General features: G+C 38.5%; 6 protein-coding genes and 2 long non-coding RNA genes across 8 annotated transcripts; 6 read left to right on the forward strand and 2 right to left on the reverse strand.

Moving 5' to 3' along the window:
- The first annotated feature begins 3,850 nt into the window (after positions 1 to 3,850).
- Positions 3,851 to 6,062, forward strand: LOC120433016 (5-hydroxytryptamine receptor 3A-like). The gene is made up of 5 exons (XM_039598458.1): positions 3,851 to 4,019; positions 4,138 to 4,301; positions 4,582 to 4,792; positions 5,488 to 5,697; positions 5,779 to 6,062. Exons 1-5 carry the CDS (start codon positions 3,851 to 3,853, stop codon positions 6,060 to 6,062), a joined length of 1,038 nt encoding a protein of 345 aa, XP_039454392.1.
- A 7,818-nt stretch (positions 6,063 to 13,880) lies between these two features.
- LOC120433168 lies at positions 13,881 to 15,639 on the forward strand. The gene is made up of 3 exons (XR_005608380.1): positions 13,881 to 14,021; positions 14,188 to 14,232; positions 15,448 to 15,639. It is a non-coding gene; the product is annotated as an uncharacterized LOC120433168 (long non-coding RNA).
- A 173-nt stretch (positions 15,640 to 15,812) lies between these two features.
- LOC120433017 (5-hydroxytryptamine receptor 3C-like) lies at positions 15,813 to 21,322 on the forward strand. Its single transcript, XM_039598459.1, has 10 exons — positions 15,813 to 15,950; positions 16,191 to 16,254; positions 17,184 to 17,347; positions 17,458 to 17,502; positions 17,732 to 17,838; positions 18,325 to 18,494; positions 18,628 to 18,791; positions 19,268 to 19,478; positions 20,750 to 20,959; positions 21,060 to 21,322. Exons 1-10 carry the CDS (start codon positions 15,813 to 15,815, stop codon positions 21,320 to 21,322), a joined length of 1,536 nt encoding a protein of 511 aa, XP_039454393.1.
- An 8,337-nt stretch (positions 21,323 to 29,659) lies between these two features.
- On the forward strand, positions 29,660 to 30,132 carry LOC120432994. The gene is made up of 3 exons (XR_005608251.1): positions 29,660 to 29,822; positions 29,907 to 30,018; positions 30,099 to 30,132. It is a non-coding gene; the product is annotated as an uncharacterized LOC120432994 (long non-coding RNA).
- A 290-nt stretch (positions 30,133 to 30,422) lies between these two features.
- On the reverse strand, positions 30,423 to 40,387 carry LOC120433018. The gene is made up of 7 exons (XM_039598460.1): positions 40,321 to 40,387; positions 39,290 to 39,448; positions 31,612 to 31,782; positions 31,285 to 31,346; positions 31,152 to 31,211; positions 31,008 to 31,067; positions 30,423 to 30,925 (listed from the first exon to the last, which is right to left on the reverse strand). Exons 1-7 carry the CDS (start codon positions 40,385 to 40,387, stop codon positions 30,689 to 30,691), a joined length of 816 nt encoding a protein of 271 aa, XP_039454394.1. The 3' UTR covers positions 30,423 to 30,688.
- A 2,595-nt stretch (positions 40,388 to 42,982) lies between these two features.
- On the forward strand, positions 42,983 to 47,827 carry LOC116335566 (5-hydroxytryptamine receptor 3E-like). Its single transcript, XM_039598461.1, has 7 exons — positions 42,983 to 43,129; positions 43,771 to 43,877; positions 44,432 to 44,601; positions 44,724 to 44,887; positions 45,653 to 45,863; positions 46,694 to 46,903; positions 47,008 to 47,827. The coding sequence occupies exons 1-7, from the start codon at positions 42,983 to 42,985 to the stop codon at positions 47,268 to 47,270; spliced, it is 1,272 nt and encodes a 423-aa protein (XP_039454395.1). The 3' UTR covers positions 47,271 to 47,827.
- A 2,453-nt stretch (positions 47,828 to 50,280) lies between these two features.
- On the forward strand, positions 50,281 to 58,537 carry LOC116335567 (5-hydroxytryptamine receptor 3C-like). Its single transcript, XM_039598462.1, has 9 exons — positions 50,281 to 50,335; positions 54,971 to 55,134; positions 55,297 to 55,341; positions 55,461 to 55,570; positions 56,482 to 56,686; positions 57,184 to 57,375; positions 57,969 to 58,179; positions 58,333 to 58,491; positions 58,533 to 58,537. The coding sequence occupies exons 1-9, from the start codon at positions 50,281 to 50,283 to the stop codon at positions 58,535 to 58,537; spliced, it is 1,146 nt and encodes a 381-aa protein (XP_039454396.1).
- A 2,672-nt stretch (positions 58,538 to 61,209) lies between these two features.
- Positions 61,210 to 65,498, reverse strand: LOC120433020 (protein broad-minded-like). The gene is made up of 3 exons (XM_039598463.1): positions 65,431 to 65,498; positions 64,894 to 65,095; positions 61,210 to 61,370 (listed from the first exon to the last, which is right to left on the reverse strand). Exons 1-3 carry the CDS (start codon positions 65,496 to 65,498, stop codon positions 61,278 to 61,280), a joined length of 363 nt encoding a protein of 120 aa, XP_039454397.1. The 3' UTR covers positions 61,210 to 61,277.
- Between the last annotated feature and the right edge of the window lie 5,158 nt (positions 65,499 to 70,656).

The following is a 70,656-nucleotide window of genomic DNA, read 5'->3' on the forward strand; positions in this document are numbered from 1 at the left end:
ATCCCAAGCAGGGTGAATGGTTCCTTTGGTCGTGTACACATAAGGGTCTTCTGAAGGCTCTTCTCTTTGTGTGATCCCTCACCCAGGACCAATTTGCCATGCGAGGGGACAAAAGCTCCCTGACAGCATAGCCCCTGGGATCCATAGGACACACAAACCCCTACACTACTATAAGGTAGCGATTCACATAGGGGTCCAACTGATGTCAGTGGAATAACATAACAATAGGGTGGATAGGATAATAGAGCGACTTGGTAAGACTGCTATCCACTATATAAAGGTATAATCTTTTTGATCTGCCTCCCATAATATTTAGCAGACAGAACAAAGCAGACAAGTTAACACTTCAGAATCAGAATCAGAATACTTTATTGATCCCTAGGGGAAATTATCTTTCGTTACAGTGCTCCATTATAAACAAACATTAATAGAGATGGACAATACACTAACTAAGAATAGCACAATATATACAGGCATATATATACATAAAAGTCACTTATTAATAAATAGCTGAAAAAGAACATGTGCAAGAAGGGTGTAGCTGTTGCAGTAAACAGTGTGTTAAGTGGATGAGTTGTACAGGGAGATGGCCACAGGCAGGAATGATTTCCTGTGTCGTTCAGTGGTGCTTTTCGGTAATCTCAGTCTCTCACTCAACGTGCTCCTGTGACTGACCAGCATGTCATGGAGTGGGTGGGAGGTGTTATCCAACATTGTCTTTATCTTGGACAGCATCCACCTCTCCGACACCACCTTGAGGGAGTCCAGCTCCATCCCCACAACATTACTGGCCTTACGAATCAGTTTATCGAGTCTGTTGGCATCTGCGACCCTCAGCCTGCTCCCCCAGCATGCAACAGCATAGAGGATCGCACTGGCCACAACAGACTGGTAGAAAATCCTGAGCATTTTCTGGCAGATGTTGAAGGACCTCAGTCGCCTCAAAAAATAGAGACGACTCTGGCCCTTTCTGTAAAGTGCTGTGGTGTTTTTAGCCCAGTCCGGTTTATTGTCAATGTGTACTCCAAGGTATTTACAGTTATCCACAATGTCCACATTGACCCCCTGGATTGAAACAGGGGTCAAGTGTTTCCTGGTCTTCCTGAAGTCCACTATCAATTCCTTGGTCTTTGCCACGTTGAGCTGCAGATGATTCTGCTCACACCACGTGACAAAGGAGTCGACCACAGCCCGGCATCCCTGCTGATGCATCCAACCACCGCGGAGTCATCAGAAAACTTCTGAAGATGGCAGGTCTCTGTGCAGTGGCTGAAGTCTGTGGTGTAGAGGGTGAAGAGGAAGGGGGAGAGGACAGTCCCTTGTGGTGCCCCTGTGTTGCTGATTACCTTCTCAGACAAACACTGTGGGAGACGTACATATTGTGGTCTTCCTGTCTGGTAACCAACAATCCAGGACACCAGAGAAGCATCCACCTGCATCGCTGTTAACTTATCACCCAGGAGGGTTGGCCTGATGGTGTTGAAAGCACTAGAAAAGTCAAAAAACATGACCCTCACAGTGCTCGCCGGCTGGTCCAGATGGGTGTAGACACGATTTAGCAGGTAGATGATGGCGTCCTCTGTTCCGAGACGAGGCTGATAAGCAAATTGAAGGGGATCCAGATGTGGTCTGACAATGGGTCGCAGCTGGTCCTGGATGAGCCTTTCCAGGGTCTTCATGATGTGGGAGGTCAGTGCCACGGGCCTGTAATCCTGGGGGCCACTGGGACGTGGCGTCTTTGCAATAGGGACGAGGCATGATGTCTTCCACATCACTGGGACCCTCTGCAGACTCAGACTCAGCATAAACAGTTTATGAAAGACTCCACACAGCTGAGGGGCGCAGGCCTTGAGGACGCGGGGACTCACTCCGTCTGGTCCAGCAGACTTGCCTGAGTGGAGTCTCCTTATTTGCATCTCAACCTGGTATTGAGTGAAGGTGATGGGTGGGGGAGGGGTGTCAGGAATCTCACAGGAGGCAACAGCGCCATGTGAAGAGAGAGGCTGGCACAGTGGTGTGGCTCTGGATTCCAGGCTGACTGGAGGTGAGGTTGTGGGGGTGTGAGCAGACACTGTGGTGTCGAATCTATTGAAAAACAGATTCAACTCATTAGCTCTATTCTCACCTCCCTCAGCTCCCCTGCTGTTGGTTGGCCTGAATCCAGTGATGGTCTTCATGCCCCTCCACACCTCTCTCATGCTGTTCTGCTGGAGTTTCCACTCCAGCTTCCTCCTGTAATTGTCCTTAGCCTCTCTGATCTTGTCCTGTAGTAACACCTGGACCTTCCTCATCTCCTCTTTATTGCCCCGTCTGAAAGCCCTCTTCTTGTTGTTGAGGAGGGCTTTGATGTCCTTAGTCACCCACGGCTTGTTATTTGAGTAACAATGAACAGTCTGAGTTGGAACAATGGAGTCGGTGCAGAAAGTTATGTAGTCTGTGATACACTCAGTAAGCCCATTGATGTCCTCAGCGTGAGGCTCACAGAGTGTTTCCCAGTCGGTTACCTCGAAACAGCCCTGTAGTTCCGCTAAGGCCTCCTCTGACCACCTCCTAATGCTCCTCGTGGTCACAGGTTCCTTCCTCACAATTGGCACATAGCATGGGGTGAGGTGAATCAGGTTATGATCTGACCTACCAAGTGGGGGGAGGGAGGAGGAGCTATATGCATCCTTGACATTAGCATACAGTAGGTCTAAAATCTTCTCTCCCCTGGTGGGACAGTCCACATATTGTCTGAGTGTTGGTAGTGTATTGTCCAGTGATACATGGTTGAAGTCACCCGAGATCACAATAAAGGCACTCGGGTGCTGAGTCTGTAACCGGGCTATGGAAGAGTGGATAGTGTCACATGCAGCTGTGGGGTTAGCAGAGGGAGGAACATAAACAGCCACCAAGATGACATGAGAGAATTCCCTGGGTGAATAATACAGCCTGAGTCCTACAGCACACAGTTCAATGTCCGGGCAACAAATCCTTTCTTTGATTGTTATGTTGGCAGGGTTACACCACCGGTTGTTAACTAAAACAGCAAGCCCACCTCCTTACCGCTAGCGATGCTGTCCCTGTCCGCCCGAACAGTATGGAAGCCTTCCACGGAAGCATTCTCGTTGGGAATGTCCTGGTGCATCCATGATTCAGTGAAACACATCAGGCTACACTCTCGGTATTCCCTCTGACTCCGTACCAGTGCTGAGAGCTCGTCGATGTTATTCGATAACGATCGCACATTTCCCATTACAATAGACGGCAGACACGGTTTATACCTCCTCCTCGCTTCGAGCCTCCGCTGTCTCACCGTCTCCTTCTTTCTTCTCTTCTGTCCTTGACCTCTGCATTCCCGATGTGTTTTTCTCCAAATTTCAGCTGGTACTTCTGCAGGTCTGGCCAGCGAGCCGGCCGGCATCAGGGCGATCAGCTGATCTCTGGAGTAAACAGTCCATGCGTGTAGGAGATGTGCCGCGGTCCCGTTCCTTGATAAAAGTAATAGTTCCACGGCCACCAGAAGAACAAAAACTCTCTCAATCCACATGATTGAGTGAAAGATAATAAACGGATGAAAATACAAGTCAGAAAAAAAAAAGAATATGTAAGAAAACAGAGCTAAACTAAGAGAAAAAGCAGGAGCGACTGTAACAGGCTGCACGCTTAGCAGTCATACTTAATATTAGGTGGCACTCTGTGTATCAACTGTAAGCCCTTTCTTCATACATTTTCTATTTCTGTCATGTAGCTATCTGAGTAAACTTAATTTTAATAATGAAGATAGTTTTGTTTGAAACATTTAATGAGGGCAATATCAGCATACAGGTGCTTGTGTTTCTAAATTTTATGTCTTTCATCTTCCTGTAGCATGGATGAAAACACAGCTCCAAAGGTCCCATATACCTACCTGCTTTCTGATGGTATTGTGAGGGATTCACAGCCTGTCAAAGCTGTCACCTCGTGCAGGCTTGACATCTACTTGTTTCCATTTGACATTCAGAACTGCACTTTAACCTTCAACTCATTCACACTCAAGAGTAAGTGTGAATAAATCTGTCCTATGAAATGAATGGTTTAGTTTATAATACAGTATGATTATTTTACTGACATTAATATGAATAGTCTTGTCTGACAAACTGACTATTTTCCATGCAGGTAATGCTCTGCAGCTTTATCTGACAGGGACTTCAGAGAGTATGTTTGAAAACTCTAAATCTAAGATGGCAACCATGGGTGAATGGGAATTAATAGGAATTGCAGCAAAGAAATACACACTACCGTCTACAGTATCGGGCTTTTATGATGAAATTCGCTTCCAAGTAAGACACTCCATTACACTATAAAAGTATAATGTTATTGTATAATTTAATTATTCATACTATAAGAAAACAGAGGACACAAAGGCAAAAGCTTTTAGAAAGTAATCAGAAACAAGAGTTTTCTCTTCATTATCAGATATTTAACTCTTCGGTTTGTATATCTGAGGAACCTGGGATCTATTGAACGTTTAAATCAAATACATCTTAAAGTTCTAAAACCATCAAAAAAACCCAGGAACATTAGCACCGTCCTTAGTGTTAAATTCTCACTTTGTTGCAGATCTCATTGCGGCGCCAGGCCATGCTGTACGTAGTGAACCTCCTGCTCCCCAGCTGCTTCCTCATCACTGTGGACCTCTTCAGCTTCCTCCTGCCTCCCAATGATGTCGACCGCTCTTTGTTCAAGATGACACTAATCCTGGGCTACACCGTCTTCCTGCTCATAATGAATGATCTGCTGCCTGTTACTGGAAATGCCATACCTCTCATAAGTAAGTTTACATTGTCTGGTTTGGTATACATTTTGTCCCAATGTGACTTTTTGGTCCAAATACTAAAGGGTTGCTTGTTCTGATTCACCTAGAGATATAACAGTATAACTACCATAATGTAATGATGAAGCTACATGTGTGAAAGAAAACGATGGCTAATATATTCTTAAAAGTATACCTTTAAAAAGTACAAATCATCATATCGAATCATTAACAAAGTGCCAGGTTTTTGGTTATAATGCACAGTTATTTGAGCTATTTTGTTTCAACTTTGTGTTTGCTGGTCTGCTCATTTCAGTTTAGTTCTTATTATATGAAAATGTTTAGCTTTGATTTAATTTTTATCAGTTTCAGTGTTAGTTTGGGTCTTTTTAATTATTATTTATAAATAATGCATGACAAATATGTCAGACTCAAGATTTAGGAAAATCAATATAGGCATTACAACAAACACACAGAATTTTTGAGAGCAGTTGACTCACAGTCTCATAGATTAAAGCGTCATCTGTGACAGATTTTTTCACCAAGCTGACAGGGGCTGAGGATATTTCTTAAATAGTTTACGGCTTGTCTCCATTCCCCTGAATAGACCAAAAATATTCATGATTTTAATTTTTAAATATTTTGTCTGGATTTAACTTGTATTTGTCTGTAAAATGTTAACATTAATTATTATTCCACTATCATTTTTATAGACGTTTTCCTGTCTATGTGCCTGACTATGATGGTGGGCAGTCTACTGGAAACTATTGTCGTTACAAGCTTCCTGCATGGTTCCTCTAACTATTCTCGAGCTCCTCGTTGGATCAGAGTGCTTTTTCTTAAAATCCTGGGTCGACTAGTATGCCTTCCTCCAAAGCCCAGAGATCGAAACGACACAGTGATCCAAAATCCGGTCACACAGGGTAGGAGACAAGATCAGGATGAGCAAGTTCTTATAAAATGTCAAAGCTGACATAATCTTCTCACTTGTCTCCCCTCAATAGAAATGCCAGTCTACTCTCCAGTGACAGAGGAATCCAAGACTCTGGAGCAGAAGGGGCCACTGAGTGAGGACAAAGCCCTGCAAGAGCTGAGGAGCCTGGGCAGAGTCCTCCAGGCCATCCGCCTTCAGGTGGAGCAGCATCTGAGCAAAAGCCTGAGCACAGAGGAATGGATCCAGATAGGTTTAATCATAGACCGCCTGCTGTTCATCCTTTACATCATCTTCATAACAGTCAGCTTCATTACCATCATCATTATCTGGGTGGTTTCATACAATGCAGCCTAATGTAACTTTTTAGCTTGTCTTCTTTAAACTCTTTGTATACATTGAAATGCTTTACCCTGTTCTGTAATTTTAGTATGCCAATTATGCAAATACATATATAACAGAGGCCTATTTTCCAACAAAACCCTTCATCTGTCTTATATTTTCATCACTTTATGAACCAAAAAGCAAATTAGACAAGAAATTTTAAAGTCCAGATAATTACGAACTTAATCTTACAAATATTCTAAGCTGTGTAAAGGCAATTATAACAATTATATAATTATTTTGAGTTCTTCTATACATCCATTTTCTGTAGCACGAGTTTTCTGTATTTGATGTTTGGTGCTAAATGAGTCAAAAGGCTTCATTTACAAAATTAAATAATCAAACAAGAGTGCACAAATCCCCCGCTTTAGGCAAGGGCTATACTAAAGATTTGATGTTTTATAAAATTTTTCATTACAACAGACTGACCTCAACCTGCTTTTATCAGAACATTCATCATCAGTAGTTTTTATAGATCATTTATATAAATAATTGTTTTGTGTCAACATTAAGTCACATAATGTTGCATTGAAAAGATAAGATTTTAAAGAGCTCAAACAAAAAGAAAGGCTTATGTTGTGGAGGTAAACACAGACGACACAAGAGCTCTTGATTAACACATTGCTCATCAACACACAACTCAATACTTTTCCCTCCAAAACACAGCAACAACACTTCCTGTAAACTGGGTGTGAGTGGAGCCCTCCAGTAGTCCATCACAATGTCCCCCATGGTTAAGCATCCAATTTCATATAATATATTACTCAATATACTTTCGTGCTTTTTTTTCATGGTCAACTTCCACCTTGAGACTCATGTTTAAAGACAATCTAAGTATCTATTTTGGATATAATATTTTATTTCTTAAACATCAACCTCATGTGCTGCCATCACCTTTAAATAAAATATTAAGAATATTTGATCTTGTGTAAATCTTTTGTTTTGTGTCTGTGTTGTTGGTTTCAACAATCACAGCGTCTGCAAATCGGGGCTTTCATCTTTACGCAGGACTGTAAGCTGTCATCTGTGAGGCGTGAGCGGTGTTTGTTTTTAACATAGTTCACGGTGGAGAACAGCTGCCGACATAATGTGGATCCACATCCATAATTGGCCTACCTGGGGTTGAAAGTCTCAATAAATGCACGGCGTTTCGGCGGGTACACCGTCTTCTGCAAGTGTGACGCTTATTTTGAGCGATGAAAAAATAATAAGATATAATTTTATTTTTACATTTCAAAATCACAATAATCTTCCAATTTAGAACTCCAAGTTAAAAAAAGAACTAAACACAAATAAAATACACTTCAGCTAAATACTTCTAATTTATTTTCCCAAACCACCCGGAGCCGCAAAATAAAGACTAAAGAGCCGCATGCGGCTCCGGAGCCACGGGTTGCCGACCCCTGGTATAACCCTATTAGAGCACTTCGCTCTCACACTGCACGCTTAGTTGTTGTTCCTAGAGTATTTAAAAGTAGAATGGGAGGCAGAGCCTTCAGTTTTCAGGCCCCTCTTCTGTGGAACCAGCTTCCAGTTTGGATTCACGAGACCGACACTATCTCTACTTTCAAGATTAGGCTTCAGACTTTCCTTTTTGCTAAAGCATATAGTTAGGGCTGGACCAGGTGACCCTGAATCCTCCCTTAGTTATCCTGCAATAGACGTAGGCTGCCGGGGATTCCCATGATGCATTGAGTATTTCTTCTTCTGTCACCTTTCTCACTCACTATGTGTTAACAGACCTCTCTGCATTGAATCACACTTGTTATTAACCTCTGTCTCTCTTCCACAGCATGTCTTTATCCTGTCTTCCTTCTCTCACCCCAACCGGTCGCAGCAGATGGCCCCGCCCCTCCCTGAGCCTGGTTCTGCCGGAGGTTTCTTCCTGTTAAAAGGGAGTTTTTCCTTCCCACTGTCACCAAAGTGCTTGCTCATAGGGGTTCATATGATTGTTGGGTTTTTCTCTGTATCTACTGTGCAATATAAAGCGCCTTGAGGTGACTGCTGTTGTGATTTGGCGCTATATAAATAAAATTGAATTAAATTGAAAATTGAATTGAATATCCTTGGTTTCCTAACATAAAAGAAATTGTTGCAGCCAGGGGCAGCCCAAAAGTGATCGACTTAAACTGATTTTATTTTATTGTTGTTATTTTCCTTGAGTTAGCGATCCTGTCACTTGTTAGCTAACATAAACTAATGTAAGTCTATTTTACCAACCAACCACATACTGACAGAAGATGGCACTAAACATGTTCTCAAAACTTAAATTTCAAGCACTTATTATTTTAATCCAGCTTCACAGACAGTGTTAAATCTATGTCCATTTATGAGAGCAAGGCTCCGTGATGGAAATTAGCCTTTATATGTGCAGCTTTTCATGTCCTCTTTAATCACTGGTGTGATTTCTGGTGTATTTTGGTGCGAGAAATAGCGAACCAGTGTGCAACATAATGAGAGACATGAAGACAGCGAGGATGAGAGGATGTTCTGCCTCTTCCTAAATAAAAAACAACTGGAATAAACTCATGTGTGTTATGTTTTTATTTTGCTAGTTCATAAGAAATTCTACACCCAGTTCAAAATCATACAAAACAATTACACATTACACAGATACTGGTAGTATATATATACACACACAGGTTGATTACATAACAACATTCAGGCTTTTTATCAATTATGTTTACAAATGTTAAGAATTCACAAGCAAAGGGAGAACACACCATGGCACACATTTAAACAAGGGAAGCTTATTGATTAAGACATAAAATTATTTTTTCAGCCTGATATTAGACAGAAATGTCACATGATGTTAAAGAGTGGGCAATCATGATGAAACAGTTTATTTTAATTTGTAGATTCAACATGCTCTTCATATTTTTGGCCACCAGATGTCACCAAATAGGACTGTGTTGAAAAGCTTAGTAAGCTGAGTAATAAACTGTTTTTCAATACAAGCTTCAATGCTTTACAAACTTCATCTGGTCTTCACTAAAAAACAACTCACATTGTCTCCAACAGAATCTGGTCACAAGGAAACAACAGGAAAGTCTTTCACTCAAATGCAAGAAGGTAAAAAAGCCACACTTCACTGTTTTCTCCAAAATGATCCAGCAAAGACTGAACGTCTGTCACTGCCCTAAGTAGTGGCCAAAAACGAGGATGTCATGAATAGGTATGTGATTACACCAGGCATGTCAAAGCAGAAGGCAGGAACCAGAGGAAGGCCCTGCTTTTGCATCAAAACTAACTCATGAACACACACACGTGTACACATCGTGCACATGATAGAGGATGATGATGAAGAGGGAGAGACTGCTAAGAGGAGAGAGACAGAAAATGGAGAATCAGAGAGGTCATGACAAAAATAAAAAGTTATCAAAAACCTAATTGGCTCTATGTTATGAAGCAATTTCGCCCCAAAACAAATAATTGGATGTGCCATCTCTTGACAGAAAGAACTGCAATTAAACATTTGTGATATCTGGCAATGAGTTTTTCACTGTGGAAGATTTTTGTCCCATTCTTCTTTGCAAAATTGTTGAAAAAGGTCAGCTGTAAGGAGATTTTTCAGGAAAACCAAAGTCAACCTGTTTCTCACACAGCACACAGGCAAACGTACAGTTCATTTGCCTGTGATCAGCAAGTCACATTGATCATAGGTTGACATTGTTGTGGTCAGTCTTCACCATTTGCGTGTCACACATAGAGAAACATAACAATAACCAGGGTCAATGTACAGGATGTCTGAAAAAACCTATAGGCAAAGCAGCTCCCCTGCCTTTAGTTTTCCCTGCTCCACATCATCTTCCATGGGTTTGTCAACATCAGGTTTTTTTTAGTGAAAATATGTATATCTTGGCCACAAAGGCTGGCTTTAATCTTCTAAGAGTTAGTTTCCCAGATAACCAGCAGAAAGCCTGACTGACAGCAACATTTTTTGAATGTGGCAATTTTTTAAGGGGATGATTATTCTGTAGAATGCAGAGGAAACAGGTTCCATTTGAAAAACAGCTGGAATACAAGAATTTCACTCTCAACATCATGGTAAGGTGTCTTCACCTACATACTCCTTATGTTATGTTATTCCTGAGGTTTAATACAGCACATCTAATAATAAAGCCGCTCTGTTACTTTACTTTAACATTATATTATTAGTTCTCTGCATTGCACTTCCTTTTAATTCTAGGTGCTGCTTCCATCAATTAAGTCTACCATGTTAATTTTCATCAGTAACTTCATGCCAGGTAAGGATTTTGTGAAGTACAATACCTGAGTTTAAATTTCAATTAAAAGATCAGCTCAGTCTAAAAAGGAAAAAGGTCTAGAAGAGCATGTGTAGTATCTACTGAATTATATTTGCATAAGAGGATAAAAAAAATATGCAATATTTACATTTTTCTGGACTGAGGTGTAAATTAGAAATACAACTTCTGGTGCACATCACCAGCTCCCCACACAAATCTCTCCTTCAGCTTACATTCCACCTTGGGAGCTCTTTCGCCTCTGTTTTCTTTGATTGCTAAAAACTCTTGATTATTCACTCTTGGCTTTGAAATGCACCTTCTGCTATTCAGTCATATTAGTTAAAAGTGGTCTTCAGAAATGTGTCATATCTGCTTAATAATTTGAACACTATGCTCCTTCCTTTGTCTTCATATTTCTTCTGGCTGCAGTTTTTCGCACATTGCACAGCTCCATTTGGGGGGTACTATCAGGGGTAATAGCTATCAGGTAGCAGATCTCCAGATTTTCTGCTGTTTCCCATTTTCTGCACAGTAAGTTCAGTCTCATGGCATTGTTCTTATAAGTTAAGAACTGATAGTGTATTCATGACGATATAGCCGTACTCTCTCTGACCACAGTTCAATAACTCTTCTTTAAATGTTTATTACATGGTTCTTTACATGTCCATGACAACATTTGAAAAGCTCCTCAAATATCAGCTTTAGCAGCTTCACAACATTTTTCACCATCTCTTGTCCACAAATGGACTGGATAGCAAAGTTAAAGCTTAAAGTTATGGTAAATCAGCATATACCTGGTTGTGGTATGAAAGTCTTTTCTATCTCTAGTCACATTTATGTTTTTAATTCTCTGAGCCTCGTAAACCTCTATTCTCTACAGTAGACTCTCTTTTCTCTCTCCAGTCCAGTTTTACACATGCTCTCCAGCTCCCCCCTACCCCACGCCTACAACGGCCTTCTAGCCTGGCTGCTTACACTCTACTCTCTCCTGGCCATCGCCAACCTTTCAGCATGGTCGCAGGCTTGCTCTCTGCTGGTCTACGTAGGCCCTTCAGCATGGTCACAGGCTTTCACACCCACCTGTGTCTCCTCCTAGGTTGGCTTTTCAGCCTGGTAGCAGGCCCTCCCTCTCCCTTTCTCTCTCTCTCTCCTGATTTATGATGGCCTTCAGCCTGGTAGCAGGCTCTCGCACTTGCCTGTCTCTCAGCTTGCATCAGCCTCTTAGCCTGGTCTAAGGCTCTTACATTACTTGTCTCCTGGCCTGCGATGATCTTTCCACCTGGTTGCAGCCTTGCGTTTTCTCCCCTGACCTACAGAGGCCTTTAGGCCTGGTCGGAGATTCTCTTAATCCTCTTTCCTAGGATTTGATGGCCACTAAGCCTAATCACGAGCTTTTGTTTCTCTCTGCTGGTCTCTGATGGCCCTTGGGCGTTAACTCAAACTCTTTCTCATTATGCTTCCTCTTTCCTCTTGCTATCTGGACTCTTCCCCAGCTTCCTCTTGTTAACACTAGTTTCTCTTAGTATGCCTTTTTATATAGTCTCTTGTCAGAGTTTTGTTCATGCACAGCTAACAGTCATTCTGTAGAGTCAAACCTCTCTGCTACAGTAAGATTTCTCTTAAACCTTTTGGGGGGTCCTGTCAGTTCTACCATGATGAGTTATCAGAGTCTAATCACCAAAAACATCTCAATGAATAAATAAAAGTCTCAATAAATCATGCTCACTTCTTCCAAGTGATTTCTCGTTATTGAAATTTCATTGTCTTATCAACCCTTTGCAGTTGTGTCTTTTGAAAGTAATTACTAAGATAAATATATAAATAATTAATTACAAATATAATAATTATATTTAAAACATTTAATACATTATTTATTTCTGATGTTAATGAATTAATTTCACGTAATATTAATAATATTAATAATAATATTGCTATTGTATATAACTAAAACCAAGTCTGAAAAAATATGAGACAATCTTTTTCAATAAACAAGCTTGGCTGGCAGGTTTGAAACCAAACACCACCTGTTTCTCACAGGTTATTCTCATTTGCCTGAGATCAGCAGACGTGACACGGATGGCGCTGTGGTCAGTCCTCAGCATTTTTCGAATCACACACTGAGGTACATCACATTAACTCTGGTTCATCTGCACTTTGTATCAAAACACCCACGGCAAAGCAGTCGCCCTACCTTTATATTTCCCTGCTCCAAATTATTTGCCCAAGGTTTGTCCACATCACGCTTTATTTAATGACAACACGTACATCTTGGCCATGAAGGGTGACTTTGGAAGAGTTAGTTCCCAGAAAAGCCGCAGACACACTTGGTAATCATGGTAAGGAATCTTCTCTTCTTTATGTTATGAAGTGTAACTAATAGTTAAAGTACATAATTAGTAACAACTAATAATAGTGCATTTGCTGTAACTTTAATCAAATCTTCTTTTTATTATAGGGGGCCTTCCATCTGTCAAAAATAATTGTTATCCTCATACCAGGTATGCATTTTTTTAGTTATGCTGCTGAAAATTCAGTTCAACTCAATACTTTATTGTCTCACAAGGGGAAATTAGTTTAGAAGCAGGAGCAACAAGGAAAACATACATGGGGACAATGAGTAAAGGATTGCATAAGAATAAAACACTGTCACGATAAATAAAAGACACAACAACAATAAAACAACAACAACAATAAAAAGGGGAAAAAAGTGGCAGGTAGCAGTAGGGATAAAAGAAACCTGCTCTGAAATGACGGCCAGAGGAAAAAGAGTCAAACTTTCCATGGAGTAGGTGGTTAAAACAATTAATAATAAAATGAGCCTTTGTTAGCACATGCTTGCTATAAATGTACAAAAGCCTACAAAAGCCAACACCCTGAGATTTTTTAGCTAGAGAAGTCCCAGCCAAAGTTCAGCATTATGTTTAATATAGTAAAACACAGACTGGAATATTTAAATTCGTCTGTACTGAGAATTACATTTGGAAAGAGAAATGTATTGAATTTGTTCCAATCAAATCACATTGCACACGCACCACAACATAATTAGACTCAATATTGTTGTTTTATTGTTTCATCAGCTCTTTGCAGCGCTTACATGGTGAAACCAAATGAACCTGCCCAGCTGGAGGCTCTAGTCTCCAGTTTTTGAAATAAGTGACATGTGGCCTGTCGAGAACTTAACAACATGCCCTGATATCAGTGCTTTCTTTACTCTATATGGGATTGTAGGAGTGGTATGTTCACCTCTCTGAAGATGAGCTTAATATATAATTTAATGAGTGTATACAGAGACTAAAACATTTTCCATCACTGCTTTCTAAAACTCTTCAAGTGTAGAGAAATTACTGAGAGAAAAGCTTCAATTTTTTAAGAAATAAATATTATGTATGTTTGCAAACACGGTGTTACGACCCTCCCACACTCATGAAAGCTATGGCCTGCTGTTTTCATGGCATGGGAGGATCGTCAGCTAATGCGGGTCACCTGTGTCTTGCGGGTTATAAAAGCTGGCCCAAATGCTCGCTCTTTCTTCCACTGTACCTGACATCCACCTACTGGTGATCTTTGTGTCTTGGTTAGTTATGTTCAGTAAATAATTTTACATTTAAGTAAAATTCTTGTGTCACAGACTCCCTGCTTGTCGCCTACTTTGAGCGAGTTTGCGACACATGGCCAAACCCTGAATGTGAGTGTAAACGGTTTTCTGTCTTCATTTGTGAAATGTGTGCATTTCTTTGTGTTTCAGACCTCCACTGAGACTTCCTCCAAGATTCAAGTTATTTTCTAAAAAGACTTTAGGACAAACAGCGTTAGTGTTTTCCTATGGTAAAGTATCTTTTGTTGTCTTCTAGGATCAAAAGGCTCGGCTCCTTCTCACTTATATTCGGCCACAATACGTAAGTAGTACAGTAATCCAAGTCCTATATAGCAATGCAGGGGGTTGGATTTATATTTTGTAAATGTCATGACTACTCACAGCTCTTTGTGCTGACACCAGTTTTGTTGTCTTTAGTCTTTAGACCTGTTTCAGTGTGGTTCTGACCTGCTGCATCTCCCCAGAACCAAATTTTAGGTTCAGATATTGTAATTACCGAGTCGTAAGTATTGTCTTACAAAAACATTTACTTTTTATATCAAATTACACAAGTATTTTCCAAAAAAAACACTGATCTAGAAGCTGTTTTGTGGAATCAGTCTCCACAAAATGATATTTTGGAGATTAGACTACTCTACTGTAGTTTTTGGTCAATGATGTCATGCAGATTTGCTATGAGTGTTTTCCAGAGAACACTCATCTGGAAATTGTATTGTGCAATCAATCTCCAGAAAGAAATCTCTTTAAAAGAGACATGTGGAGATAACCTATGTTTTCTTTATTGTCAATTATTGTAAATATCTTTCTGGTATTTAGCAGTGTTCATCTGCAAAAGCTAAATGAATACATTAAATTGTATACTTTAAATCTTTTGAATAGGTTGATACTGTATTGAAACAACAATTTTTGGTAACCAATCAAATTCTTTCACTTTGCTGTCTGTTGTTGATAGTGGATTAATGATTGTTCAGCAGCAGGGGTCACCAACACCTTTACTGCCTTAGGAAACTTGTTTATTTTCACACTGACCGAACAATTTCAACTTTGTTTTATCATGAGTCTGTTTTACCTTTTTGTTTGGTCGCATTGTTCGGTCAGACCTCTGTCACAGAGAAAAACTCATTGAATGAGTGAGATGGTCCAGTAGTCTGACAGGTGAGTCACAGCCCTGTTTAGCCCCCCTGTACTCTAAACAGGTACAACGGATGGCTCTTCTTAAGAATGGTTCCCATCCTCTACGCGCTGAATTTCCGCTTCTTCCCTCGGGACAGAGGTTTCTAGTTCCAAGATGCAGGACAAAGCGTTATAAAAACAGCTGCCATCACTAAACTTAATAAAAACTGTTTGTTTTTTTTATTTGATTCTTCTCTAATTACCAAATATGTACCCGTCAGATTTAAATAGGTGTCTGTGTTTTGGGAAGGGATGAAAAATGCTATCGTTTTTCTAAAATAAAGTAACCTTGATCTATATAGACTGTAACATTGTAAACTTTTGTTTCTGTGTATTGTTTCAGCGCACATGTCCTTTTCTCTCTGCTTGGCTCTGATGGTGGCCAGTCTGCTGGAAATAACCCTCATCACCAACCTGCTGTGTGAGTCTGCCGACTTCTCTCCTGTCCCTCGTTGGATCTCTGTCCTTATTCTGCAGTTTCTGGGATTTCTTGTTTGTACGACACAAATGAATAAGAAACCACGAGCTTCAGGTATGTAGTTAATAAGTAGCTTTGCGGTGGTTAAATGTCAGTGCCATGAAGAAATGCAGCATTACAGAAATAATTGAATTCAAAGAATAGTTGAAAATCATTTATTTTGTCATAAAAAATTGTAAAAGAAGATATATTGTGAAGATTTTTCCTGAATTGACTTAGAAATAGACCAGATGACCACAACTGCTGTCTCAAATATTGAAGTTTATGAGGGGCCTCAAGAAAAAAAGGGGCCAGCAATGAAGAACAGGGCTGTGTGGGACCTAACGAGAGTGGGCAAGGACCTCCAGGACATCCAGCACTTAACCCAAGTAGTCTAAAACATCAATTTCCGATTCTAGAGACTAAGAGACAACTCATCCATTATTCATGTTTATAACAACATTATATCTAAAACATATATAACTGTTTTTAATTTGCTTAATCATAACAGGACGTTCAGCGTATACTACATGTATACCAAATGTAGGATGAAGGAAGATTTAACAGTTAGGTTAAATTTTGTTTTTTGTTGTTGTTGTTTGTTGTGTGAATTTTAATGGTTTTTTTAGCGGTGCCAGCTGAAAGTCCGGTCTTCTAAGCGTCTGTTCATCTTCATCTCTCTGCTCATGCATGGTAAGTAAAGTCTAATATACAAAAACATATTTATTTATGTTTCTTATGTTATTAGTTTTTATGTGCTGATTTTCTCACAGTTCTCATTTAATTTGGTAAACAATCCAGAATAATAAATATATAACTGAGACATTTTAAAGGTTCAGCAAACTATGTTTATCAAACTGTGTTTGTGCTATACCGTGTATTTCATGTGTACAATCTACAGTCTCTCTAGATGTCTTATTAAATATCACAAAATGATATTATACCTGTTCATATTCTTAAATGCAAAATTGGTTTCAAGGGGTCAGGTTATAACACCCATTAAAGGATAAAGTGTAAGTTGACATTTTTGGATTTGAGGGCTTTCCTTTCTTTTTCTATTTCTTTTTACTTCCCAGTGTCGTTGCAGCTGACTGGACTTGTTTACTTTGTCAGCAAAACACAAAGTGACAGTTAGCTACTTTTATAACTATCCAAGCAAGACAAAACATGAGGCACTAGATGCCAAAAATTGACCAAAATACACATTTATCCAGAAATGTTACCCACCATGCTGTCTGCATTCATTCCTGTCCACATTTTAAATTTTTTGTGGATTGCTTAAAAGCAGGTATTAAAATTGACTCTTTCAGAAATCTGAACACTGAACAAAGTTAAATTTAGATTTAGGCAATTTCACTGTAACATTAACCAGTTAAATGTTTACTCTATACCTGTAGTGTGTCCACCTAAATGTAGGGTTGAAAAAATGCACAAAACATTGCACTTGTTATTGTACTTACAAATCAGGCATTTATCTGTTTGGGTTTATGCATTTCACATGAATGCTTTATGTGGGTTTCTGAAGGTTGTTAGAAAAAAATACATATATGTTCCTAGATACTGAAGCAAATGTGAAGTCACCTTTAGAAATCCCAAGGACACATTTCTTCTTTCCTTTGCAGCTCATTACGGCTCCACCATGTTGAACTGCTCTAACCCTGATACACCTTCAATGCTGGAGGCACTTAAGCCAGTCTTCAACCTGAAAGCTATTCGACCTGTGGTGAACATAACAACAGTCACGAACATCGGCCTTTTCTTAACTGTGTTTGGCATTATGGGAGTGGTAAATGACGCCATTAACTTAAAACCAAATCAATACTAGATCAGATGTATACATATGTGCTTTTCTGCATACTGAACAAGGCAAAAACCATAAAAATTCATGCTTTTCAGGATGAGAAAGACCAGCTCCTCACAACATTTCTCTGGCAAGATGTTGTAAGTAGTTCTTCACAGTAGGTTTTAAGTTGCTTTATATGGTAAGATGAAGACCGTACAATAATACAGAGGGACTTATTAAAAACAATTAAGTTAAAAAGAAGAAAGACAGTACCAGGCTCTTTAGTTTTGGGGGGTTGTTTTCAGATTGAAACATCCAAAGTTTGAAATGGTAACCACCGGGTTTTATATAACGATCATGTTTATATCTGCATGATTTGTGTCACAGGAATGGGAAAATGAATTTACCAAATGGGACCCAGAAGAGTGTGGAACTAGTCGGATTTCTGTTCCAAGGACAAATATCTGGGTACCAGACATTATAATCAATGAAATGTAAGTCCCATCCAATCAAAGATTACAATGAGTTTCTTTTTTATGTATTTGTATGATCTTGAGAACTATCCTTAAGCATCATTAGCCAATAACGAGCTAACTCTGGACAAGGTGCATACAGGTGAAAGTACAAAGGTATAGTTTCTGTACATACTATTGTCAGAAAATATATTTTGATTCTGCCTCCATATGCTTTATTTAGAAATAAAACAAATATAGGGTGGATATATAGAGAAGCCTGGTAACACTGATATCCACTATAGAAAGATATAATCTTTTTCATTTGCCTCCTATGATATTTAGCAGACAGAAAGAAGCAGACACGTGAACAATAAGCAGTCACTTAAAATCAGGCTGCACTCTAATTCTCTCAAGTCTATGATCTACTATCATCTGCATAAAGTTTTGAATGAAACATTTAATGAGGGCAATATCAGCATACAGGTGCTTGATTTTATAATTTCTATGTATTCCATCTTCCTGCAGCATGGATGAAAACACAGCTCCAAAGGTGCCATATACCTACCTGCTTTCTGATGGTACTGTGAGGGATTCACAGCCGATCAAAGCTGTCACCTCGTGCAGGCTTGACATCTACTTGTTTCCATTTGACATTCAAAACTGCACTTTAACCTTCAACTCATTTACACTCAAGAGTAAGTGTGGCCATGAGGATCTATTACAATCCGTCCTGTCATTTGAGTGGCTTTGTTTTTAATACAGTTATTTTACTGAAATTGATATGAAGGAATAGCCTTGTCTGACAAACTTTGACTATTTTCCACGCAGGTAAGGCTGTGCAGCTTTACCTGACAGGGACTCCAGAGAGTATGTTTGAATACTCTAAATCAATGATGGCAACTATGGGTGAATGGGAATTAATTGGAATTGCAGCAAAGAAATACACAATACCATCTACAGCATCAGACTTTTATGATATAATTCACTTCTATGTAAGTCACTGCATTACATCGTAAAAAATTTGTATTCATACTATAAGAAAAAAGGATGTATAGAGCACTGAATTCAAATACAGCTAAAAGTTCAAAAACATTAAGGCGCAAAAAAAGCACTTTTCCTTAGTGTTTCGTTCATGTATGTAAAGAACTATAAGTGGATAGTTACAATTTAATTTCAGTTAAATTGTTAAACCACATAACAAAAAGATGATCATCGTCTGCCATCACAGAAAATATACTGTTCCCTTCTGTACTGATATATGATTCTTTAAGAATTTTAATCATTACTAATTTCCTACAACAGAAACGGATTGACAGTCTTTGTTAAAATGGGGAAAACATTTCACAACCAAGTCATATAAACCTTAGGGTCTGACTTTAAGTGCAAAAAGTGTTAAACAAAGCTCTTTGTATGAGGTACTGTATGATCGAAGTAGAAAGGAATTATTTTAAATTCACCTTTGCTGCAGATCTCATTGCGGCGCCAGCCAATGATATACGTAGTGAACCTCCTGCTCCCCAGCTGCTTCCTCATCACTGTGGACCTCTTCAGCTTCATCTTACCTCCCAATGATGCTGACCGGTCTTTGTTCAAGATGACACTAATCCTGGGCTACACCGTCTTCCTGCTCATAATGAATGACCTGCTACCCATCACTGAAAATGACTTACCCCTCATAAGTAAGTTTACATTGTCTCAATGGGTATACAGTTATTCCCAATGTGAGTCTTTGGCCCAAATGCTGAAGAGTTGCTTGTTCTGATCTACATATGTAACAGTATAACTACAATTATGTGATTATGAAGCTACATGTGTAAAAGAAAAATGAAGATGTGAAAAGCAAATTTACAAAATTTAAGAATTTCTAAGGAAAAGTGGAGGTTTTTGGTTATAATGCACCGGATCATGTTGGTGATAAAGGAAACACAACATGTCAGCACAAACACCTCATTCCACCTCTGAACCACAGAGGGACGATGATTTGGGTTTGTGGTCACAGGACCTGGGCACCTTCCAGCAAAGTTAAGGTTATTTCCTTCATTTTAATTTTAATTTGTTTTTATTTTTATTTATTTTTCTCTTTTTTTTATGTCTGATTAGTTTAGTCAGCGAGTTTTCAGAGTAGGTCTACTCATTTTAGATTAGTTCTTGTTGTGTGAAAGATTTTATTGTTTTTAATTATTATTTATAAGCCATGTATGACATATATCACCTATGTAATAATTTCTTTTAACGAGACTAACACTAAGGATATTTCTGTTTTCCAAGTAACCAAATTTTTCACTTCAGTTTTTATTTTTATTTTTTTAGTTACTTACTTCTCTTATCCTCTGTATAAGAAAGTATTCTAGAGTCAAATATGAGGCCATCTGTTCAACACCTAAAGCTTGGTCAACAATGGGTCATGCAAAAGGACATTGATCTGAAACAGAAAAAAATCAACAACAGTCTGACTGAAAAAGAAAAGAATCATGATGCTGCAATGTCCCACTCAATGTCCATACCTTAACCCCAGTGCAATGCTGTGGCAAGACCTTAAATGAGGTCCGCAGGAGTGAATGCCCACAAAGCTCAATGAACTGAGGAAATGTTGTAAAGAAGATTGGACCAAAATTCTTCCACTGTACTTACTTTCATGGAACTTTACATGTCAAGCACAAAATGTACAACACAGGTCTTTGGTCAAGATGTAGAGGCCACACATGCAGAGGTCACCGTCGAGCTCTTTTAGCTACAAGACAAAAATATATCTTGTTATATATTAACTGTAAAAAGTGGTTCCAGTAATCTGAATAAGTAATCTGCCATCTTACTGTGTTGATGCTGTTTACTCCAAACGACCAAAAATTTGTATCATTTTATTTTTAAAAGTTTTGTATGGATTTAACTTGTATTTGTCTATAAAATGTTACCATTACTTATTATTCCACTATCATCATCATTATTATAGATGTTTTCCTGTCTTTGTGCCTGGCTATGATGGTGGCCAGTCTACTGGAAACTATCGTCATCACAAAATTCCTGCACAGTTCCTCTCACTATTCTCGAGCTCCTCGTTGGATCAGAGTGCTTGTTCTTAAAATCCTGGGTCGACTAGTATGCCTTCCTCAAAAGCCCAGAGATCAAAACGACACAGTGATCCAAAATCCAGTCACACAAGGTAGGAAACAAGATTAGGATGAGCAAGTTCTTAAAAAATGTCAAAGCTGACATATCTTCTGTTGTTTTCCCTGCAATAAAAATGCCAATCTCCTCTCCAGTGACAGAGGAATCCAAGACTCTGGAGCAGAAGGGGCCACTGAGTGAGGACAAAGCCCTGCAAGAGCTGTGGAGCCTGGGCAGAGTCCTCCAGGCCATCCGCCTTCAGGTGGAGCAGCATCTGAGCAAAAGCCTGAGCACAGAGGAATGGATCCAGATAGGTTTAATCATAGACCGCCTGCTGTTCATCCTTTACATCATCTTCATAACAGTCAGCTTCATTACCATCATCATTATCTGGGTGGTTTCATACAATGCAGCCTAATTTAACTTTTTAGCTTGTCTGTTCTTTAAACTTTTTGTATTTATTTTTTTTGCTTAAAAAACATTTAACACCACACACTGAAATTTATTACTTTAACCATAATTCATGTTTTGTCATTTTAGTATGCCAAATATACAAATAACCCTTCATCTGTCTTACATTTTCATGACTTTGTGAACCAATTAAGACAATTAAATCATAATGTTTTAAAGTCCCGATAATAATGAACTTAATCTTACAAATATTCTAAGCTGTGTAAAAGCATCTTAACTGAAGACAGTTTTATATTGAGTTCTTGGGAAGCCTATACTTATATTTTTTTTTTATAGCATCAGTTTTCTGTATTTGAGTTTTGGTGCTAAATTACTCAAAATTCTTCATTTACAAAACTAAATAATAAAACAAAACCACTCATAGTGTGCAGAATTGACTTTGGAAAATTTATGGCGTCATTGTGATTAGAACAAAGATGTTTTGCACATGCATTTTCATGTGATATATTACTCAGTGTGCTTTTTGGGGGTCGTGGTCAACTTTGATCTTAGGACATAACAATGCTCTCATTTATTCCATTCTAATTCTCACCATCATGGTCACTCAAACCGAAAATCTAGGAGGATCTATATGATTGGCCTTGTTACCAGGCCTTTGCCATGCTTGATGGCATGCTGAAGAGGTAATTCAACCATTTGATTCAGCTGTGTTGGAGTAGGGATGGATCTAAAGCTGCAGGACAGTAGCTCTCCAGGACTGAAGTTGGAGACACCAGGTTTGAAGCATTTTCCACACCATTCTATACTGCCCCCCTGTGGTCATCTTACACACAGTGTAGCATGCCAAAGTTGCAAGTCACATACAATGATGCAATGAGAATCCTCCTTAAAATAGCCGGAGGGGGTTGTAAGATGTTTTTTCAGATATTTGTAACTGCAGGTGTTTGCACTTTTAAAGCGCTTTTAAGAAAGTTAATATTTGGTTGGTTTTATATATTGTGCTTTTTTCTGTATAACCACGAACTTAAGTCTGTTGATAAAGCTTGATTAATGAATTATAAAATCACATGGAGCACAAGCATACTTCCAACCTATTGTAAGATTGTGTTGCATAGATTATATTTAATGTGTTTTTTTGGATTTTTATTAAGAAAAAAACATCAAGAAGTCACAAGCAAAAGGAGAACACACAATGGCACATGTTTAAACAAGGAATGTTTATTCATCAAAATGATTTATTACTCAAATAGACAAAACATAATTTTTTCACCCAAAAATATATGTTCAAAGCCCCAGAACGGTAGCCCAATATCCCACAAAACTGTCACATGATATTAAACAGAAGCTGTCAAATCAGCTCTGCAGAGGGGGCAATCATAATGAAGCGGTTCATTTAAAGTTGTAGATTCAAGCTGTTATCCATATTTTTGTCCACTGGAAGTCAGCCAAGAGGACTGTGTTGAAAAATTTTGCGTAATGAACCCTTTGTCAACATAAACTTCAGGACTTCAGAAAAAGTATTGGCCACAAACAAGAATATCAAGAACAGGTATGTCATTACACCAGGTGGGTGGAAACAGAAGACAGGAACCAGAGGACGGCCCCACTTTTACAACAAAATCAACTCATGGTTTAAACTTTGAAAACAATTATGATGATTAAACAATCAAACATTTATGGTATCTGGCAATGAGTTTTTCTAATCACTGTGGAAGAATTGTGGGAGGTTTTGTCTGGAATATTAAAATTTTTCTGGACTGAGCGGTAATTGGAAATATAATTCCATAAATTCCATTATTTATGGAATTATATTTCTATGATGTACAAAATAAATGTGGAAATTGTTTTATTGTGAAACAAACCAAACCCTGCAGCATAGTTTGACTCAATATTATTTTACTATCTCATCAGCCCTTTGCATTCCTTACAAGGCAAACTGCTGTAAGCCAAACGAGCCCACCTGGGTTGGTTTGGCCACAAGTACCAAAATGAATTAAATAAATACGTCATTAGATCATTAACTATATTTGTCATTAATAAATTAAAATAGACAAATATTTACTAAAAAAGAAATATATAAGTAATTACCTACAAATCAATCTTTTTCATTGAAAACATTTATGAAATTATTAATTTATTTCCAATTTTAATGAATTAATTAATGACATATTTAATTAGTTATTCAATTATGTATTTAATTATTTATTTTCAGCTTACATAAACGCTGACTATCACTGACTGTCACCAGACACAGTTCACTTATATCTGTATGTCTGTTTTATTTGTTCCTGAGCAAATTAATATTGAGAAGTATGCATGCATTGTTATTGTATATAACTTAAACCAAGTCTGAAAAAATAGTAGACAAAAAAAACCAAACCTTTTCAATAAACATGTTATATAAAATGATAAATGCTTGGCTGGTAGGAGGTTTTGAAACCAAACACCACCTGTTTCTCACAGGTTACTCTCATTTGCTTGTGATCAGTCGGTGTGACACTGACGTTGCTGTGGTCAGTCTTTACCATTTTTTGAGTCACACACTGAGGTACAGTACATTAACTGTGGTTTAGCTGCACTTTGTCTCAAAACACATACAGCCAAAGCAGTCGCCCTGCCCTTAGTTTTCCCTGCTCCACATCATTTTCCCCGTGGTTTGTCCACATCAGGCTTTGTTTAATGACAATATGTATATCTTGGCCATGAAGGCTGGAAATTTGGAGTTGGTTTCCCAGAAAAGCTGCAGACTTGGAAGTCATGAAAAGGAATCTTCTGGTCTTTACGTTATGAAGTGTAACTAATAGGTAATGTACATAATAACTAATAGCAATAGTGCATCTGTTACTTTAATGCAATATTTTACTGCTAGCTATTATTAATAAAACATCTTGATTATACTTCCTTTTAATTTAAGGGGGTCCTTCCATCATCAAGCCAACCTTCATGTCAGGTATGAATATTGTTAAGCTAAATATAAATATATATAAATTTCTGTTTAACCAGCATTATGTTGGTGAAAATTCAATTCAATACTTTATTTTCTCACAAGGAGAAATTAGTTTAGCAGAATGGACAAAAAAAGACAACATGCATGGGAACATAATTAGACTCAATATTATTGTTTAACTGTTTCATCAGTTCTGTGCAGTGCTTCCATGGTGATCTGTTCTGTGCCAAACCAACCTGCACTGCTGGACTGTCTGTCTCCAATCTTTGAAGTAAGTGACATAAGGCCCATGTCGGCACTTTCCTCATGCTGTGTGGGATTCTAGGAGTGGTATGTCCACCTCTTTGAAGATGAGCTTGATATATAATTTAATGAGTGTATATACAGGCCGCAACATTTTCCAGAACTGCTTTCTAAAACTCTTCAAGTGTAGACAAATTACTGAGAGAAAAGCTTCATGATTTTATAAATAAATATTACATATGTTCACAAACATGGCCAAAGCCTTGAATGTGAGTGTGAATGGTTTTCTGTCTTTATGTGTGAAATGTGTGTTCTTTGAATTTGAAAGTTATGTTCAAGTTATCACGTTATGTTCTAAAAAGACTTTAAAACACACATTTCCTGGAGTTGATCTCAGGTGTGGTGCTTGCATTTCCATGGTCAAGAGAAACCCCTCCACAATAGCCAACTGTGCAATATCCAAGTCTACCTTAAGACTGCATGAAAGTACTGGAAGTATTGAACTTTGAACATTTTTTTGAACATCTAAAAAGGCCAGCAAGCTTCTGGGAAAAAAACTCTTTGGACAGATGAAACCAAGATCAACCTCTACCAGAATTATGGCAAGAAAAAAGTATGGAGAAGCCGTGGAACAGATCATGATGCAAAGCACATCATCACCACATCGTCTGTAAAATACTGTGGAAGCAGTGTGATGGCATGAGCGTGCATGGCTGCCAGTGGCGCTGGGACACTAGTGTTTACTGACACAGGACAGAAACAGCCAAATGAATTATGAGGTGCTCAGAGACTGTCTGCTCAATTCTGGCTAAATGCAGTCAAACGGACTGGGCGGAGTTTCATAATACAGATGGACAATGACCCAAAACATACAGCCTAAGAAACCCAGAAGTTTATTAAAGTGGAATATTTTTGAATGGCCAAGTCAGTCACCTGGTCTTAACCCAATTGAGCATGCATTTCACCTGTTAAAGACAGGCCGACAAAAAAAAAAAAACACTAACTGAAAGCCTAATGGCCTGACAGAGCTTTAAAAAGGAGAAAACCCAGCATCTGGTGATATTCATGAGTTCAACACTTCAGAGCGTCATTGCCAGCAACGGATTTTCAACCAAGTATTAGAAATGAATGTTTTATGTTCAGTTATTTAATTTGTCTAATGACTTTTGAGCCCCTGAAATGAAGAAACTGTTTAAAAAATTCTTAGTTCAGAGACTGAAGAAGTCACTTGGATGAGTGATGAAACGTTTCTCCCACAAAACGCTACGTCCAGATGAACAGATTCAACTTTTGGAGATTCTTAGTTCAGTTCCACTGAATTGACGCTGAAAATCTGCACTTCACATGCATCTGAGTTGTTTCATTTTAAATTCATTGTGGTAATGTCCAGAACCAAAATCTATCCAAATACTTATTTAGCTACGATATGTAAAGTAGTATGATAATCCTATGAGTCCTATAAGTGATTTAAGGGTATAGATTTATATTTTGTAAATGTAATGACTACTCAGACCTGCTCTTTGTGCTGACACCAATTTTATTGTTTTAGTCCTGGATGAAAGAGTTTGTCAGTTGGGACCAAGTTCAGTTTGGTACTGACCTCCTGCATCTCCCCAGAACCAAATTCTGGCTTCCAGATATTGTACTGAGTTGTAAGTATCATCATACAAAAGCTGCACAAGTATTTTCCAAAGAACAGTCATTAAGAAACAGTATTGTGGACTCAGTCTCCACAAAATATTTTTTTTTTTTTTTATAGGAGAAATGTTGAGATAACCTATAAATAAATAGTTTGTTTAATTGTTGATTAATTCTTCGAACAGGCATATAATTTATTAAAACTACTGTACACTAGGTTTTGGTAAACAATTGAACTAATTCTGCACGAGCATTTTCTGAGCAGAAATCTGAAAATTGTATTCGGAATGAGTCTTCAGAAAACTTTTCTTTAAAAGGAGAGATGTGGAGATAACCTGTGTTTTAATTACTGTCAATTATTATCATAAAAATCTTTCCAGTATTTAGATCTGTTAAGCTGCAATAAGTAAATGAATAAATATAATTGTATACTTTAAATCTTTGGGTGCCATTCTCTCACTTCACACATTTGATCTGGTCTCACAGTATGGAGGAAGACAAAGCACCACCTGCTCCCTATGGGTACCTGCATAGCAACAGTAAAGTGGATGATGCTCAGCCTGTCAAAGTTGTCAGTTCCTGTAATCTCGATATCTACACCTTCCCCCGTGACATACAAAACTGTGCTTATACCTTCAACTCCTACATGCACTTTGGTAAGAGATTTTTCCTTCTATAGTCACTTCTTTATGTGAGTTTAAATTGATTATCACTGTTTAGAAAAACGTTCAAACCCTTTTCACATACCTCTAAAATTAATGTCGGCTTTTTGTGAGCTCAGCTTTCTCTTCGTTTTTCATCTCTGCGCAGCGAGGGACACATTTTGGAAGATTTTTCTTGGAAGATCTGCAGAAAAAATGACAGATGTCTCCGAGAGTGTGACGGCCACCATCGGTGAATGAGAGCTACTGGATATCACCTCGGATAAAAAAAACCCAGAATAATATTGACACTGATGGTTTATATGTTAATGAGCTTGAATTTTATGTAAGTTGATTGTAACTATAAACTACTATAAATAGTCAGAGTCAAAAGTAAGCAAATTTATATTTGAAATTTATTTTCATTTTTAAAAAGTTGTTCTTGTATAAGTCAAACACACCTAAAAATATTAATTCAAATAAAACCGGAGTTATACAGTTATATAGTGAAGATACATGTACAGGTAATGACAAGTCAGCTTAAGGATACCTCAGTTATCTCTTCTTTTCATTCCTTCCACAGCTCAGATTGAGGCGCCAGGCCACTATGTATATGGTAAACCTCCTGCACCCCAGCTCCTTTCTCATCGCAGTTGACCTCTTTAGCTTCCTGCTGCCTCCACAGACCGTGGACAGGTCTGCTTTAGAGATGACCTTCATCCTTGGCTACACCATCTTCCTCCTCATCATGAATGACCTGCTGCCGGTCACTGGAAACACCATACCCCTCATAAGTCAGTGACACTCAACAAAAAGTCTACAGTGATTTCTTAAAACCTATTACAGTTGTGTTTACATTACATTACTAATTTACCTTACTGACAACATTCTTACAAGAGTGTCTAAAAAAAATTAAGTGTAGATAAAAATAGAAACCTTGCTTGTAACGTCTACACTTAATGCCTACAGCATGTATTGCTCTTTCCCTCATGAGCATGTGGGACTATTAATGTGGCACAGGGGCAAAATTACTAAAAGTGTTTATTGTAGTTTACATATATTCACTCGATTAGACTGTGACATTGTAAACCTTTGTTTCTAGGTCTCAATACACACCGTTGTCTCTCTGTAGACGTGTTCTTCTCTATCTGCCTGGCTCTGATGGTGGCCAGTCTGCTGGAAACAATCCTCATCACCAATGTGCTGCGTGGGTCTGCTGACTTCTCTCCTGTCCCTCACTGGATGAGAGTCCTCGTTCTGCAGTTTCTGGGCTTTCTTGTCTGTACAACTCGATTGAATAAGAGATCAGGAGCTTCAGGTATGTAGTTTATATTTCAACAGGAATAACTGAATTCACAGAGTAGTTGAAAATCATTTATTTTGTCATGAAAAGTTGTAAAAGAAGAGAATCACACTGGAAAAACTAAAGCTAAACAATATTTTTCCTGAATTGACTTAGAAATAGACCTTAAGACCACAACTGCCATCACAATAATGAAGCCTCAAGAAACAATGGGGCCAGCAGTGAAGGACGGGGCTGTGCGGGAACTAAAGAAAGTGGGCAAGGACCTCCAGGACATCCACCTGCAGGTCCAGCAGCAGCAGAAAGAGAACCAAGGCTCAGAGGAGTGGATCCAGGTCGGTTTCATCATAGACCGTCTGCTGTTTAGCCTCTAGATTCTCTTCATCTTAGTCAGCTTTATCACCATCATCATTATCTGAGTGAACTCATACAGTCAGTAGACCACTACTCTGTTTTAAAGGTCTCTGTTTTTGCTGGTGACTTAAATGTTTGCATCATTCTGACTTCATTTTGTAATTGTTTTAGGTGGTCTGAAAAAAAAAAGCACATTTATACAATACACATCATACTCACCATTAAATAAGCTCTTCTACGTTAATTAGAAATCAGAGGGAACCATTGTATACAAAATAAAACTATCCCAAAATTTCAGTTTTTGATTTACATCAAAAATAATTTTGCAAATAATATGTCAGTTTTCTAATACATTTAGAAACTAAAGCTATTGCTATCAGTGGTTCACCAGAATAACCATTTGATTTGTAGGTTTAAGATTAAACCGACAATAAAAAATAAATAACAGAAAAGATCCTGTTTTTCAACAACTATTTTAATATATAACACTGTGTGTGAATGAACAAAAAACAGCAACAATTAACCTGGGCCCTGTTTCAGAAAGCCAGTTTAGTGCAAACTCTGAGTAAGTATACCCTGAGTTAACGAAAACTCTGGGTTTTCGGTTTCACAAAGCGAGTTTAGATTAATTCTGAGTGAGTTACTATGACAACACACTCCGTGAAGCTAACCTGCCCCCTAGCAGGTTTACTTCAACTAACCCTGACTTTCTCCGCCTCTTTGTCGGAAATCTGACTGTAGGAAGTGTCAGACATGGCGTGCCCCTTCCTTGAAGAGCCAGTAGATGTTGAAGCCCAAATTCTCCGCAGAGCTCTCCGCCGGGAGAGAGTGATTAGAGCGCGTTTGGACATTTTATCATTTCCAGATGATTTTCTGTGTGAACGTTACTGTTTTTCAGCACAATCTATAATTTATTTGAATAACATCCTCAGGCCTTATATTGCTCATGTGACACATCGCGGACATTCTCTCAGTTCTGTACATATTATTTGTATTGCACTTCGTTTTTTTTTTTTTGCAAACGGGAGCTTTCTGTATAATATTGGTGACGCTGAGCACGTTTCCAAGGCTACCGTCTGTCGGGCAGTCAGGAATGTTACAGTTGCACTGAAACGTCTCCTGTACTCGTTTGTGGTGTTCCCCGGTCATAGACCCACAAGATTTATCAAAGAGGGATTCCACAAAATTGCAGGTATCAGGATGAACAAAACTTAATTCATGATGTGGTGATACTTGAACTACTACTTAGATTTTACATTTATTTTCAGGGTTCCCAGGCGTGATTGGCTGTATAGATGGCACTCACATTCCAATCATTGCTCCTTCAGTAAATGAAGGAGACTATGTGAACAGGAAGTCTTTCCACAGCATTAATGTACAGGTACATAGTTCCTGTAGCATTTCAAACTAACACATTATTTCATTATAGTAATGGATGCTAATTTGTGTCCTCTGCACTGTGAAGATCATATGTGATGCTGCCAACATTATCACAAATGTGGAAGCCAAGTGGCCAGGCTCTGTTCATGACTCACGAATTTTTCGTGAATGTACACTGAGCACAAAATTTGGACATGGTGAGTTGAAAATACTTTAAAATATATAAAGACCAATTGCTACAGGGACATTTGAACTGATGTGTATCCTTCTGTCTTAGGAGAGTTCACTGGCTACTTGCTTGGTGATAGGGGTATCCATGTTTACCCTATTTGCTTACCCTTACCCTGACCCTGACCCGGGCCCACAGCAGCGATATAATCTGGCTCATTGTAGGATAATCTGGCTCATTGTGAACACACCTGAATCAAATAAGTAGGACAAGACATGCCAGACATGTTGAGAGGAGGTAATTTAGCCATTTAAATCAGCTGTGTTGGATCAAGGTGACAAAATCGCCCTCGAGGCCTGGAGTTCGAACCTGTGTTTAGGACAAGAGCCAGAGTTGAAATGACTATCGAATGCTTAAGGCCCGGTGCCAGTGCCTTCAAAGACTCAGGGTCACCCCAGAAAGGGCATGTGACATTATTGTGGCATGTGTGATTCTTCACAACATTGCCACAATTAGAGGAGAACACTGTCCTTCTGAACCAAACATCAGCAGTGATCCAAACCATGAACATCCTGACCCTCCCACGGACATACAAGATGGAAGAGCAGTCAGAGACACCATATGTCACAATCATTTCCTTTGACCCATCACCTCAACATGTTGAAAGAAGAATAAACAGATTTTTTGTTCAGCTGGCTTTATTGGTCGCCTGTGTTTCCTGTACACAAAGTATTAATAAGTATATTATTATGTTGTTCAAACACTGAAATAATTCGTCCATCTCTGACCACTTCACCCACCCTTAACTGATGTTCCAGCAGTAAAATCTCAATCTTGGTCTTTTGGATCTGCTGCTTGAAGTGTTCCATTTCCAAGTCGCATTTTTTTTTTATTTTCTTGATCAAATAGGTCTTGTACAGCTGCTTTACAGGGAGCTATTGAAACACAGAAAATAGCATTGACATTCATAGTACATGCCTACTTAGGTTGGTTGTAAATCAGTGCTGAACATCTTACTGAGGAAAGGTTTGTTGGAGAAGTGGCTGGACCCTCTTCCTCTGCATTTCCATCATCACTCTGTTAGAGACATAGAAAGTCCATGGTTTTATTATAGTACCACATTTTATTCAATTGTTATATTTTCCATTGTAAGATGTAAACCTCATAAAGTGTCTCTGTTGCTTCCTCCTCTGTAACAGCTGTCAATGTTTCTTCAATTTCCTGTAGTAATGAAATGAACAACATTGCTGTTCTACTGTAAACTCATGATCTGTGGAGTATTAAGAGTACTCACAACTGCATGTTGGTCTGGCTCAACAGGAGGCTGCACCAGATGCAGTACACCATCACCATCAACTGATAGAATATGAGGTTTATACAGGTCACTTATAACTTACAAGGGACCAAATGCCAATTAACAAACATATACCAATCACCTTACACTTCATTGTCATTATGCTCTCAAAGACAACCAAGACTGAGGGAAGGCAAAATCAGTAGGAAGATAACTTCACTACAAAATAATTCATTATGGTAAAGAGTTTATCAAATGAATGAGTAGCACTGCAAAGGTGACTGTGAAGAAAGGATGTATGCACATCATGTATTATTTTGAATTTACCTCTTATGTAGGCACTTGTGTCTTGCGGGGTTATTGACTCAGAGGATGTCCCCGCAGAGATGCCTTCAGCCACAGGGCGCCCACTGTTTTGGCTGAGGGCCAACTGCTCAGCCTCTCTGTGAGTGGTGGTGGTGGAGGACCCCACCTGTTTTTCGGCCTCCGCTTTTTTTTCTGTTGGCTATAACGGGTCACATTTGAGCATCCAGAGTAAGCAACTATGTACTTGTAATGTGCTCAGATAATTTCAATAAGTGCTTACAGAAAGAAAATTAATGTGGCCTCTAACTGCAATTGATTTACACAGGACAAACAGACCAAGCACTATGGCTCATAATGCAATTACACCTTACCTGTTTGGACTATATTTTTATATTTCATTTTTACTTGCTGCCGGGAACGTTTGGGGCCTGTTGGGTTGCACCTGCGCTCACATCACATCACAAAATAAAATGTATAAAATAAACACTAAAATTAAATATAATATAATAACGTGTTAAATGGGTGGAAATCCCTAGATCAATGTTTAAATTAACACTCACGCATTGACTCTGTCGGCTATGTTTTGCCATGCATGCTCCCTTTCTTTTGCAGCTGAGGCTGTGTTACTTTTTTTCATAAAATTTGCATGTTATCGGCATATGCTGCCATCAGAATTTCGGCCTCAAGCGCTGTAAAATACATTGACCGCGCCTTCTTTCCCTCCGTCTCCATGGTGACTCGCTTAATCTGTGCTCCACTAATCAGGGCTTTATGTATCCTCGTGCGCGCGCTTAACTTGGGGTTAAAGCAACTCCGCGTTGATTGAACTAATTGTTATCAGCCTTTCTGAAACCGAATATTCCGAGTTGGACAGTTCGGGGTTACTCAACCCTGAGTATCATTTTTAACTCTGAGTTTTCTAAACCGGCTTTCTGAAACAGGGCCCTGATCTAACAATTAAGGTCAAGGTTTAAAAGTTAGGTTCAATTTGAATGGTGACCTTCTTAATGACCTGTAATGATTGTCTTTAAAAAGATGCCCACACCACTATCACTGTTTTGGAGGAAGGAAGGTTCAGGGTTTAAGTAGTCATCATCATGGGCTCATCCCTTTACAATGAGAATAAGCAGTCAATCATTTACAGGTTTTGTCGTTTTATTGAATAATGGGTAAAGGAAGGAAAGACACACATGGACTGCTATCTCTATAAAGGACATAAAGTATGATTTAAGTAACTCAAAATGATACATGAACTCAGGAGACTCAAAGAGAAACTCACCTCAGCTGCCGCCCCATGTGGGAGTGAAGAAAGAGTGAGGGGTAGGTGAGTGCAGTCCTTATATAACGAGTGACAGGTGAGTGCAATTAAGGCCAAGCACCACAGCCAATCAAAGGTGAGGAAAAGAAACAAGGTGCATCTGGTGAAGTGAATGTGCTGAAAGGTGAGCCTTTACAACAGCCGCCCCCATATTTCTACTGAGAAATATGTTCAAAGGATTAGAGATGCTCTTTTTCACGAAGCGGGGGCAGAGGAATCAGACATGCTACAGGTCTAATATAGGTTCAGGGGGTCGACCTAGAGGTCGACAACGCAGGCCAGACAGTTCACGGGGCCGATCATGTAGCCAGCGGTGGCTTCTTTGAGTTGCTTGAAGACGTTTCACCTCTCATCCGAGAAGCTTCTTCAGTTCTAAGGTCAAATGGCCGAGAGTCCCAGATTTAAACCCAGTGGGAGTATCCCCCCAAAGAGGGACAAAGGACCCCCTGGTGATCCTCTAATCACATGCGCCAAGGTGTGAAAGTGGGTGTGGTACCTAATCAGCCAGGGTTTCGGGTGAGCTCATTGTGAAACCTGGCCGCACCTTGTCATGTGAATTCCTGAGGTCAGATGGCCCAGGATGTGAGTGGGCGTTAAGGCGTCTGGGGAGGGAACTCAAAACTGGATTATAGATGGCAGACAGTTGGTGTCGTAAACCGCCACCTCTGTTCAAAGATGGTCGCTCACAGTGGACATAGATGGCTTCTTTCACTCCTCTTTCAAACCATCTGTCCTCTCTGTCCAAAATGTGAACATTGGCATCCTCGAAAGAGTGACCTTTGTCCTTAAGATGCAGGTGGACTGCTGAGTCTTGTCCTGTGGAGGTGGCTCTTCTATGTTGTGCCATGCGCGTGTGAAGTGGCTGTTTGGTCTCTCCAATGTAGAGGTCTGGGCATTCCTCACTGCACTGTACAGCATACACCACGTTGTTAAGTCTGTGTTTTGGAGTTTTGTCTTTCGGGTGAACCAGTTTCTGTCTGATCTGATCTTCTTTAAAGAAGATCAGACACCAGCGAGGGAGGATAAGAAAGACAGACGCAACAACGTTGTCATCCCCTATGTAGCCGGTGTATCAGAGAAACTCAGGAGAGTTTTCTCCAAGCACTCTTTGGGGGGATACTCCCACTGGGTTTAAATCTGGGACTCTCGGCCATTTGACCTTAGAACTGAAGAAGCTTCTTGGATGAGAGGTGAAACGTCTTCAAGCAACTCAAAGAAGTCCAGACGCTTTTCTTTGCAAACTCCTTTGACCATATTAGGTGATGTGCATCTCTGTAATGAGAAGGGGTGTGGTCTAATGACATCAACACCCTATATCAGGTGTGCATAATTATTAGGCAACTTCCTTTCCTTTGGCAAAATGGGTGTTATGATTTAATGTTGTCAGTGTTTTGTTTTATGTTATGTTTAAGGATTTGTTCTCGTTTCCTGTTTTATTGTGAAGGTCTGCGTCTCATGTGAGTGTGTTCAGTTTTACCTCTGTCTCGTCTTGTTGATTATTCCCAGCTGTGTTCCCCACCTGTGTGTAATCTCCCTGTGTTTCCCTGTGTGTATTTAAGTCGCGTCCTCTGTCTTTGTAGTTTGGCTGGTCCGTCTGTGTATCCACTGTGTCTCATCCGTGTGTTTCCCTGCTGCCCAACCGTCATCTGTTTTCTGCTGGCTGTTATTCGTGTTCAGGTTTGTGTTTCTGTTCAGGGTCAGTAGTTTAGTTTTTCCCAGTATAGTTTAGTTCTCCGTTCACCATTTTGTCCATCTTTTGTTGTGTTTGCCTTAGTGGCACCAGCCATTTTTTAGCCAACCTGGTTGTCCAGTTTAAGATAAAGCCTCTTCTCATCCCACAATCTGGTATTCATCATCTTTTATGTTGCGGCTATGAGCCGGGTCGTAACATGGGTCAAAAGAAGGACTTGACAGGCTCAGAAAAGTCAAAAATGGTGAGATATCTTGCAGAGGGATGCGGCAGTCTTAAAATTGCAAAGCTTCTGAAGCGTGATCATCGAACAATCAAGCGTTTCATTCAAAATAGTCAACAGGGTCGCAAGAAGCGTGTGGAAAAACCAAGGCGCAAAAGAACTGCCCATGAACTGAGAAAAGTCAAGCGTGCAGCTGCCAAGATGCCACTTGCCATCAGTTTGGACATATTTCAGAGCTGCAACATCACTGGAGTGCCCAAAAGCACAAGGTGTGCAATACTCAGAGACATGGCCAAGGTAAGAAAGGCTGAAAGACGACCACCACTGAACAAGACACACAAGCTGAAACGTCAAGACTGGGCCAAGAAATATCTCAAGACTGATTTTTCTAAGGTTTTATGGACGGATGAAATGAGAGTGAGTCTTGATGGGCCAGATGGATGGGCCCGTGGCTGGATTGGTAAAGGGCAGAGAGCTCCAGTCCGACTCAGACGCCAGCAAGGTGGAGGTGGAGTACTGGTTTGGGCTGGTATCATCAAAGATGAGCTTGTGGGGCCTTTTCGGGTTGAGGATGGAGTCAAGCTCAACTCCCAGTCCTACTGCCAGTTTCTGGAAGACACCTTCTTCAAGCAGTGGTACAGGAAGAAGTCTGCATCCTTCAAGAAAAACATGATTTTCATGCAGGACAATGCTCCATCACACGTGTCCAAGTACTCCACAGCGTGGCTGGCAAGAAAGGGTATAAAAGAAGAAAAACTAATGACATGGCCTCCTTGTTCACCTGATCTGAACCCCATTGAGAACCTGTGGTCCATCATCAAATGTGAGATTTACAAGGAGGGAAAACAGTACACCTCTCTGAACATTGTCTGGGAGGCTGTGGTTGCTGCTGCACGCAATGTTGATGGTGAACAGATCAAAACACTGACAGAATCCATGGATGGCAGGCTTTTGAGTGTCCTTGCAAAGAAAGGTGGCTATATTGGTCGCTGATTTGTTTTTGTTTTGTTTTTGAAGGTCAAATGTATATTTGTGAATGTGGAGATGTTATATTGGTTTCACTGGTAAAAATAAATAATTGAAATGGGTATATATTTGTTTTTTGGTAAGTTGCCTAATAATTATGCACAGTAATAGTCACCTGTACACACAGATATCCCCCTAAAATAGCTAAAACTAAAAACAAACTAAAAACTACTTCCAAAAACATTCAGCTTTGATATTAATGAGTTTTTTGGGTTCATTGAGAACATGGTTGTTGTTCAATAATAAAATTATTCCCCCAAAATACAACTTGCCTAATAATTCTGCACTCCCTGTATTGTCGTTACAAATCTCCTGCACAGTTCCTCTCACTATTCTCGAGCTCCTCGCTGGATCAGAGTGCTTATTCTTAAAATCCTGGGTCGACTAGTATGCCTTCCTCCAAAGCCCAGAGATCGAAACAACACAGTGATCCAAAATCCGGTCACACAGGGTAGGAAACGAGATCAGGATCATTTTCTGAGCAAGTTCTTAAAAAATGTCAAAGCTGCCATAATCTTCTTGTTATTTTCCCTGCAATAAAAATGCCAATCTCCTCTCCAGTGACAGAGGAATGCAAGACTCTGGAGCAGAAGGGGCCACTGAGTGAGGACAAAGCCCTGCAAGAGCTGAGGAGCCTGGGCAGAGTCCTCCAGGCTCCACCTTCAGGTGGAGCAGCATCTGAGCAAAAGCCTGAACACAGAGGAATGGATCCAGATAGGTTTAATCATAGACCGCCTGCTGTTCATCCTTTACATCATCTTCATAACAGTCAGCTTCATAACCATCATCATTATCTGGGTGGTTTCATACAATGCAGCCTAATGTAACTTTTTAGCTTTCTAACTCCTTTCATTTGTTTTTGTGTTTTCAAATAACATTTAACACCACACCCACACACTGAAACGCTCTACCTTGGCAATAATACAGTACGTTTTGTTGTTTTAGCATGTATTAGTATGTTTTAGTATTTTTATTACAACATGCTGATGACATCAGTAGTTTCCACAGATTATTTAGGCTATTAATATTTTCGAAGTCATATAATGTTGTACTCTTTGCATTGATTTTTTTGGTTAGTTAGTATTCCAATTATGCAAAAAATCAATAAAGACATTCCAGAGTCCTGTTTTCCAACTGAACCCTTCATCTGTCTTACATTTTCATGATTTTGTGAACCAATAAAACAATTAAATCACAATATTTCACAGCTCAGATGATAATGAACTTAATCATTCTCAGGCTTAAGTTGTGTAAAAGCATCTTAACTGAAGACAGTCGTATACTGATTAATTACTCTTCCCCATACATCCATTATCTATGACATCAGTTTTCTGTATTAGATGTTTGGTGCTAAATGCCTCTAAATGATTAATTTACCAAAATAAATAATAAAATAAGAGCCTTCAGAGTGTGCATGTGTTCAACTCACCCCTGCAGGGTAAGGGCTCTACTAAAACTTTGATTTTTTTTAATGTTTTTTATTACAACATGCTGATGTCATCCTGAAGACATCAGTAGTTTCTACAGACCTTTTATGCTATTAATTGTTTTGTGTTATTTTGTGTCATTTGATCTGTTGAAAAAAGAATGTCTTAAAACGCTCAAACCAAAAAAGTGCTTATGTCCCTGCCATCACTAATTTATTGCTTTAAAGTCTGGAAATGATCCAATTGAAGCTTAAGCTTTTTCCTAATCCATGTTACCCTGAACCTATGACCTTGAAGCAGGTTGTGTGCACAAGAGTCCGCAGTAAATTAACCTTTTTCTGATCAACCCTAACCCTTAACTAGTGGCCACAAATAAGGATATTAGAAAAAGATGTCTGATTAGACCAGGTGCCTGGAAGCAGAAAAAGGCCGTGGTTCTGCACCATAACCAACTCATGAATACTCGCACACACACAGAGTATTAACAGTGTATGTGGCTGTTTAGGGCCACAACCACTGGGGGGTGGGGGGCACATGACTTTCTCTATTGATTGCTTTGTGTAGTTCACATAAGGAGAATTACATTTTTTTGAGAATCTGCCAACTTTACAGTACTCTACAGTAGTTGTGCTGGTTAGGAAACTATTAGGTGCTCATGTCACATCTGTTCCCCTCTCAATTTTAACGCCCCTCTAGTTTTCACACAGTCATACTCATCCTGTGCACTTTATACACACACGCATCAACACACCCACCCAGCATATCATACCCATACCCATAGCATACACAGAAAGTAATACATTTACTATTCATTTACTTTTTTGCTGGTCAACTTAAGTAGAACTGCAACATCATGTGTTATTTATAATATCTAGGGTTTTTTTTTACCTAGAACACAATGTTTTGTGTGCAAGTGCTCATCTTCATGTAGTTATGAGCAGTGGGGCTACATATAAAATCTTGTTTAGGGCCACCAAAATCGAGAAAATGGTGAGCCAGCACAGCCAGGACAGAGGGACCATGACAAAAATGTAAAAATGATGATGATTTCATTTAAATCAAATCAAATCGAATCAGATCACTTTTATTGTCACATCATATGTGCAGGTACACTGGTACAGCACATGTGAGTGAAATTTTCGTGTGCAAGCTTCACAAGCAACAGTGGTGTGCAAAATATAAGTAACATAAGATACAAGCAAAATATAAGAATGTATGCACATTGCTAAATATGTATACCAAATATTTTGTGCAAAAGAAATGGCATATATGTACAACATGGAGTGTCTAAATGTCAAAGTTCCAGTAAGTGAAACTGAGGTGTCTATGCGGTGTTCAGCAGTCTGGTGGGCTGATGGAAAAAGCTGTCCCTCAGGCTACCTCCACACTAGCCCGGATAGATTTGAAAACAGCGCTTTCGTCTTAAAACGCTCCGCGTCCACACTAGCGTTTTCAGTCGTTTTCACAGAGTTGTGCGCCCACATTGAAACGGCTGAAAACGCTTACGTTCCAGTACTGCGCATGCGCGAAAGCGAGTGAGAATTAAAGAATTTGAAGAAAAGCTATCTGAAACATGTACAAACTTTTTAGGGCTGTCAAAATTGAGAGCAATCAAAACAACTGCTGTATAATGCACTCCGCTATCTTTGTTTAATTGGTCACATGACTGCATCACATGACTAAAATGCGTCATCGTTTTAGAAAGTCTGCATTTTCGAGTGTCCACACTGCGACGGGACAGCTCCGTTTTGAAATGTATGCATTTTGGAGAGCGTTTTCAAAACGCTGCATTTTCCTTGAGGAAAACGAAGAGAAAACGATGCGTTTTCAAACAAAAACGCATTAGTGTGGAAGTAGCCTCAGTCTGCTGGTTCGGGACCAGATACTGCAGTACCTCCTGCCTGACGGAAGTAGTTTGAACAGTTAATGACTGTGGTGACTGGAGTCTTTGATGATCCTCCCTGCTTTCCTCAAGCACTGCTTCTTGTAGATGTCCTGGAGGGAGGGAAGCTCACCTCCAATTATCCTTTCAGCACACTGCACCACTCTCTGGAGAGCTTTGAGATTGTAGGCGGTGCTGTTGACGGTGAGATGGTTCTCTTGGCACCAGTATGTCAGGGCGCTGACCTCCTCCCTGTAAGCCATCTCATCACCTTTGGTGATAAGATCCACCACTGTTGTGTCAAAAAGGAAAAGTACAATTAAACACAAAAAATAGCTGCTGCTTGGGGGAGCTCGCGACGAGGCTGCCATACTCGGCACCATCCTTTTTACACATTTATTGAGGGGGAAAAAAGCTAACAAAACCTAACTGGCTCTATTTTAAAAAGTAATTGTCCCCAAAGCCAAATAATCCTTCGGCAGCAAAAACTGCAATCAAACATTTGTGATAACTGTCAGTGAGTTTTTCACATCACTGTGGAGGAATATTGGTCCACATTTCTCTTTGCAGAATTGTTAAAATGGTTAAAAAGTTGAAAAGGTTAGCTAAGCAGAGCTTTTGCATGAAACCAAAGTCAACCTGTTCCTCACACAACACAGTTCATTTGCCTGTGATCAACAAGTGACATTGATCATAGGTTGACATTGCTGTGGTCAGCCTTCACCATTTGCGAGTAACACACCGAGGTGCATTACATTAACTATGTGCAGTATGTCTGAAAACACCTGGCCTTTACTTTTCCCTGCTCCACATCATTTTCCATGGGTTTGTTCACATCACACAAAAACAAATGTTACTTATAGTTTACAGTAAGTGAATTTCTGTGTATTGTGAAAATCAAAAATCTCTTTTATCCACAAAATAAAAAAGTCCATGCATTGACAACATCCATACTGCAATAAGGTCAAAACTGTGAAGCACTTTAAAATGTGTTTTTAAAACAGCTGTACAAATAAAGTTATTATTACTATTAACAGGAAAACAATGTAAACTATCACACAGATGATTTTATGTTTTCACAAAACTGGTGAATTTTAATTAACGTGTTATAAAAAATGATAACGCTTGACTGGTAGGAGGTTTGAAACCACCACCTTTTCTCACAGGTTACTCTCATTTGCTTGTGATCAGCAGGTGTGGCACTGACGTTGCTTTGGTCAATCTTCACCATTTTTCAAGTCACACACTGAGGTACATTACATTAACCGTGGTTTATCTACACTTTGTCTCAAAACACATACAGCCAAAGCAGCTGCCCTGCCATGCCTAGTTTTTCCTGCTCCACATAATTTGCCCGTGGTTTCTCCAAATCCGCCAAATCAATCTTTGTTTAGTGACAATATGTATATCTTGGCCGCGAAGGCTGAGTTTGAGAGGGGCAAGAATTAGTTTCCCAGGCAAGCTACAGACATACTTTTGCACTGTAGCTGCTGACTAATACATTTAACAGCAAAAAGTTTTGAATGTGACAATTCTTTAAAGAAGATAAATATTCTGTAGTAGTTTGAAGACAAACTTTTCAGAACGGCAAGAATACAATTTCACTTGCAACATCATGGTAAGAAATATTCTTGTCTTTATGTTACTAATAAGTAAAAACTGTCTTTTGTTTGGCCTCTGCGTTCTGTTCGTATCATTCAGCTTCTTTGCTGGGTTACATACTGTTAGTAGCCGGCTGCTATATTTTAAAGTCCCAATTTATGCTAGTGACATGAATGTTTACTTAATTTTGACTAATATCCTTAGAGGGTTTGAAAATGGGTACATAGATAAGAATTTATATTCAAATATTTTTATCAGTTTTGGGTGCATATACAATCATAAAGCATGCTCATCACTCAAAAATAGGAAAAGAAAAGGCTTTAGGAGAAGAGTGTTAACAAGCGTAAAATGACTTTTATGCAGTAAATGCTTGTTTGATGAATGGGGGAAAAAAACAACATAAAATATGGTTGCTGAATCTTATGGTATTTCAAATTTCTTGAACAGTCAAGTTGTTTATAAGACTGAAAACATTTATACAGATAATGTTGTGATATCCCGAAAACCCCTAAGCATATTTCTGTATTTTCCTGATACTATCAGTAATATGTTTACAAAATGTTACCAGTTATCACAGGTAATTTTGCAGTTTTCCTGCAATTTAAGAATATCATTGATATAATGTCATATTACAGTGCAGCACTTAACCCAAGTAATCTAAAACATGGATTTATAGTTGTAAAAGGTCTTATATATATAAAAAACACTGAGTCAATGACCCAGGTACCCTAACATGAGTTAGCAAAGTAAAAGTAATCTTTGTGTCCCTTGTGCTCTCGCACTGTCTCCTTCCTCTGTTGCCTGGGTTTCATCTATCTCTGTGTGTTTCTGTTTCCCATACTTCCTGTTTTTACTAAGTTAGTCTCCTGTCCTGTGCGCGTCATGTTCAGATTTGCTTCTCCCTGTCTTGTTATTTAGATCACACTCAGCTGTGTTCCCTCCTGTGGTTTGTTCCCTCGTTTACCCATGCCCTGGTTCAGTTTGAATGGTTTTTGAATTAATTGTGATGATTTTCTTAAAACAAAAAAGGCAGTGTTACATTAAAAGTGAAAAACATTCTTTTCTGTTTTGTCTTAAATAAAAATATTTATTTCATATCTTGAAATATCTTTTTCTACTCTTGGGATATGTATCAGGTTTTTGAAACAGAAGAAGAAAAAGAAGAGATATAATCATTAAAAAAACACTTAAAATGCCACTAAGAATCTTTACAGGCAGTCCTCACCACTTGCACACTTCACTCAAACTGACAACCAGTTTTGATGCAATTTTAATGTTTTTAGTGCTGCCTGCTGAAAGTAAGACCTTCTAAGCTTCTATTCGTCTTCATATCTCTGCTCGTGAATGGTAAGTACAGTTGCTACAATGTATAAAATGAATTAACTTGATTTGTCTTAAAAATGTATACACATCTTTTATGTGATTAATTCCTTGATTTTCATTTTTAATTAATTTTTGAGTGTTGATTTTCTCACAGTTTTCATTCAAGTCAGTTATCCAAAATACTAAAAAATATGCAAATGATTGTATGCATTGTAATGGTTCAGCATTAGGACTTTTTATTTTGTCTGTTAATCCAGGGTCTTTAGACGTGACTTGTTATTTTGTTAGCATAACTCACAATGACAGTTTAGCCAAAACATGTCCAAATCACACATTTAGTCAGAAATGTGCGTTTGTGTCCACATTTTAAAGATTCTCTATGGCTGGATTAAAAACAAAATATTCAAAATCTTCGGAAATCTGAACACTGAATAAAATCATGTTTAAATTTAGACACATTTAGACTGATCATGCCTCGTTTGTATTTTTAAAAATGAGGCATGATATTTAGATATTAAGAAAACTTGCAATAAAAACTATGATTATCTCTATGTAAATAATTAAGTTTTACTGTAACGTTAATCAATGTTTACTCTGTACTCTGTTTTCACCTAAATGTAGGGTTGAAAAACATTTTGAAGAAAAAATTGAAAATTGCACAAAACATTACCAGTTGTAATTGTTCTTCCAAACCAAACCACTGTATACTTTGAGGTTCAGGGTTACGGTTCTTCATTTCACACGAATGTTTATGTGGGTTTCTGACGCTTTGCTAGGGCCATTTATTCATTTGGGGCAAAAAAACATATCTGCTCCTAGATAGTGAAGCAAATGTCAAGTCACCTATACAAATCACGAGGGCACATTTCTTCTATCCTTTGTAGCTCAGTACAGCTCCACCATGCTGAACTGCTCTAACCCCGATTCGCCTTCAATGCTGGAAGCCCTTAAGCCAATCTTCAACCTGAACACCATTCGACCTGTGGTGAACATAACAACCGTCACTAATGTTGGCATTTCTATAACTGTGTTTGGCATATTGGGAGTGGTAAATAACACCTTTATTAACTTAAAACCAATTCAGTAATGGTCATATGTGCTTTTCTGCATACTGTACAAGATAAAGAGCATAAAATGGTCAAAAGCAATTTCCCATGAGAGGCTTTTAAAAAAATGTTGTCTCCCTCTCATTCCACATATTTTTAATTTGAGTTTTAAATCAAAATGAACAAGTATAATACATCTGAACATCAATAATTAAAGACAAATGAATGATTCAGTTCAGTATGTGTTCTAGAGACATTAAGGTTCAGTAAAACTACCCAGTTATGGATAAAAATCTTCTTTTTCAGAATGAGAAAGCGCAACTCCTCAAAACATTTCTCTGGCAAGAAGTTGTAAGTAGTTTCTTCATAGTTTTCAAGTTTTCAAGCAATAATGGTGATTTCTATCCATGAAAATGTTTTTAAGAGATCACAGTGTAAGTTTTGTCCTTAAATAGCAGTAGAATGTCAAACCCATTAGTGACTTTCAGTTTAGTTCAGTTTTATTTATATAGCCCCAAATCACAACAATAGTTGCCTCAAGTTTCTTTATATTGTAAGGTAAAGACCGTACAATAATACAGAGAGAAAGTTAAAAAGAAGGACGGTGTCAGACTCTTTAGTTTCTGAGGTTTCTTTGTTGCAGAAATGGCAAAATGAATTTACCAAGTGGGATCCAGAAGAGTGCGGAACTAGTCGGATGTCTGTTCCAAGAACAAATCTCTGGGTACCAGATATAATAATCAATGAATTGTAAGTCCTATCTTCAACAATTCACAAATTACGATCAGTTTCGTTTTTATGTATTTGTATGATCTTGAGAACTAGCCCTGAAGCATCATTAGCCAATAAAGAGCTAACTCTGCTAAGTAGGAAAGAAAAAATGGAGAAAGTGCATACAGGTGAAAGTACAAAGGTACAGTTTATGTGTAGAATTTTGTCAGAAAATTTGGGGGTTGTGACTCCAGTTGGTTTCATTGTAAAAAAAAAAATCATAATGGCATGCACAGGATAATAGAGTGGCTTGGTAACACTACTATCCGCTATATGAAGGTATAATCCTTTTCATCTGCCTCCTATAATATTTAGCAGACAGAAAGAAGCAGACAACTTAACAATAAGAAGTCACTTATTATTAGGCTGCACTTTTCTCAAGTCTTTGATCTACTATCATCTGCAGATACCTGGTTATCACTTCTGGTGAAAATCAATATAGGCTACAGTCACTTTAAGCTATTTCTCCATACATTTTCCATTTCTTCCATGTAGATATCTGACTTCAATTAATGTCTTTTATCTTCCTGCAGCATGGATGAAAACACAGCTCCAAAGGTCCCATATACCTACCTGCTTTCTGATGGTACTGTCAGTGATTCGCAGCCTGTCAAAGCTATCACCTCCTGCAGACTTGACATCTACTTGTTTCCATTTGACATTCAGAACTGCACTTTATCATTCAACTCATACACACTCAAGAGTAAGTATGATCATGAGGATGTATCACGAGCAGTCCTGGTGAATTGAGTGGTTTAGTGTTTAAAGCTGTTGTTTTATTTATATGTATATGGTTTTATCTGACTTTGACTGTTTTCCACGCAGGTAATGCTGTGCAGCTTTACCTGACAGAGACTCCAGAGAGGATGTTTGAATACTCTAAATCTAAGATGGCAACTATGGGTGAATGGGAATTAATTGGAATTGCAGCAAAGAAATACACAATACCATCTACAGCATCGGGCTCTTACGATGAAATTCGCTTCTATGTAAGAAACTGCATTGCACTGTAAAAATTTAATGTTATTGTATGATTTACTTATTCATACTATAAGAAAACAGAAGACAAATTCTTTCAGGAAGTAATCAGAAACAAGAGTTTTCTCTTCATTACCATTTGACTCTATTGTTTGTATATTTGATAGGAAACTAGGATATATTGCTTTACGTATATAAAGAATTTGGGCATATAGTTGCAGTTTCCCATATAGAAAAGATATATATAAATCTTATAAAGTTTGTATCTGTCTTGTGTGAAACTTGTATGAAAAGCATACAAGAGTGAAAACAGATATAAGATCCCTTGAAAAATTATATAAATGAAACTTGTATGTTTTGGATACTTCCTAAAACAATATATGAAAGTAATGAGAAAGTGGCTACTTTCATGAGTGAATCATATAAGCCTTATATGATTCACTATATGAAGTAGGCCACATCTGATGCAAGTCTTTTATAAGTTTTTACTATTCCTTTTTCATATGGGTTAATTGGAGTTCAATTGTTTAATTACTAATAAAAAGAAACTTCATTACCTGCTGCCACAGGTATTCTGATCATAACTAGTTCTCTACCACAGTAAACAGATTGAAAGGCTTTGTTTCACACAGTTAAGATGGGGAAAACATTTCACAATTAAGTTATATCTGCAAATTTATGGGCCTTGTCATTTAACTATTGTATATGTATGAGGTACTGTATGATCAAAGCACAAAGAACTATGTGAGATTAGTTAAATTCTCACTTTGCTGCAGATCTCATTGCGGCGCCAGGCCATGCTGTACGTAGCGAACCTCCTGCTCCCCAGCTGCTTCCTCATCACTGTGGACCTCTTCAGCTTCATCTTACCTCCCAATGATGCTGACCGGTCTTCATTCAAGATGACACTAATCCTGGGCTACACCGTCTTCCTGCTCATGATGAATGACCTGCTGCCTGTCACTGGAAATGCCATACCTCTCATAAGTAAGTTTACATTGTCTTGATTGGTATACATTTATTCCCAATGTTAGTCTTTGGCCCAAATACAAAAGGGTATACAAATACAAAGTGGATGGATGACTTATTTGGAACGTTTGTGAGGATAAAGTCTTTTATCTCCAAACAATAAATCATCCAGCCATTTTCTTTAACTTATCCAAAGTCAGGTCAAATGGACAGCAGCCTAAGCAAGGAAACCCAAACCTCCCTCTCACCAGCTGCCTTCTGCTTATCCATGGAAAGACTGAGGTATTCCCAGGCCAGTCGCGAGATTAAATCTCTCCAGTGCGTTCTGGGTATCCCGGGGGCCTTCTCCTGGTAGGAGATGCCCAGCTGGAACAGTTTACCCAGGAGGCAACTGCCTCAACTAGCGACCTTTCAATATGGAGGAGTAGCGGCTCTATTTTGAGCCCCTACCAATTGACTAAGTGAGAGCCCATCCACCCACTGAGAGCCAATTTCTGCCATTTGTATCCACAATCATTTGCTTTTAAAAGATTTCACAATAATAGTGGTAACAAAAAGATCAGGCCTAGATTAACAACCTTGTTGACTTTTCTCAACAACAATGCTCCATTTGGTGCCACGTGGTTGCATAACATTTTGGACACAACAATTTACCGACATTAGGCATCAGAAAAATTAAGTTATGCAACACTCTTTACAGTAAACTGAAGGAATGCATCTCGCTCTGTCTCCCTCCATCTCCATGTCCTTTTTTTTTAGTTTTAAATGTTTTTGTCTGGATTTAACTTGTATTTGTCTGTAAAATATTGACATTAATTATTTCTTTACTATTATTATTATTATTATAGATGTTTTTCTGTCTATGTGCCTGGCTATGATGGTGGCTAGTCTACTGGAAACTATCATCATTACAAACTTCCTCTGCGGTTCCTCTAACTATTCTCGAGCTCCTCGCTGGATCAGAGTGCTTTTTCTTAAAATCCTGGGTCGACTAGTATGCCTTCCTCCAAAGCCCAGAGATCGAAACAACACAGTGATCCAAAATCCGGTCACAAAAGGTAGGAAAGAAGATCAGGATGAGCAAGTTCTTAAAAAAGGCCAAAGCTGACCTAATCTTCTCTGTTGTTTTCACTGCAATACAAAATGCCAATCTCCTCTCCAGTGACAGAGGAATCCAAGACTCTGGAGCAGAAGGGGCCACTGAGTGAGGACAAAACCCTGCCAGAGCTGAGGAGCCTGGGCAGAGTCCTCCAGGCCATCCGCCTTCAGGTGGAGCAGCATCTGAGCAAAAGCCTGAGCACAGAGGAATGGATCCAGATAGGTTTAATCATAGACCGCCTGCTGTTCATCCTTTACATCATCTTCATAACAGTCAGCTTCATTACCATCATCATTATCTGGGTGGTTTCATACAATGCAGCCTAATTTAACTTTTTAGCTTGTTTGTTCTTTAAACTTTTTGCATTAACTTTTAGTTTTCAAATAATATTTAACATCACACCCACAATGAGACAGGGAAAGCAAAACTGAACATAACACACATGGGATAAGAGACTTTCAAAATAAATTAGGAAGTAACAAACACTGAGACCAGGACTAAGACAAATGAACTTGACAGAACTAAATGGTGACTGGGGAGGCAGAAAGGTAGACAAACATGGAATCAAAACTGACTTCCAAAAGAAACGCTGAGGACGAGACACAGACGAGACTGGGAAGAGAACTAACATAATTTCACAAAGAACTAATTATTGGAAACACAGGAAATAACACCAGAAACAAAACACCATAAAAATAACGCCATCTCTCAAAATCAAAAGTAACAAAAGGTCCAAAATGAAAAGCTGAAAATACTGGGTCAAAGATCCAGGTCCATGACATATTTCAGTTACAAAGGGTAGAAAGACCGAAGCTGGCATAAATTAAGCTGCTAATATATATGGCGTGACTCACAAACAGCTAAATATCATTTGACAAAAATTAATATTTTATGTGTTAAGTATCATTACTTGTTGCCTTTACCTTTAAAAGCTATTAAGAATTTCTGATCTTGTAAGTAGTATGATCTTTTGTTTTTTATCTGTATGAAAATATTAAAGGTCTTTCTCACATTTTTTTGTCGTTTGTTATTTTGTGTTTAATTCAAAAGTTAGTGGTAAATGGCTGTCTTACTTGTTTAATTTTATAATTAAAGAGACCTTGACTTTAAAAGTATAGCATTACTAGCATGTCATTATATTATTATGACATAATAATAAAAAAGCTGTCAGTCTTGGTCAGTTGTAAGTTTTGCAGTTTACAATTCATTTTAACAAGCAACTGAGATGGAAAAGTGCAATACTTGCTCAGATTGTTGTTGTTTTCTTTTGTTTGGTTGAGTTATGGAAGTGTATGGAAGCCTGTCTTCTCATCTCTGTTTAAAATACATGAATGGATGGTGTAATTGATTAAACAGCATTCAAAATTTCACTATTGGTTTCCCACTGATTAATATCCTTTGGAATTACAAAGAAATTCAATTTAAATACAAAAAGTAAAAATACAATGCCATTTGGAAAAGTTAACTGCAGTTCACTCAGTACATTATGCTTAGCAACATGAAGACAGACAGCTTCTCATTAACAGATCTGCAGAGTATATGTGCATATAGAGAAACCCTCACACCTGGGGGACAACGTGTTGAAGGAATTGGGTTGGTCGTTGACCATCTACTGTTTGCCATGAATCTTGTCTTCTCTCTGCTTTATAACTACTGTGTCTGGCTTCAGATGAAATCACAAGATCAGTTGAACTGACTGATTGGTGGGCAATCAGTCAGTTCTACTGATCATCTACAGAGTTCATCTGGTTAAAAAAAAAGGATTATAATATGCTGAATTTATTGATTTAGCAAGTGTTTACAATATTCAAAATGTTACTTTTCTGTGTTTCATTTCACACTTACATCATACATCTTTAATGACTTTTAAAAACAACAATGAGCTTCACAAGTTAGAATTCATTTTGGATTTTCTCCAGTCCACACAGGTTTAGAGTATACACACACAGTCAAATATAAATAGCCATCCCCAATAATTTTTGGTTATATATCTTTTTGTGTGGTTTTGTGCAGCCACCAACAAGCCTTGTGCATAATTCAAAATAACTGATTATTCTTTTTGGCAGATTTGATAGTGGTTAGTTTCCTGACTTGGATGCTGAAGCTTAATGTTAGCCTGCTTTATGCATTCCAAAACCAGTGTTGATGTGTGTTTGCTTTCATTATCCTTTGGGAACATTGAAATGTGTTGCAAACATTTGCTGTTGATTTGTAGTAAAGTTAAATAATTTGAAGGTAGTCTTCCGTTTTTAATATTCCGTCCATTTGTGCTATCTACAAGTACTACTGGTAGCATAACAGCACCAGAGCATGTCGCTACCACTATCGTGGTTGACGGTTTAGTGTTCTTAGGTTTCAAAGTCTCACCTTTACTCCAAACACACCTCTTGTTATTGAGGCCAAATAGTTCAATCTTTGTCTTGTCTGACCATAAAAACTTTCCCTACAAAAGCGTTTGGTTTGTCCACGTGGGCAGATGCAAACTTAATTCAAGCTTGAAGGTGTGAGTTTTGAAGCAGGGGTGTCTTTCTTGATTGGCACCTTGGGTCCTTGTTCTTGTCTTTGTTTATGACAAAATGTACAATTTAAGAATCATACATTTTAAGCTATGTATCAGGGTCAGAGCCTGTCATAGGTTTTCAAAACAGCATAAATCCAAAAATAATTGTGTGGCTCATTAGCAGGGTACACACCGAAGGGTATCGGAAAAGACTGCTACTCCCACAGGTGGAGGTGCTGAAAAATAAAATGGGTGAACGGTTACTGTAGGTGTGAAAAACAAGTTATGTGCTACCCTGTATGTGTTTGTGACACATTGCATAGACCATAATTTTCTATTTTTTGCTATTTTTGTTGGTGATTTTTGGTTTGTGTGTTTGCTTTTTAATCTATTCAAGAGGCCTCAGTGACCTCAAACAGACTAAAATAATCTGCCATTGTGACTGTTTGCATAATAAAACGTATTAAAGGGTCCTGAAAGTTTAACAGCTATGCACTACAGAGTTCTAGCACATATACTGGTTTGATTGTTATTTTTGTTGTTCTTTTTTTAGTGAAATCTGTTATTTGTGAGACTCTATTTATAAAATGTGTATAAAAGATTGATGATTTAAACAATAGGGTCTTTATTAGTCTTAAGATTGCTGTTTTATTTGGGGTAAGGCAGGTAGTGGCTGTGGTTAAGGAGGCGCTAATTCTCCAGAGGTTCATAATTACAATATTTCTTTAAGAGACAAAAACAAGTATGTGTGTGTGTGTATTACCAGGAGGAGCTTTTCACTGCACATTATTAAAAGGTGGTGGTGGAGAAAGTTTAGTCTATCAAAAGCTTTCAGCATGATCCTGTCTCAGCAGAGAATCAACTTCATCACAGGATTACTCTTAATGTCAGGTAATGATAACACCTCTATTTCCTACTTAAGTGTTCATACTTTATTTTCTAAACCAAAGCAGGTTTTCATCTACAACAAATGTTTTTAATAATAATGATAAGCATGACTGTTATTATTTTAAATATTACTAATGTAAAGGTTTTATCTGTCAGGTTCAGGTTAAAATCAGTCTTACTGTGCAAATATATTTGTCTCTTTTCCCTTTTGTACATTTAGTTTATGTCACTGTGGTATACTAGATTCTTTCAGCTGAATCAAGTAGTAAATGACATCTTCTAAGTACTGCAAGGATGTTCGTTTTTTTACTGCTGTAAATGTTTTTTGTTATTTCATCTTCTAGTTGGCAGCTGTTGTTATTGTGTGATGGCTTTTAATGAATAACATTTGATTACAGCAGATCTCTTTCTGAAAGTGCTATAAGTTCAATAATCCCTCCCCCTTATCTTATGTGCAATACCACTGATTTCCATTCTAATCCGATAATACAGTAAAATTCAGGCAGCAAAACTGATCCAATGCCGATACTTTGAACAAAAACTTAATGTGTTTGGATTAAAAATGAGAGTATTTCAAACTATACCTTTATAATGAATACAGGACATTAGACTTTTGTTCTTATTGTTTAATTGTGGAGAATTATCATACAGGAAATTAAAAACCTAAAGTGTAAGTACATACATTTTAAAATATTCAGTTAAGAATCAAAACAAATGTGGCTGATTGAAAATGATAGAACTAAGTAACATTTTGTACATACATATTATTATCAAAATCCATCATAAAGTCTACAATCAGAAGTGCTTAGTGTAACTAATAAACACACACCTGAAAGCAGATGAGCTGTAAACTGGACAGCAAAAGTAATTTCACTAATTTAGAAGACGCTTATTTAGTTTGAGGAAAAAAAAGTTTGTTGAGCTTTAAAAAAAAATTTAAAACTCCTCGGTGAAGCTAGGGCACTTATTATTCATCACTGAAAAAAGAGAATAGAACCATAGGGTTTCTTTTCAACACTGTAGCCAAGCTGACAAACAGTCAGAGCACTGCTGAATCAAGTTTTTCTTTAATCGAAACCACTAATGACTTAATGAATATTTTCACAAAATACATTTAAACCATCAGAGAAAAAATTAGTCATCACCATGTACAGCTACTTGCACTACTACTGACATTTGTTTAGTCCAATTCTTGATGACCTTTCTGAATCATATCTACTGTTTTTCACACTATAAGGCGCACTTAAAATCCTTTAATTTTCTCAAAAATCGACAGTGCGCCTTATAATCGGGTGCGCTTTATGTATGAATTCTGGTTGTGCCTACTGACCTCGAACCGATTTTATGCGCTCAAAAAACTGTCAAAAATGTTTTAGTACGACTTTAGTAAGCTACGAAGCTGCACCACGTGATGGATTGTTGGACCATTATGGCTACCGTAGTCAGGAGCCTCGCAGAGTAATCTGGGTCCAAAAATCCGTCCACTTTAGGTCCCAAAGTCAAATCAACACTGTGGCATCAATGAGAGGTAAAAACTGTCTAAATTCTTTCATCTTTAATAAAATGATCAGCGTTGCTGCTTTACCAGATGTAACAACTAAGTTTAACATCCAGGCATCCATGAAAACAGGATTTATTAAATTTAACAGAGTTAGAAGTTAGCAGGAAGTTAGCTCGCTAGTTTCCACTTAAACATGATATAGCATGTTCTCACTGAGAGATTTCTGAAACAATTCAAACGTACAGCACTATCACTATCACTGCTATCACTTCCAACATAAATGAAGACAGAAAACTAAACAGCAGTGATGTTTGTAGGGTTACTGAAGTTGGGCTTGCTGGTATATAATGATTTGCTCCGTGATCGCTAGCAACACAGCTATATTAGCATAGCATAAACAGTGAAGCTGGAGGATGAATGCTAATGCTTGTTTTGCTTAATGCGCCTTATAATTCGGTGTGTAGCAGATTTCAAACGGTTGACTGCGTTGTGACGACAGACACAGACTGGCTGGAAACTGGATTTATTTCAGTGTGGAGTCCATGCAGCTCTAAAAGACAAAGTGCAGCAGCAAAATCAGTGTCACACAGCAACAGCAGGCCTCTGCTCATCCCAGTGTGGAGTCCATGCAGCTCTGCTCACAATATATAAAAGAAGATACAATATATAAAAGAAAATACAACCTATCAAAACAATGGTGTGGTTTCTCTCAACAGCCACTTTAAAATCAAATGTAATAGTGGGGTAAAACAGAGACAAATATGAAGCAAGGTGTAGTCAAAAATAAGCCACTAATAATAACTTGTAATATTTAAATCCCCACTAAGATGGATCAATTACACAATACATATTCAAACAACTGTAACTTTTCCCAACATGGCTGAAAATACTATTCAGTGTGCAGCCTCAGATCATGAACTCATTATACATATAAAACAAGACCTATACATTCAGTGGCGGTCCTAGCCTGTTTGGCGCCCCGGGCGAACACTCCCTCTGCCCCCCCCCCACATAAAACATATTAAGGATTATACATTAACATAAAACTGTTGTCGGAACCATACTGAATTTCGCCAGAGAAACACACACACACACACACACACACATATGAAGAGAGAGAGAGTATGGATTGTATGCAAACGGCTACCAAACAGCCATCATAATTCATCATACAATGAGAACAGGACAAATCAACAATTGACAATGATTAATTAATATTAAAGTCTGTAACATAATGTCTTGTTTGGAATTTAGTCTGTTACTGTTACTATTTTTACCATTTCTTATTGCAGCAACTGTAATCCACATTATTTCCTTAGGGATTAATAAAGTATGATTCTGATTGTTTCAGGATGACCTGCCATTATCCAATCACACATCTGCTTATGTGTATCTTTTGCTCGTTTCTCCTCCTCTTCTTTTCTCTTTTTTCTAAACTAAGCACCTGATGGCTTTGAACTTTTCTTGTCCATCTTCCATTTTGCACTCCATCCTCCAACCCGAGGATCACCACAACATAACCTAATAGACCTACACCTTAGTTCACAGATTCACTTTGTCTAAGGTGTATTTCTGGGATTTCACACAACCCAGGATTCAAATCATGAATACATAATGGGCTTGGATTTACATTATTATGAATGAAATGTGCTCTATTTGAAAGCAGCCGGCCCCCCTCCCCTTTCGACGCGTTGTGTGTGAGACTTTAAATCATCAAACTGTAAATTATAAATTTTAAATTGTCATTGATCCCTTTACCCCGAGTCCTAAAGTGTATATTTATTTTCTTACTCTTCTTATAGTTATTATTTGTTTACTTGCACTGCTGTAACTGGAGCCCCGTCGTCTCGTCTCTGTATATACTGGACTGTATATAGCGGAGATGACAATAAAGTTTACTTTGACTTCAGCAGCAAGCAGGCGCACCGAGGGCTCTCGCGCTCACTTTTCGCGTATTGAATTTCGAAAAAACACCGGTGCAAATTATAAGTCTGTATCATAATGTCTGGTGTTTTCGTGTTTGTTGGTTTGTTTTTATTTTGTTTTATTTTGTGAGTTGATTATTAGATGCTGCTCCAGCCAGCCAGAGAATCCCCGCCGCCCGCCCTCTCCTCGCTGTGCGAAGCAGCAGGTGCACCTCGCAAACGGAGGGCACCCTTACTCCCAGCAAATGGGCGATAGAAAACCGATCGGTGCCTATGACATTCCCAATATGCGCTGGCTGATGTCGGGGCAGCATGAGTACGAGCAATTTTTTTTTTTTTTTTTTGCCGATGCCCGTGATGCCGCCCCCACCACGATGCCGCCCCGGGCAACCGCCCGTGTCGCCCGTATCTAAAACCGCTACTGTATACATTTACACATACCTAAAAGACAAAGTGCCACACACAAAATCAGTGTCACACAGGAACAGCAGGCCTCTGCTCATCCCTGTTTAGCACAAGTAAGGAACACATAAACGGATGGTGTAACAGATAAAAGGCAGTTCCAATGACTATTTTCCTTGTTCAAAGTAATCAAAAACACTTTGGGAGCTTTTAGCCAAAAGAACTAATACTTATTAAAGAAAAATACACCAAATTTAAGCGTATAATTTAATACAGGGAGAGGAGCTACAGAAAGTGTGCCTCACCAGTGTGGAGTCCATGCAGCTCTGGCTGGGAACCCCCACACATGCAGCATGTTTACAAGTGGCGTCACACTGATTAATGCCCCACTTCAACAGTGACATGTGGAACCTTAGTTTTACAAAAATTAAATTTACACAATAAAAAAAACTATATACAATACAGTTTTGAGAATGTTCACACTCAGTATATTGTATCTCAGCTACAGGTGCGCCTTATCTATGAAAACAGACCCGTTCATCGACAGTGCACCTTATAATCCGTGTGCCTTATGGTCAGAAAAATATGGTAATTAATAGATTTCAATTTCTTGTGCTTGGTCCAATGGGGTCATTATTTTAGGGGTTTTATCTTACAATATAAAGTGCCTTGAGGTGACCCTCTTGGTCACCCCATCTAAACTGACACCATAGGTAAAAATCCATAAAGGCAAAAACTCAAAAGCAAAGTTTCTTTTTTGTTCTTTTTGTGTTTTGTTGTTTTTATGAAATACATTTTCTCTGTGGTCAGTGTCTGTATGTTACAGTATACTGTCTTGTAAAAATGGCCACAGTGGCCCAACACACGAGTCCTTGCAGGCTGTCTTTGACCTCCAAGCCTTTAGGCCAGCCGTGAACCTCAGCAATCCCACCATAGCCAACATCTCCTTCACCTTGTATGCTGTCCTCGGTGTGGTGAGTTTCCTTATTACCACTTTAAGAAATGCATCAAGACTTCTTAAGGAATTTCTCTAAAACCACATATTATTATCATACCTATTCTTATTTAATGCTGATTTAACTCTAATTGATTGGTACCAGTCAACAACAGGTTTACTCATATTAACTGTATTTCAGAATGAGAAAACTCAGATACTCACTACTTTCTTGTGGCTCAGACTGGTAAGTACTCAATAAATGTCAAACTTATAGTAAGAATAACCATGGACACTGTAAAAAGCTACTCACATATTTAAATGTTACACTGGAGGTTTAAAATCAATGCATTACTTCTGTGGCAGTACTGGCACAATGAGTTCCTGGTCTGGGACCCCAAGGAGTGTGATGGTGTCACGAAGATTTCTCTACCTGTAAAGGAGCTCTGGTCTCCGGACATCATTGTTTATGAGTTGTAAGCACTTCAAATAAAACATTTTTTAAAATAATAACATTTATGCATTTAATCAGTTCAGCAAAATGAACCTGTAAGCACGAAACCACACATGCATAGTTGCCATAAGTCAGCGGTCCCCAACCCCCGGGCCTCGGACCGGTAGCGGTCCGTGAGTCGTTTGGTACCGGGCCGCGAGAGTTGAGGCTCAGGTGTGAAGTGTATGGTTTTCAGGGTTTTTATCGGTTTTCAGCGTTATTTTGTTATCGTTTTTATCGTTAACTTGGTTTTCCTGGGTCTTTTCACGTGTGTTATGAATAAATCTTCTTGTTTTCGGTACTAGTACTAGTATTATTTTGTTGTATTTATCCGCGACACCTTAAAGGCCGGTCCGTGAAAATATTGTCGGGCATGAACCGGTCCGTGGCGCAAAAAAGGTTGGGGACCACTGCCATAAGTACAGAGTGATAAGCACGAGATGCTGATACAGATCTGAAAAAGATATTTTTGTGAACAGGCTTGGAATCAGCCAAAGATCCTGAAGTCCAGTTACAAAATACAAACTATGTCGATATGCTAAGATGTCATCTGCAGCTACATTATCGACCTTTTCATGCAGACATTTTAGCTTGTCACAGTGGAGAAACCACAGGTGTAATAAGGATGGATACAGACCTCTTATGGTCCTAGTATTTTGTGTACTTGATTACTGTAATTACTTACAGAGGCACTTATAAAATTATGAAGTTATAAAAAATGCCTGTACTTGTATTTATTTCTATTTTTACTTTACACTGCCTCAAAACATATGTCTATTGTGTCTCATACATATGTATCCACAGTGGGACTAATACAAATACGATCTCTCTTTTCTGTCATTGTTTTTGTTCAATATTATACTATTTCCTAATTTCCCCACCTCCCCCTGCCAGTGTGGATGACGACGTCTCCCAGGCATGTCCTTACGTCTACGTTAACCACACGGGTCACATCCGCTGGGACAGGATGCTGCGGCTCGTCTCATCCTGCAATCTGGAGATCTTCAGTTTTCCTTTTGATGTGCAGAACTGCACATTTACATTTGGCTCTTACATGCACACCAGTAAGAATGGGCTGCTTTCAGCTTTAATTCACAGGGTTTAACAAAACAATTGCATCAGCCGTTTTAGGAATTACAGCCAATTTTACACATAGTTCACATCTTCAGTGGCTAAATAATAATAATGGAACAAAGTAACATAATTTTAAATATAATAATTGTTTTTAATACTGGGATACAAATTCTCTGACTGCCTGAAGTGCAGAAGCCATCTAACCAAATACTGTTTCTTCCCTTTCCTCCCTGCTAGGGTTTTACTGAAGCGACCTTCAGTTGCTGTTTGTTTGTGGGTCTTTTTGGGTTGTAATAAATAAATAAAAAACATGTTTGTTTGGGTTGAGATTAGGTGACTGCTATGAGACTGACTCCAATTAATTTGAAGGACTATGTTTGAAAATGTCTGTATTTCCTAAAGGGTTAATTGAATATCTTAATTAAACCGCTTAAATGAAAGCCAAATATCTTCATTTCAATCACACAACTATCATACATTGTGTGCAAATTACAAAATTACTTTTGTATGTATACCTAACAGTGTATTGTGTTGCTGTGGTTGTCTTACATAGTACGGGATGTGAGGGTCAGTCCAGCTCTGCCTTTTAAGGAGATGTCTCTAAACTCAAAACGATACCTGGAAGCCAGTGGAGAGTGGGAGCTGGTGGACATACTAGGAGAGACCTCCATACTTAAATTTGGAATCGACGAATGGGACATCATCACCTTCTGGGTCAGAGAACCACACTTTCACTGAATTTCCTACTTTTAAATAAAACAAATATAACAGACTGAAACTAATTTGGGCATCAGAGACTCCACAGCACAGCAACAATGGGACTGATGCTTACTTATTAATGCTATTTACCACTAGCGTCTATATGGCAAATATACAATGTAAGCCAGCAGGTATAGTTTAGCTCAACACAGAGTGTGACATGTAGCTGAGTCTCTTATTATTAAGGTCAGAAGTTGTTTTTAAAATCATCCAAAAAGCTTTACTGCTTGACCACAGATTATCTGCAAGCCACTGCATCACTGTAGACCTTTAAAATGATTTTTAGCTAACTCTTTCCTTTCTTACTTCTCCTATACAAACTTTTTGAACTGCAACAGGCAGATGGTTTTGTACATTCTCATCCCCAAACAGGAGTCGGTGAACGGTATTTTAGAATTTAGCATTTACCAATTCAGTATCTATCAGTTTATAGAAACCAAAAAAGAACCAACAGACAGTGAATGCAAAATTAAAAACTCACTTTTCTGAATACAGAAGTCACACCTGTGAAGATGCATCTAAACTGCATGTGCTTTCTTGTTCACTAGGTGGTCGTTAAGCGGCGCCCAGTCCTCTACGTGGTCAACCTTCTGATCCCAAGCTCTTTCCTCATGCTCATTGACATCCTGTCCTTCTACCTGCCTCCCCATAGCGTCGACCGTGCCTCCTTCAAAATGACCCTAATCCTGGGCTACACAGTCTTCCTGCTCATCATGAACGACCTGCTGCCAAGTACAGCAAATGGCACTCCCATCATAGGTGCATACTGTTATAAACCACCTTATAGATAAGTAGAAGAAAATGGTTGGAAGGCTTATAGGTCCCAAATTTAGCTGCCTGTTAAAAGTGCTGATAAACAACTCAGCCAACATCTTAAAAGTTTAATGTGTGTCCTTTGATTTTTCAATCTAGGTATCTATTTCTCAGTGTGTCTTGCCCTCATGGTTATCAGTCTACTGGAAACAGTCATCATTACCAACGTCCTCCACCATAACTCCTTAAAATATCGGGAGGTTCCAAAGTGGGTTAGGATTGTTGTGCTCAAACATATAGCAAACCTCATCTGCTACCGCTGGCCAGAAGATATCCAGCTGCCTTCTACACCACAGAAGGATAAACCTGGAAATGCCAATGGCAGTTCTGGTCCTTGGATCATTCAACCAGCCAGCCGGGCGCCTGACCAGCACCCAGTTAGTAACGGTAGCCAAACCTACATAATGCTCTGTCATTACTGCCATTGGCCAATTGGTGCTGAAAAATCTTGTGACCTTAAAAGTATTTGAGAAAACATACTGGCAGGCATCATTTGGTTCACTCAGATACAAAAAGGTTACATGGGCAAATGTTCTATTCTGTATTAAATTAAAAGATGATATCTGTGGTGTTAAATATATTATGGAGTGCTCCTTATTTGACTTTGTAATCTCCACTTTTCTGTCAGGTACATCTGCTCTGCCTGAACTGCAACAGATCTGTCAGTACCTTGCTGAACTTCGTGCCCACCTCGTCTCTCTGCAGAAGGAAAGCCAGTTGTTGGACCAGTGGTGCCATGTAGGATATGTCCTTGACTTCCTGCTCTTTCGTATCTATCTACTGATCATCAGCTGCTATGCTATGGTTATTGTCACAATGTGGTGCATTTGGATCACTCAAACCTAAATGAATATTGTAGTGATGGATCGGTCGCGAACGAAATGGCTCTTAGAGCCGGATCTTTGATGTGAACGACGCGAGCCGGCTCCTTATCGCGAGCTGTGGGGTTTTTTTTCTCTCACCCTCTCTCTCTCTCTCACACTTTTTTTTCCGCTTCACTCCGCACGCGAGTCTTGTGCTTTGCGCTGGGCAGAGGGGGGAGGGTCAGTAGCAGTGTTGCCAACTTAGCGGCTTTGTCGCTATATTTAGCGAGTTTTCAGACCCCCTTAGTGACTTTTTTTCCAAAAAGCGACTAGCGACTTCTTCTGGTGTTATTGGAGCCTTATTTATGACAACTTTTTGACGTGAAAACGCGTATCGCTCTTACTCTCAACAAGCAGCGGTGCTGCCGCGGGCACCTCGCCCGTTCCAAAGCGCTCACGGGCAGAGGATAGTCCTCTCCCAGCTGCTATCAGGGCAGGAGATGTTCACACCTATGCGTCCAAACTGCAAATGAATCGGGCATGAGCGAAGCTGCTGCTCCCTCACTGACTGTAACGCAGTCAGTTCTTCTTTTACTCTTATGCTGTTTTGTGGATCACAAGGTTTAAAACTACTTATAAACACACACACACACAAAGTAACTCCACCAGAGTGCCTATTTCGGGTTACTTTTGCCGGTCCAAGCCCTGGTGAAGGAGCAGGGTTGGAATTGTGACATTACAAGAAACAACAATTGCTAAAAGAAATTTAATTTGTAGTTCTAAACAAACGCTAAATGCATTTAGGACGTTTTTTCCTCACTTTATGTCTCTTTCATGATGTTATTTCTCTCTCCAACGATGTAGGTTACAATTACATTAGCATGACCAATTATGCAAATTAGGCGATGACGTCATTTAGCGACTTTTAGGACAGCCATTGGCGATTTTCCTTACTGAGGAGTTGGCAACACTGGTCGGTAGTTACAGTAGTTGCAGTAGCACAGGAACAGAGCGGGAGGGAGAGACAGAGAAAGAGAGCCAGGGACAACGACGTCACATTAGAAAGGTATAGTAATCATCCACAACTATTTTCAGTTGCGGATGATAAAGGATTCAGAAAGTTTATTCATGCAGGCCCATATGACAGAGAATGTGCATCTTCTTTTTGTTTTCATATTTTAATTTATATTTAATTGTGTTGTGGTTTGCAGTGTTTTGTGTTGTTTCACTTTAAATTTGTTTAAAAGGAAAATCCTGAAAATTTAAATAGTTAAAAGTTGAAATGTGAATAGTTGGTTTTTGTATTATATGATTTATTTATTACATTTTATGTGGCGTGAATAAATAAAAGTATATTTACGGTGGCCCCTAGAGACAAAGCACGTGCAAACTTTAAAACACGTACAAACCCTGAAGCACGTACAAACTCCAAAACACGTAAAAACTCCAAAACACGTAAAAACTCCATAGCACGTACAAACCCCGAAGCACATACAAACTCAGAAGCACGTACAAAACTCCAAAACACATACAAAACACGACAGATGTGCTCCAGGATGCTAGGCGCAGTGTTGAGCTTTTGTTACCTAGTGGCTACACAAGCCAGCAAGTACCAACGACCGGATTTGGTGTGTAGTAGTAACAGGTAAATGAACTTTTTTAAATTATTTGAATATATATGAGTGCTTGTGTATAAATACACAAACCATACACATATGCTTTCAATTGTGTAATTTAAGTGATCGAGGTAGCTCTGTTTTGGAAGTTCAGTTAACGCTAGAAATGTGTTTTGGAGTTTGTACGTGCTTTGTCTCTAGGGGCAACCGTATATATTTATATATAAACATATATAAATAAAACCACTTTTTTTTTACATTAGTAATTCCTTTTGTGCATAATTTTATATCATTGTTAATAATTAATTAATTAAAGCAACAAAACAACACTCTTTTTAGTGAGCTGAGCCGAAAGAGCCGGTTCTCTAAAAAGAGCCGGAAATCCCATCACTAGAATATTGATATGATCCAGGATGGATGTCTTGTATAAACAACTAGAAAACGTGAATGCATGACAAGGACTGTATTTTTTTTCTTTAACATAAAATATAATTTACTTGTAATTTTGAAACAGGCCAACTGATAAATACAGTGCAGTGGTTTTAGGACAGGGGCCGGTCATCATCACCATCATCTGCCACAGTGATAAATGAGTTAACAATCTTAATGAATGGAGACACATTCATTAATGGCTCCTGTCTGCTGGAGCAGCAGAAGGCCTTTTGGAGTGGCACCAAAATTCAACAGACTGTCCAATAATGTCTCCTCCCAAATGAGCCTGTTCACAAACAAGAAAGACAGAAAAATGATGGTGCTTTGTACTCCCACTGCAAGAAACACAATATTAAAATCACTAGGAGTCAATTCCTTACACATAAAGACATTTTTAGCAAAAAAAGTAATCTTAAAATCTTTTTTAAAACTGATGCTGTGTCCGCAGCGTTTGCTCTACAGGTATGATTTTACCCTCAAAACGTAGCCATCGCTGTCCTCTTTCATCCAATGTGTTTACTATTGTACTAGGTGTTATGGTTCTTTCATAAATGTCACCAAAGCACAGCCTCCTCCCTCCAACTCTTCCATAGACTCTAATGTTAAAATGGCTCAGAAGGTTCGTTTGAAAATCAGAAGAGCATGGTGTCTTTCCACTGTCACCACGTCCATATAATAAACTCCACAGGCATGAAAACTGAGAATTAGGTAGACTAGACATTGCTGTCGCTCACGGTGAAAGAATTTTGTCAATACGACTTGTACTTTTCATTTGGGAACGATTTGTGTCGGCCTGACTTTTCTGTTCATTTTAAGCAGCTAAAGTGAGGTGCATGTCTGTGTGCGTGTGTATGGAGCCATTGGGTGCAGGCACTATAGCAACCAGGCTCACACCTGCCTGCCTAACGAGCTCTGTCTCTCACTGTGCCAAGATTCATCTTAAACACTTCTCTTTCAACTGCTGCTGTGCCCACAGTGTTTGCTCTACAGCCATCATTTTACCCTCAAAACGTCGCCATCGTTGTTCTCTTTAGTGATGCGCGAATCATGAACGAATCGTTCAATACTGGAGAATCACTTTACTGACTCGTGAATCATGATTCACAAGCGCAACTGACTCACTGACTCATCCCTGTTGCTGTTAGCAAACTAATTTCACTAGTAGAAATATATCTAGCTTATAATTCAAATTGTGAAGAAAAACACAACATCCAGTATCTTAACAAAAACATTTCTGCTCTGAACTGGAAGAAAAAACCCTGAGTAGAAGCTCATATCAAGACAATAGCTCCTCGGTTTACAGTAGCAACGCTCTGCTAACATGCTAACAGCACATTTGAGCTACTCACCCCCTCCCTTCCTGCGCTGAATCGTAGGGGAAGCAAATCACTCATGACTCGCTAACCCCCTCCCTCCTGTGCTGAATCGTAGCGTAAGCAAATCACTCATGACTCACTAACCCCCTCCCTCCTGTGCTGAATCGTAGTGTAAGCAAATCACCAGGACTCACTAACCCCTCCCTCCTGTGCTGAATCATAGAGCGCGAATCACTCATGACTCGCTCACCCCTCCCTCCTGTGCTGAATCATAGAGCGAGCGAATCACTCATGACTCGCTAACCCCTCCCTCCTGTGCTGAATCATAGAGCGAACGAATCACTCACTCACTCACTCACCCCTCCCTCCTGGCTCGCAGCTACTTCTTCTTCTTCTTCTTCGTTGGCAACCAATGTTAGGCGCACTACCGCCCCCTGGCTCACAGCTCAGTGGACATTTAGATGAGAAAATATATATTTGACACATGTAAGGAAAATACTAATAAAATAAAAATAAACAAAAGAAATGTTCCTTTAGAAATTCTTTTTGCTCTTTTTGCTATATAAAATAGTTGTTTTCTTTAAGAATCACTCATCTTAGCAGTAGGATTTACATTAAAAGAGAAACAAATTAAGTTTGAGTGAAAATGTACATTTTTTGCACTCTCTGGTCAACTGACTCAGTGACTCAAATGACTCAAAAAACCCGATTCACTTTGGTGAGTGACTCATTAAAACTCGATTCAGTAAAAAGAATCAAATTTACCATCACTAGTTCTCTTTCCAGCACTGTGTCTTTCAAAGCTCATAGATATAAACGTTTTAAACTGTGTGCATCCAAGTAGAGGGATCACATTTTAGTCATTCAGTTATTCAAAGAATATGAACTTTTAATATTCATTCAGATGTTTTTTGACTCTAAATTTTCTTTTCTCATTTCTTAGGTTTTTCTGATTTATATTTAAAACATTTTCAGCTATTTTCCAACTTCTTCTGTGTGGTTGTCAGCTTTTAGCAGTTCAGCACTTTTGTTTTCAGGTGAAAATTTCTGTATTTTTCATCTCATTCAACATTTTTAACTTAAAATTCAGCAATTAATTCATTTCAGTGCATACATTCAGATTCAAGCATTCACACTGCAGTTTCTTCAGAAAATGCACTTTCTAGTTCACATATATATTAATCTGATAATCTTAACACAGTGGAATGATGGAACGCTGTATTCACCACTATATTTTAATAATAACATTGTTTTCTGCATCCTTGAATTACAACGGATAAATAAATAATTAAGCAATCCAAAATCCCAAAGAATGTGTTAATTTGTTTACTTGGTTCTTGACAGACTGAATAAGTGCTCTAAACACCAGGATCACATTTGCTTAACATGAAACAAGAAGGTGAGTAAATATCGAGCATCAGCTGATCCCTGAACTGTCAGTCAGGATTAAACCTGCGTTTTGTTTCTCCAATGAACAAATATGGGCATGCGTTTGAGACTTTCAAAGGAACACGATCCACTGGTTGACAGTAATAAAGTAATAAAACAATGTCTCATACACGTTAATTTTTATACCAGATGTTTTGAAAATAAACAGGTAGGTTGTGGGGCAGAACTGCTTTCTCAGCTACTGAGGCACTACCAGTCACTGGGCAGTACTGATGTCCCCAGCTTGGCAGAAGGATTGCCTGTTATGCGTCAAGGTGTGGCTGATAGCTTCCGGATCAAAAATGCAGACATGGAGATACAAATTCAACTCAGACAGCTTTACTGCTGGAGCTCGGGAACCAAAATAGAAAAAACAGAAAACTCAGACTTAACTGGATTCGATCATTTACTGGTTACATATGAGATGTGACAGACTGGGTAGACAGGACACAGAGGCTAGACAAACAAAGGAACACAGAAACACAGACCGACACGGAGTCAGAAAAGCAACCAAACATGAGATAATACTGATTTACAGGGGCTTTACGGAGGTGAGTCTAGGACAGGAGACAAGGGGGCAAAACTGAAGTAGAAAACAAGCAAAGCACAGAGCAAGGGCTGTGCTCGTCTGCCCTTGACACGGAGGTTCAGACGTGTGAAATCCAGAACATACAGACTCAACAACTCCTTCTTCCCCACTGCCATCAGACTCTTGAACAGCTGACCTATTTTTGAACAGTAATAATAATTAAGCTATATTAATTATTAAGCTATAGCTTTTTTGCACACATCTCTGTTTCACACTTCAATATTTTGTCTCCCTTTCTGTATTCATTTATTTATTTGTGCTATTTGTATTTTATCTGTTCTATTTTTATTGTATATATTAATCGGCATCTGTGGGTGGACAGCAAAGAAAGAATATAATTGCACAGAGAAATGCTTTTTTTCTTTGGACACATGACAATAAACACTTAGAATCTTGAATCCTGAATTTTTGAATCTATAACAGCTCCATGTCAGATAATAAAGTCTCTGCAAATAACAAAAATGAGGTACATGTACCTTTTTCCACACAGCAGCTAAAGCTTTGTGCAGGCCGTAGGGTCGTAGAACCTGCAGACCCTCGCAGGTGTTGTACATCTCCCGACAAACTAAAATAAAGGCTCCACATAATGAATGGGGCATATCAGATTCACACAATGATGGCAATTCCTTGTCGAGCAGCCTCTGGGTGAACTGTACGATGATATGAGCAGCAAAGGTTCTGCAGACAAGGGTGAAAAAAGACAAAGATGTTTATTATAGATCCACAGCATGAGATTTTTAGATTGTAAGTATAGCAATCTCAATTTGTGGCTTTAAATGCCTACACTGGAGGTTTTTAATAAGACCTGAAACTAGCAACTAATAAAACGAATAAAGTCAAAAGCAAAGTGTTTGCTGAGGCAATGGAACAACTCAGCAGTGTACACATCTGACTTACTCTTGAAACTGGCACCTCAGCACTGGGTTAACTTTTCAGAACCAAGGCTACATCTACATCAATTCCTTGAGCAACAAAAATTATTTGGGGTCTCCAAAGCACTTTCATACACTCACATTTTTAATAAGCCAGCATACATACAGAAGTGAAGCCACAGGTGGTTGGTAAATACATTCTTGGTCATTCACAACAATAGAATGTGTTTCTGGACAGACTGAAGGAAACTAAAGTCCATACTAGTCATTGTCAGGCAACAGAATATAATGTAGTATAATATAACCCCAGCTATTCACAAACCAGCAGCACCCTCATGTTCTGCTCTTGGTGCAGAATAAGCAGGATTTGCTATGCAAATTTAACTCTGTATTAAAATCTTCCAGCTAAGTTAGGATAATGTCATTTATTCATTACTATCAAGAAAGACAAAACAACGCTGCAAATTTAATCACAACATCTCACCTCTCACTGTGGGCTGCGACGAGATTCTTCTCAAATAAGAAGAGCGCTAATCCTCTGTCTGTGTTTGCAATACGAGCCAGAATATCTGCAATGGGACTCAGGGTTGCTGCAGGAGACGTTAACTCAGCCTGCAAAGCACAGAAAATAAACACACAAAATTACCAACTGCTTCAGGAAAATTGGCACCTGCACAGATACTCAACATTGAAATAACACTTTTGTCTTTCACAATAATGGAACTGAAGAAAAAACTACTACATTTCATAACCAAAGCCTCTGTAATTCCATTTTCTGGAAGGCTGAACGATGACAAGTCCTTACGCAGAGGACAGCTATGTTACTCTTAAGATGAGGAGTCTACATTTGAAAATTGTATGTTTTGATGAATTTTTAAAAATTATTGCACTAAAAATGTAAAAGGAAAGTAGTTTACATGCTTATTTATTATGAGTAGAAAGTCATGGTTGGACACTTTACTCTTGAAACTGTATGAATCAAAAACTTTTTTGTAATCTGCAAATGATGTGTGTGTGTGTGAGAGAGAGAGAGAGAGAGAGCCTTTTTATGGGAGCATATTATTGTATGATTTAAATTCAATATATTTAGACTGGTTGACTGAATTTGATCGTGTGTGTCTCTCTGTGCATGTGTGTTTCCATATGTGTCCATATTTGTGATTGTGTGACTGTTATACTTTTTTTTTGCTGATTTCTTTTTCATTTAACAATTACATTTGAGGGACCCTTAGCATGTTCAGGATTTTTTCAGCTGTCCATTTTGCTTTTCCAATTTTTCTATTTAAGTTATTACTATTGTGCTAAGTCATAGCATTTCTGCTGCTTTTCAGTATTTGTGCTAAATACAGCATTTCTGCTAAATCATACTATTTCTGCTATTTGATAAGATTTGTGCTAAATATAGTATTTCTGCTAAAAAATAGTATTTCTGCCATTTTATAGTATTTGTGCTAAAACATAATATTTCTACTAAATGCAGTATTTCTGGGTAATCATAGTATTTCTATGTATTTCTGCCAGCTCCTCAGGGAGTCAATCCTCTGTGAGGAGTGTAATATTCAAATTTACATATCAGGTCATGCATGACTTCCCTACCAGCCAATCATATCTGAGGGCTGACACATTCAAATTTGCATATTGGGGCCCTCATGGCTTCCCAGCCAGCCAATCATCTATGTCATATATCTATAATATTTCATATTTTTATTTTAAATGGTCAACATTTCAAGATTCCCCCATGTTGTCTGAACAAAACGGTCTAAGAATGACCGTTTTAGCCCCTACGGTTAGGAATTTATGGCTGTTTGTTTGAGGGGAATCCTCACTATGAGAAATAGACTGCAAAAATCCTGTCTCTCTCTGTGCTGCATGTGTAAAAGTCTGCACTTAGTGCACCAGTTTTGGTGGGAAAAAGCACACAGCCTCTCTGATTGGTGGATTCAAATTGAGAAGCTCACAGCTGTTTGACTGACCTAGAAACATGCTGTTAACAGCCCCTGTTCACTTGCTGATGCTGCTGCTGTGTGTGTGTGTGTGTGTAAGAGAGAGAGAGAGAGAGAGAAAGAAAGACACACACACAAAGACCCTTTTTAGGGCAGGATCTCATTGTTGGATAAAAATATAATATATTCAGACTGGTTGACTGGCATAGACCCTGTGTGTGTGTCTCTCTCTCTGTACATTTGTGTATCCATATTTGATTTTCTGTGTATTTGGTGATTTGTGTATCCATATTTGATTTTGTGTATCTGTTGGCTGTTCTTATTTGGTTTTTTTTCTAAATGTATTTTTATTTTATTTTTTCACAGGTGAACAAAAATTAATTTTGAGCGAACTTAACCAGGTTCCTTTTTATTCAGCTTGTCATTTTACCTTTCCAATATTTTCACTTAAGTTATTACTATTCTGCTCAATCATAGTATCTGTTCTAAATCATTGTTATTAAGCTATATTGTAGGATTTCTGCTAAATCATAGTATTTCTACTATATTATATTTTTCTTTCTAAATATAGCATTTCTGCTATAGAATAGTATTTCTGCTATGTTATAATATTTGTGCTAAACTGGAGTATTTTTGCTAAAACATAGTATTTATATAAAATTACAATATTCATAGTATTATCGAGAGGAGAAATATTTTACTGCTATTATTTGCTGCTATTTCTATAATCATCATTAACATTTCATTATTGAGAGTGATGTTGCATTTAGATGCATTCAGATGTTCAAATATATTGGTATTATATTAGTCTTTATTACAAGTCCAGAAGAACCACTTTAAACTGTTGAGTTGAATTTATAATTTAAAGGCTTTTGAATGCTTTTATATTCTTACACATAGTCTTCAGTGGGTGACAGACGGAGTTGCAGGCTGACAGGAAACACGTCTGCAAGGCATGCTTTTGCAGAAGTGAAACCGAAAGCAGAGTGAGTGCAAGCCAAAGAGTAGGGTGTTTATTATGCATTTATCTTTGATTTAAGCTTTAAGTAGTTGTATTAGATTGAAACATTTGTTTTATACATTTTACATAGAAGTTAAGATCATTACACACAGGATGGCCTTAGCCTGGTTGCTTGAGTTGAGGTCAACTAAGGTGCAGAGAGCATCTGCGTACAGACAGACGAGACATACACACACATACAGACACAAATAGAGAGGTCACGACACGTACGCAGTACACAGCACGCACGCGCCCCCGCACGTGCACGCACACACACAGACACACCATAGTAGATCTATTTTGGTAGGGAAGAAGTGAAGATGTATTTTTGCTGCAAGTGCAAATTGTGCCGGCGTATTGTCAGATGCTTACAGGAAGTGCACCTGATGTTCGGGGAGATAAGGAGGCGCTCATGGTGCGACACCGGGATGGAGATGAGACATGATGTATTTTAAAATATGTTAAAAGTTAGCAGGAACATTTTGTGGTTTAGGCTGACGTAAGCTGTATTGTGTCTGTTTTTGCAAAAGAGGGGGCTTTGTTGTCTTACTCATATAAAACCTTTGTCTAATTATTGTAAGGTTAGTTCGACGCTGAAATCTGCACAGCGTTCGGACTCACACATGTGTTCATTAAAATGACGTCTAAATTGTACACGCCTGGATCTGTGGTTATTTTTGGATTCCTCCTCAACATTTTTGAACCCTAACAGTATATTACAGTGTCTCTGGTAAATCACAGCATTTCTGCTATGTTGTACTGTTTTTCTAAATCATAGTATTTCTGTAATGTTTAAGAATGTTTGGCTAAATATATTCTTTCTGTTATCTTATACTATTTCTCCTCAATTCTGGTATTTTTGAGAAGTTATCGTGTTTCTGGTAAGTTACAATATTTCTGCTAAGTTCTGCTATGCTATTGTATTTCTGCCAAGTATTGTGTTTCCTCTAAGATATTACAGTTCTGCTAATGTAACGCTTCCGTTCTTCATGAATCACAGACGCTCAGAAAGGTTGGCTGTTCACGGTTTATTCCCTCACAGTGCAAACGCGCGCTGTCTTGACAGACTTACAATTAACTTTTTTTTTTTAATAAAGAAAAGATGGAAAACAATAATTTCTCCCATTTTACTGTCTGTCACACCATACTTGTATACAAAAAGAAATCTTATCACTTATAAAAATACATTTCACAACCGTATAAAACAAAATAACAGGATAACAGAAATATCACTGGCTAAACATTTCCCTCTAGTGGACAAATTAACAGTAGCGCATTACATTTTCACTTGCTTGTGCATTGCTTTTTCATGTTTTGGAGCCTGCACCTGCATCTAGACTAAATTTAAGTTACAAATCATTGGCTTTTTAGTAAACCTCCGATTTTTGAATCACTGATTTTTGAATTACTGTGGTACTTTAATCTTGGCCTGTGTACTCGGAGGATCATTATATTTAGTTTAGGTGTACACTGAGAAAAAATAATTTTATCTAATTCATAACTGCAATGCCTTCTTTCAGTACCTTTCCATATAAATACCAATCAACTCAGGAACACGGGCTGCTAGTAATTTGCTTTATCTCTACTTAAATGTATAACTCTGTTATTACTTGCATGACCTCAACTAAACAAGCAAATTATGCAAAGAGTTACTGCACACATCCTATCAGACACACGTTGCACCTGGACAGTGACTTTGATTTTATTGTTTATTTTAATATTTATGTACAGCGCTTTGTGATTGTCTATCTGTGAAAAGTTCTTAATAAATAAAGTTTAATTACTTACTTACTTACTTACTTACTTGCAAAAAGGTCACCGTCTTACAAAAATATTGGTGAAATTACTGCAGCACGGCAGGCAACATTAAAGAAAATGTCGTTCAAATTAACAAAAAATAAGCTTCAGTTTTTCTCTATATAAAGTGCACGAGTGGACCTCTCATGAATTTCATTTCAGAATGTGAGAAGTTCTCTTAAATCTGTCACTTAGGGACAAATCTGTTCTTGCACGAGGTCCCCGTGTCATAAAAAACTTCTTGAGGAGCTCATGTATTTATTGCTGACTGAACAAACTTGAACTGAACCTCAATATTGTGGTAGGTTTAGAGCAGGGGTAGGCAACCTTTCTGATGGCGAGTGCCATTTAAAATTTCCTCAGAAGTCAGTGTGCCATATGATTGCATTAGCAATAAATTTAATAATGCTCTATATGAACAGTTACACACTATATAGAACCACTTTATAGAATTATATTTGTTTGCAGATGTTGGCAGCTATCAGTGAATAGTTATCAGCTATTTTGAAACAAAAAAAACCCCACTTTTTATCCATAACAAGAACTCCATAACAGCAAATGAACTGTACAACAGAAAATACAAATGCTATTTATGGTCTCCTCACAACAATGATAAGAAAAATAAAT

The sequence above is a fragment of the Oreochromis aureus genome, linkage group 15 (genome assembly GCF_013358895.1).
Source record: "Oreochromis aureus strain Israel breed Guangdong linkage group 15, ZZ_aureus, whole genome shotgun sequence".
NCBI classification, from domain to species: domain Eukaryota; kingdom Metazoa; phylum Chordata; class Actinopteri; order Cichliformes; family Cichlidae; genus Oreochromis; species Oreochromis aureus.

Bases quoted from the DNA above. Each gene is read 5' to 3' on its own strand.
- LOC120433016 (XM_039598458.1), top strand. From the start codon at position 3,851: ATGGATGAAAACACAGCTCCAAAGGTCCCATATACCTACCTGCTTTCT. The intron at 4,020-4,137 runs GTAAGTGTGAAT...TTTTCCATGCAG, and splicing joins CAACTCATTCACACTCAAGA to GTAATGCTCTGCAGCTTTAT. The intron at 5,698-5,778 runs GTAGGAGACAAG...TCCCCTCAATAG, and splicing joins CCAAAATCCGGTCACACAGG to AAATGCCAGTCTACTCTCCA.
- LOC120433017 (XM_039598459.1), top strand. From the start codon at position 15,813: ATGACCACAACTGCTGTCTCAAATATTGAAGTTTATGAGGGGCCTCAA. The intron at 16,255-17,183 runs GTAAGTAAAGTC...TTTCCTTTGCAG, and splicing joins CATCTCTCTGCTCATGCATG to CTCATTACGGCTCCACCATG. The intron at 20,960-21,059 runs GTAGGAAACAAG...TCTCCTCTCCAG, and splicing joins CCAAAATCCAGTCACACAAG to TGACAGAGGAATCCAAGACT.
- LOC120433018 (XM_039598460.1), bottom strand. From the start codon at position 40,387: ATGGTGAAGATTGACCAAAGCAACGTCAGTGCCACACCTGCTGATCAC. The intron at 31,347-31,611 runs GTAAATTCAAAA...ATATTCTATCAG, and splicing joins CACAAGTGCCTACATAAGAG to TTGATGGTGATGGTGTACTG. The intron at 31,068-31,151 runs GTTTACATCTTA...TGTCTCTAACAG, and splicing joins CAACAGAGACACTTTATGAG to AGTGATGATGGAAATGCAGA.
- LOC116335566 (XM_039598461.1), top strand. From the start codon at position 42,983: ATGCTGAACTGCTCTAACCCCGATTCGCCTTCAATGCTGGAAGCCCTT. The intron at 43,130-43,770 runs GTAAATAACACC...TCTTTGTTGCAG, and splicing joins TGTTTGGCATATTGGGAGTG to AAATGGCAAAATGAATTTAC. The intron at 46,904-47,007 runs GTAGGAAAGAAG...TCTCCTCTCCAG, and splicing joins CCAAAATCCGGTCACAAAAG to TGACAGAGGAATCCAAGACT.
- LOC116335567 (XM_039598462.1), top strand. From the start codon at position 50,281: ATGATCCTGTCTCAGCAGAGAATCAACTTCATCACAGGATTACTCTTA. The intron at 55,135-55,296 runs GTGAGTTTCCTT...ACTGTATTTCAG, and splicing joins TGTATGCTGTCCTCGGTGTG to AATGAGAAAACTCAGATACT. The intron at 55,342-55,460 runs GTAAGTACTCAA...CTTCTGTGGCAG, and splicing joins CTTTCTTGTGGCTCAGACTG to TACTGGCACAATGAGTTCCT.
- LOC120433020 (XM_039598463.1), bottom strand. From the start codon at position 65,498: ATGACCAAGAATGTATTTACCAACCACCTGTGGCTTCACTTCTGTATG. The intron at 65,096-65,430 runs GTGAGTGTATGA...CCTTGTCTGCAG, and splicing joins TATGCTGGCTTATTAAAAAT to AACCTTTGCTGCTCATATCA. The intron at 61,371-64,893 runs GTACATGTACCT...GTTTGTGAACAG, and splicing joins TAGCTGCTGTGTGGAAAAAG to GCTCATTTGGGAGGAGACAT.